Source organism: Phymastichus coffea, unplaced genomic scaffold (genome assembly GCF_024137745.1).
Source record: "Phymastichus coffea isolate CEN01 unplaced genomic scaffold, Cenicafe_Pcof_1.1 PCOF00083, whole genome shotgun sequence".
NCBI lineage: Eukaryota > Metazoa > Arthropoda > Insecta > Hymenoptera > Eulophidae > Phymastichus > Phymastichus coffea.
This window is the reverse complement of record NW_026706894.1, coordinates 103,320-166,026: the sequence shown is the minus strand read 5'-3', so window position 1 is coordinate 166,026 and position 62,707 is coordinate 103,320. Positions and strand designations below refer to the sequence as shown.

Here is a 62,707-nt window from a genome sequence, read left to right as displayed (position 1 = left end):
TTTCTTACTCTTTCGGTATCATGCTAATTTCTATCCTGATAGGTATACAGGCACTTTCTTTTTTTGTAGTAACTGAATTTAACACCAAATGTTCTGGTGTATTGTAGATTTAAAAAATAACTAGATGATTTTTTGAAAAATGAGTGTATTTTATTCTATACAAATTCAGTCTTTTAAAAATACGAATAGTTCAGTGCAGCTACGTGATAATTTAAAGTCAGTATTATCAAGGATCTCGAAAAAATTACTGAGTTTCAGGATATCGTATGAAAACAAATTTGATGAATGCAGTGTAGATGATGATTGTAAGAAAGGTTCTACACGTCTCCAGCCGAATAGGTCTGCGAATAATTTTTTGACTCTATTGAAACTTCATTGATAATTTCGCGAAACAAACATGCAGTGTTATTGCATTGATACTTAAAAAATCGCAATACGTTTCTAAACGGTTGTTCTTGAACGGATTGGCTATTTTATTTGGCAACTCGTATTTCTAGAGCCCCGAAATGATTATAAGGCTTGGCCAGATTGAAAGATTGATCGACAGCTGCTAAACTGCCTTGAACTTGGGGCAGTCTATATTTATTGAAAGCGCGATAAACCGACGGTACACGTTGATGGATTATGATATATCAAATGGAAAGCGACGTTACGAGGGTTGTCTGAAAAGTTTCCGACCTAACTAAGAAACAAGACATCAAAAATTTTACTCTAAAATCATTTTTATTTTTTAACATAGTCTCCTTTTAAGTTGATATACTTATTCCAGCGATGCTCTAACTTCTTTAACCCGTTCAAATAACAGTTATCGTCTTTCTCCTCAAAATAGGCGTTTACGTATGCGATAGCCTCCTCGCCCGATAAAAATTCTCTTTTCTGCAAGTGAAATTTTAAGATTAGGAAACAGGAAAAAGTCACTAGGGGCCAGATTTGGTGAATACGGTGGATGGTCAACCAATTCGAAGCGCAATTCGTGAATTATAGCCATGACTTTTACCAAAGTGTAAGCAGGTGTGTTGTCTTGATGAAAAAACACTTTCTTTTTCTTCAAATGCGGTTGCTTTCTTGTAATTTCAGTGTTTACCTTATCAAGCAATAATGCGTAATATTCTCCTGTTATTGTTTTACCTCTTTAGGGGCAATCAATCAACAGAATTCCATGACTATCCCAAAAAACAGTCGCCGTCACTTTCCCGGTCGACGAAACCGTCTTTGCTTTTCTGGAGCAGGTTCACTCTTTACAATCCATTGTTTTAACTGTTATTTCGTTCCAGAAGTATAGTGGTGAATCCAGGTTTCATCTACAGTTATGAGTTGACGCAAAAAATCCGACTCTTTTTGCTTAAAGGCCTTGAAAATGTTCATCCGAATGCGTTTTTGATCCAAAGTGAGCAAACGCGGCACCCAACGTGCGAATAGTTTACGCATACCCAATTCTTCAATCGATATATGACAAATGTGTTCTTTTATTCCAATTACTTCCTCTATCTCTCTAACCTTAATTCGAAAATCGTTTAGTACCATTTGGTGAACTTTTTCGATGTTATTGCTGGCTGTCACAGTTTTTGGCCACCCTGAACGTTCATCATCAATCAAGCTGATACGTCCACGTTTGAACTCTGCTGTCCAAAATTTTACGGTCATAAATGATAGAGTAGAATCTACGTAAATAGTGTCTAACTCTTCTCTGATTGGCGTAGGTGTATTGTCTTTCAAAAACAAATATTTAATGCTAGCTAGATACTCAATTTTTTTCATGTTCAGAAAAATCTTCACAACGTCTCACTTAAACGATTATTAAATAAAAAACCTAAGCGTCCAAAATGACTGAAATTTTTATTAGGTCTTCAACCCGAAGTGTTGTCATCTTCAGGTTGAGGTCGGAAACTTTTCAAACAGCCCTCGTAGTGTCCTTATGTATATTTTGATGTCAATTCATTTCATCTGGTATAGACCACATTGCAACACAAATCTTTTAAAAGACAGCTGCCTAAACGAAAAATACGATGTAAAGACTCTACCTTCTTGCATCTATGTACCTTTAACAACGAGCCAACATTTGTCGGAAATGGTAATGCAAGACAACTACAGGTAATATTTTTCCGATTTTGTATTTAACTAATATTAAACAAGCTCTCCAGATTTCATGACTTACATACTCAATTATGTGCTATTACCCTCTAATTAAATTTTGCAAAAATTGTCAAATCCCGTAACGGATTAATAAAATTTAGATAATAATTAAGACAATCATAGAATACACATTAAAAATACTCTTGCATTCCAAAACAACCATGAAATTCAAAGCATCGTAACTGATACTACTACTACTACTACTATTACTACACACACACCTATGCTATACTATTAGTCAAAATAAGTATTTTTATTATGCATACATGGTGCAGTTGATCATTGAATTTGAATAAGTATAAAAAATGATTTTCAATAATTTTTTATTTTTATTGCTTAGCGCATTAGAGACTAACATCATTTATACATGATTTTATATTACATAATGCATACTCGAAGATGTGTACACTATTTATATTCTTCTCATTAATGATATAACTTGACGTTTTACAGTATAATTGTCTGAGAACAATAATTTATCGTTCCACGATTTTTCGCTTTCAGTAAATCTGAAGTAATCACAAGGCTTGTCTTCGAAAAATTGTTTTTTATACTTATTTTTCTTAGAGAAGAAAGAGAACACATTTAGTTGAGTTGAGTTGAACTAAGACGCGCCGCGTTTGTGAGACGATTTTCGCGAGTCTCCAACCATATTGCGATACGCCGTACTTCCTTTTTTAAATTCGCTCGATTGACAATACATTTCAGTATACTATATCTCTGTAACAAGCTGCGATTTTCTTCGCCTTTATAACAAATTTGTACAGTTTTCTAGTAAGTTTTCTTTTTTCGTAACGAAATAGTTATCTCATTTACTCCAAACCAGCACTTTTAGTTTGCTCATTTGTATCAAAAGTATAATAATACACACAACTAAAGCAGAGAAACCTTTGCCTGTGATTATTATTACATGACACTTGACTGCAGAAAGGCATTTTTTGTCATTTTTCTTGTCATTACTTTTTTATTACATAGTCAATCTGATCAGTCGTTTTTAAGTTATAGTTGAATTTTAACAAATATAATAGCAATTTTAATTATTTTTGTGTTATTAATTGGATGGTGAAATTCCAAAATCAAAACTTCCATCAAAATCCAAGACAGATAACTAACTCTTTTCGTTTGGGAAATTGTAAGAAATGTTTCCCAATCTAAGAGCTAACTGTTGTAAAAATCGGAGTACATCCTTGATAAGTTTTCATTAATTAGTATCACCATCGTAAAGTATATGAAATTCGAAATATTAATATAATATTGAGATCGCTTAAAATTTTTTTCGTGGAAAACAAATCACGTTTTTTCATATTTATGTTTGTAATATTTGTATGATTAATAAATGATCTGCTCATAACAATTTCTCTCGACAACGATTCTGATATCATTCGCCGGTAAATTTTTGCAACGAGTATATATACTTAACAGTCGTATCGTCGATATTCCTCTTCGAAGCACAACATTCACGAGATAATTATTAATAATAATATTAAATATGTTTTATATCTTTTTTGTTTGGAAAATTGCTTCAAAGTTTTATTTCGTCGTTGAGTGAAATGTAAAAATTGAATAATACTAAGTCTTTAAAGTTACGTTATGAACAACATCAACGAAAGTTTTCCATTAATGTAACTCGCGAAATTGAAAAAAAATAATACCGTATTTTTCATTTGAAAAAAAAACAGAAAATGAAATGAAACATAACAATTCGTAGCAATAAAAGAAAGCCGCAGCTTTAAGGCGCGAACAGTAAAAGAGGCACCCTAATAAATAAACTAGCATTCCTGGGCAATATAAGCTCACTCAAAGTCAACGCCGCGCCCTAAAAGTTTCGCCTCGTAAACAGGCCGACTGCACGAGAGCACGCCAGGATGTATATATATCTGCATTAATTATGAAGAGTCGTCATCCGACAGAACGTACGTAATCCGTATCGGTGACAGTGTAAACGAACTAATCTAATTATCACGCGCTCGCCTCACGTGGGAACAATTTCTCGGCGGGTAGAAAAAGAGATGTACGAGAACGACGCCGCGTTGGTTTGTATATGCATGTCCGTGTGCACGCGTGTAGCTGCTATGTGTTTTTCTAGATCGACGAGCGAAGATTCAGAACGTACGTTAAAGCGCTGTTATACGACTATATATAACGACGTGTGCTGGAGTTTGCGCGTGATGCACGGTCATGTCGATGTGTATTAATGTATTTCATTTCTACAACGAAATTATTCTGCATTATATTGATGCCAGAGCAACACAGTATATTGTTTCCATCTGAACAGTTTGGAAACTAGAACAGATTGACAATCTGACTTCTTTTTATCTAATGTCCTTTAATATAGAACAAATAATTTTGTCCTTTATGAATGTACAAGTAAAATAATATATTAAAAAGTAATGAAAATAATTCCACAAGAATAAAATTTATCTTACATTTACAAATGGAACAAATCGTTGCTTACAGAACATCGTTATGCTGAGAAAGCTGCACAAGGGTTAGCCAATGAATTTAAGTGCTAAACAATAAACAAAATGAAATTGATGGAAGCACTAATGGCTGCTAAACCAAGTGTTCATATATCGTATACGAATTATAGAGAAAAATTATATCACAGAGGACTGTTTTCAATAAATTTATATGCGATCTATATATTGGATTTTTCTTTTTAATGAAACAATAATTGTTTCAGTAGCTCTGTTTTTTTTAAATACCAATTAATTATTTATTTTAACTCGTGCCCTAACCGCATTTTTTCTCGCAAGAAGAAAAATAATGCTCCTAACAGACTATTATTTTCTGCTAAAATATTTGAATATAGCACTTAAAAACACTTCAATTAATCGATGAAAGTTATTTAGTATATGCACTCACATATTTTACAAGAGACACCAGTTGCACCACATTTTTCTTGAAAATTTCATGTAAATTCTGAATTATTAATCAATACTGAGCTTTTCTATTAGAACTAAATAATTCATTATATAAAACGTTATGTATTAAAAAAATTTTTTTAATTCATAAACATTGGTCAACATGTAAATGATCAATATTATTTTATGATATTTATTTTTTGTTCATAACTTCTTATTAATAAGAATATAGATTGATACCAAAACAAGTCGGATGACTTCAAAAAATGTATATATTCGTTCTCTTAAAAATTTGTCAATCTGATCCGATAAATGTTTAAACTTCTAAGTACATTATTTTATCTTATTAATATAAAATAAGAGTAAAAATTTATGATTATAAATAACGGAGCCCAAAAATGCGTACTGGATAAAAATCTATATGAACTTTTGATGCAAAATAAGTTTCATAAAATTTCATACGGCGTGTGTTAAATATTCCTCAGTTTGTAAGTTAAAATGATAAATTTTTGTCTTACAAGTTTATTTTTCTGTAGCATAATGCAGACATCTAGAAAAAAAACCAGGAAGAAATGGTTGAAATTCAGAACTTATCATTATATATGAAAGTGAAAGTTAAAATTTTAATATTACCTGATAGACGGATATAATTTTTGTTTACTCCAATTTAAGATTCTTTTCTACTCTTGTTGCCTTTTCATTTTTTTCGACTTTACTGGCGCTCTTCTCGCTTTTCTCAATTTTGCTAACACTACTCTTATCGTTTGGCTGTTGCTGTTGCTGGTCCTCTTGTTGGATTGGAATATCATCTGAAAAAAATCGATAATTTACGATAAACCAAATTTGAAGATACAGATATCTATTAATTAGCATGAAACATATTACATTTATAAAGAAAATTATGAAATTATGAAATTATTAGACAAATTTATGAAGAAAACAACGATATAACAAAGTGAACAAACATTTACACTAATCATACGTGAGTATTGAATATTTTGAATACTTAAATCTAACATATTACTACGATAATCCAATAATTCAATATATAGCATGGTTGAGGATTACATATATACAAAAGGAATTCACTCATACATTAAGTACATAAAAAAAGCGTAAAAGATATTTTCAAATTATAGTGTATCGCCAGAATAACTACACAGCGTGGGACGATGCACTAAAACTCGCTGATTTTTTTATATATATTATAAGTGTCCGAGTGCTCTTAAGAAAAAATTCTCCTTCTCTGGCGTGGAAAGCTCACAAAAATAAGATGCTCCAATAACTGCAGTGCTTTTTTTCGCTTGCTCTCTCTCTCTCTCTCTCTTTATATTTTTTGCTCACCTCACTATTTTTATCTCTCGAATGCAACTACTCTTGACAAACTAATCTTCTTTGCTACATATAAACGATCGGAAAAGAAAATAAGCTAATGTTGAAATCCACTACTAGACGATGATCCATCTGTCGGATTACACAGATTGATTGGCTGCTTGCTCTTCGAGATTCCCACTCCCAAGCGTCCAACAGCTTCCCCAAGTGCTTGCTCTTCCAACACTCTGTACAATTTCTGCGCTGCGCTCTCGCCGCTTGATTTGTCCTTCAACGAGTCTCTTCTCATTTTACCGGCCGCGTTGTCCTTTTTGTTTCTTCCTCGTTTTGGCGACGATCGGTTTGGTGAACTTTGACTGCTCGCTACGCTTGGACGTCTAGAGTTGTCCGACGAAGATGGCTGAACGACTATCGCGGGTACTTGGTGACGATCGGCGATGGCAATATCGGTGTCGTCGAAAGAGTTGTGCATCGGATTTTTCCACAACCAAGCGCGACGTCTCACACTGCTAACTGGTGTTCGTTGAGCTGGCGTGGTGGCTGAGGTCGTTACGTTTGTGTCGCTTTTTGTTTCACTGCTCTCAAACAATAACTCGTCCAGGTCGTCTGTGATTTCATAATAGACTTGTTTCATGGTTTTTACGAAAATGCCTGTTACTTACTCATTTCGTCGATTGGAATTTTCATTTAAAAGTTCAATATTCATGTGATTCAAATATTATTACACTTGATCTCAAATTCGTTAAAAATTATACTATTTGATTTAAATGAAACATGTTAGATACATGCACATCTAAATAGAAATCGAAACATTTTCACATTAATCTTTTAAAACTTGAACTATGATCGTTTTCATTCAGCTTATACATGCACAAAAAACTGATTAAGTATATAAGATACTTTTAAAAATGTTCATGAAAAGTTAAAGTCAAATTATATTTATGACAGTGATGAGGCTTTCCACTTAAGTGGATAGTATCATGTGCAAAAACACTGATAAGAATTTTAATAACGATCAAAATTCTACAGTTATTCACCGGACCTGATGCTAATTATAAATAAATAAACTTACCCGGTAACTTTTTCGTTCGAAACGAAGCGTTCGTGATCATTGATTTTAATATTGTTGTTGTACTTGACGTTGGAACATGCACACCTATAGACCCTTCAGACGGTTGTCCTGCAAAAATTCAAAAATATCTATCAATGCACCTTATTTAAGAAAATGTTGAAAGATTTTTTTTATTCGATTATGTTTAGCGAATATTGTACGATACGACGTGTTTTATTTTATCTGATGTACCTGTTGGACCTGCATTGCTGGCATTGCGTATAGCATTCGTAGCGAGCATAACGTCCGGATATGTTTCATAACAGGCTCGATTGTGAATGTCTTCAACAGCTTGAATTGCAACATACCAACAATTGTTGTACCTACAAAACGAAGCATGTTTATAGTATATTTTGATGCTTTATTTATCGTTATTGCAAAAAATACTCACATAGAAAAATAAATAGCATGAAGAAATTCAAGTAAAAACTGACTTGATACTGGTATGCGAGGCAAAAGTCTAGGAACAAAACTTGATTCGCTACCATAAGAACTACGTTGATGATGTCCAGGTTTCATGAAACCTTGAGTAACAAGTCTGTAATTGATGGAGTATGATAATAAAATAATAATATATAGAAACTATTGTATAAAAATTATTAAATTTCTCACTTTGAAGCAACTTTACACAGCTGTTCAAGAGCTGATTTCTTTAGAAAACTTAAATGTTGATTGAACACAAATAATAAAGCCGTCATTACTTTTAGCCTGTTCTGTGCATTTAATGTTTCAATATGCTTCAGAGGACCCCAGCTGACAAGTTTTGTATTACACTCTTCAAACCTTCGCACAGCATTTTCTGTAAGTGATGCTGGTGCTAAACTAGATGGCTAAAAATACATAAATGATGTAAGAAAATTATAGTACATTTATTTGATTGATTAACACACCTCATGGTATATTGACATCATTGCAAGTGAAGGTAAACGAAAAGATACTGCTTTAGGTTCTCCATCTTTGTCCACCAATTCTAAATTATACACACCAACTAATAAGGTTTCCACTGTACGGCAGTTCTAAAAAATAGATAAATTGAATTGGTACTTTTGATTCAATATTTATAAATCATCATATCAAGGAATAAGGTTTGTAAGGAAAATGTTGAAATGGAATTCTAGTCCATCAGAATAATAATTAAGGATATGACTCTACATTTTGAGTACAACTGAAGCTATACCTAGAATCTTCTTACATAATGAAATCACAGTCATCTAAGTGATAAAAAAAACTAAAAATATTACCAACTTCAAAAAAAATTGTTAATCTTACAAGAAGAAGTGTTTAAATAAGAATGTCATATCAACTTATTATATATTGTATATTAGTCATAATGTAATTATAGATAAAGCTTACTTTAATGTCACCATGAGCAGCAGCATTTAAATAAATGTAAATTAATGTAGGTATGAACTGTAAACTAAAGCGTTGTAGTTGTATTTCTCTTGATCTGTAGAAATTGAATAGCTGATTGCACACAGTCTCCACCAACTGAAGTTAAAAATTATATTATACAATTATTGACAATCTCATGTTGTGTTCTACAAGTGTTTTTCTTATCAATTCAAAAAGCAGTAAACCTGGCTGTATTTGCTACGCTCCTCAAAAAGTAAGTACAGAGCCTGTACAATCTCATCGTCCTGCGACAGTTGATAGGCAAATGTGTTGACCTCAGATGTTGAGAGCTCAGCACAGTCAGCCAGCCATTCATTGATCAAGTTTTCAATCATCTTAACCAGGTGTTGCTCACATCAAAGCTGAACTTTCTTCTATGAAAACTAACAGCTCAAGATCTTAATCTCATGTGGCCTTTCATAATACTGCACTGGTTGCTACTAAATTGAGCCACATCAAGTCCGTTATCCTGGTATACCCTTGCAAGGATCCATGTGACCTTGACACTCGTGAATCGTGATTGGGAAAAGCGCGTCTTCAACCACCAATTGATGCTTTGAAATTATCGAGCATTGATTGTCACGAGTTGACGTAATGGTTCACTGTTCGACCGACGATGAAATTAATGCTTCTGCTAGTAATGCTCCTGTTGGCTGCTCGACGTACGGCCATGCCATGCGTGTAGAGTACGAGCCGCGAGGCAACTTACTACCACACTGCCGAGAAATGCTAGTGGCTAATATTCGACAGCCAAGGCAAAGGCATTAATATAACGATACCAGCGACGCGACGCGGACTTCGTTTGAATTTAACCGCGAAGAAGCATTGCATTGCGCACATTAGACATTGTGCCATGGCAGGGACCACGGATTATTGGTTGATCGACGTTTGTTAATTTTTATTTTTACAATGGTTTCCAAGTACATTTGCCTGCCGGAAGTGTGATCCCAAGAGTTTTTCACACGTAGAACGAAATACGATTACTCATATTTAATTATTGTCGTTACTCATTTTATTTTATTACAATTATAATAAATTGCATCTGCCATTGAAAGTCATCGATAATTAATCTGCAGTTGCAAATTGAGTTCTATCTTTTTCAGCAGCTCCAAATTGGAAATTTTTATTTTTCTCATTTCGCATTACAAGACAATGTATAATTATATAAATATATAATAGCTCTCTACAAGCAGGAGTAAAGAATGCTATAGACAATGTCGGAAATTTTTACGTAAATCAACACCAAAGGCAATCGTTCTAGTCCAGGCGACCTTGTTCTAACGCTCAATCAATAAATTCTATGCTTCATGAATAAACGTAACTTGCATATATTTGTGTGTGTATAGAAAAACTTTGCCTTCTAGCGGTGAGTTTTTACTTTTATTAATACTAATTAACCTTTATTAAATGCTACTTGTTTACTTTTGAAATGAATATTTTATTTTATCTTCCACTTCATGAGCACTTCACATATTTTTACACATTGGTTTCAAATGCACATTTGGTAACAAAATAAAGATTACAGAAATAGTGTCGAGAAGACTGTTAGGTAAATTGAAATTGATTTCTTTAGGAAAAAGCAGAAGATTGTTACTTTTAAACAAAGCTTACAACGATATATATTATAACAAATTCTAATTAACACAGAAATTTTATTTTTATTATTAAGTTTGTGTGACGGCGACTAAGTCTAAATTATTATTTCGTAAAAGTAACGATCAAGAATGAATTGATAAATCACCTAGTTTGAATTTGAAATATAAATCTCAAAAAATACTATATATATAGTTTTTTTCGGTTTTAAATAATATTCAATAGGTCAAAAGTTAGTAAACAATGTCAAATTTTCGATTTAAAAAAATTTGTAACTTTTGAAAAATGCATTTTACGAAAAAATTACGAGACCATTTTTTTATAAAATGTGCCATATTATTTAAAAAACAAATTTGATCGGATAGAAAAGCCATTTTTTCATATATTCTTTAAATAATTACATTTTAAATAAATATTTATTCTTTTTTTGAAAAATTTACATACGGGTTTGAATTCACGAGAATAAAGAATTTTTAGTCTTCATATTTTTATTTAATACGAGAAGGTACCCAGCCCCCGGACTATCAATGCAAAAATAAGTAAAAAATCTGATCAAACAAAATATGAAATCGACATTCGAGTAGGATATCTATTATCATATCACAGCAAAAACAAAACGATTGTTTTATTTTATGCCGCAATTTCTCGTCATAAACTACAAGCTGAAGAACAACATTCAGATTGAAATTTATACTTCATTGCAGAGAATAGATCAGCCTTTTTATTTTCTAACTGTTTTTCTTTATTATTATATGTGTTATATATTAGATTTATTTACTAAATATTAAATTATTTATTACATAGAGAAATATAAATGGGCTGGCTTTGTTTTATTTGCTTGAGAATTTTATTTTTTATTAGATCCAATAGAAATTACAATCGGAGAAAATAAACTCTAGTGTAAGGTATACCTGATTGTGAGTAAATCCGCCAAATCTGCAGAGTATGCAAGCTCCTGTTTATGGGATTGGAATATCATTGTGAACTAAAAAAAATAAAAATTAATTATATAAGCAGATAACTTTTTTTCAAGTCTTTACTATCTCATAATTGAAATATGACAATTATTAAATTTATTACTTATGTAATATTATATATCACATAGCATATATTTAAACATTATATCTGATCCATTCTTTCAATTTTCTTTTTATATTTCCGATCGTAGTATCGATTGTTTTTAACTCAGTAGGCAACATGTAAATCTTTAATAGTTATATTATATGTATAGCTACTGTTTCGATAAGTGATAATTTGAGGCAATTGAAGTTTCTTATTTCTTGTCTTACTGTTTGATTTTTTGAAATTGAGACTAAGTTGAAAAATTATTGATTTAAAAGTAAATAATTGCGTAATTTCTTAAATTACCAGAAACGGCGGTAACTTTTTCAACAATGTTTTGGAGAGTGGCTGTTACTCTATGTATATTTTGACTTATGCAAAAATAATACTTTGTTGTGATTTGAAAAACTTCACCACAAATAATCAAATTTAGCACAAGTTTTCTAAAAATTCTGTTTGATTATCTATTTTAAATAAAAACTATTAGCATTTTTAAGCTCATCCGAAAATCGACATAATCCATATGTAATGTCATTGTATTCCTCTGAAAAGAATTTTAATAATGATAGACCGTGTCCAAGTGTAAACATTAATTCATAGCGTGAATAACAATTTTGAATAATAAATTAAGTAAGTTAACGAAACAAATGGAAAAGGTAGCGTGCAATCAAATTCCGTTAATTCAAATTTATTAATAAACAATAAAATAATAATTTACTATATTTCTACCGTAAAATAATATTTGCAATATAATAATATAAAATAATAGCATACAAAGAATGCAAAATAGAAACAATAGAAACAATAGTTTTATACATTCAATAATATGATGATCTACGCGATTTACATGATACAGCATAATTAATATCTCTGTGTTAGTTCTTGATTATAGGCAACATGAGAATAAGGAGGTATAAAGAAAATTCTATTCTAGATTTTTATTTTTTACTACAAATAAGTGCAGCCTAAAATTTAAAAAATATGGATACGACAGATAGAGTAACTTCAGATAAATTTCTACATCAGTTTAAAAGATTTATTTGCTTTTTTATTTCTTTACTGACATTTTAATGTCATAAAATTCATTATTCTTCATGTCCGCAAGAAAACTTCTTAAATGTAATTCAAAACTTTATATAAAATGTCTTAACGTCGCGTAACGTCGAACGAAATGCGATTACCGTAATTATCGTTAAGCTTCATTTAATTTATAATTGATTTCTCTTGACAATCATTTATAAATCGAATTTTGTCATTTTTTCCATCAGCTTCACATTAATTGCATTTTAATTCACTTGCCTTTTTTCTTTCCGAAGTAAAGTAATAGCGCTCTATTATAGACCGACGTAAAAAATGCTAAGACTATGTTGGAAATTTTTACGTAAATTTACTTTAAAGGTAATTGTTTTAACAAACTTATTGTACCAGTAAATAAATTCTCTGTTTTCGAATAAATATAAGTTATGTATGTGTGTATACGTGTTTCAAAAATTGTTACCCTTGAAATAAATAGTTTTTAAATATCCAATTCCACAAAAATCTTTTTATTTTAAATTATTTACAGTTTTTATTATTACATCTTTATCGACATTGGTTTCAAATGCAGTATTCGTTCAAAAATAAAATATATAAAGACAATTCGGTAAAGTGAAATAAAGATAAAGATTTTAAGAAAAAAAAGAATTATAGCTTCGAAACAAAGCTTGTGATATAAATCAAATAAAAGTCGTGCCAAAATAAGTATACATTCAAAAGAGAAACCAACTCGATCGATTCACCGCAAATATTTTACACACTCTAAAGGCTTATAGAAAAAACATGACACTTCGAGCATCGTTCATCGAATATTAATTTTCTAAAGTCTTTTGTAAGAAAATTATTTCTTTAGCATTCGCTTGCACGTAGTCTTGCACTTATTGATCTGGTACAGGCATTGAGGAACTCGCCTCATTGTCATCGTCAATGAATTTCTTGGACATACGTTTTTTACGACCACCTCTGCCACCTTCGCTTTTTCTTCCTTTCAGCTTAATCTTCATCCTTACACCAGACTGTTCTTCCTCACCCTCAACCATTTCTTGTGATGCTTCTTTCTCTTCGTCTGAAGCCTGATGTTCGGCCTCAATTCTCTGACGAGCGGCTCGAAAGACAGTTTGCAAAACAACTGAATTTTCGTAAATGAGCGAAGCTTCTTCATTGTAAGTTTGAGCATTTTTGCAGAGTTGCATGAAATCTTTTTCAAGGTCGTCGAAATCCGCATACTTACTTTCGTCAATCTTTTGCACGAGTTTATTGATCGCAAGAGGCCTTTTGATTATTTCATAATAGTCGGGGAAATCTCGATGAGGTGGCAGTTCCATGAACGGTTCGCTGAGAAATCGACCATCCTGATCAGTATAGTTGATGACTAACGAGAGTACTTTCTTCATGCGTTTCTTCGTTTTTGTATCAATGGTGCCTCTTCTTTTCTTAGGCCCTGAATCGTCATCGTCATCACCTTTTTTTCTTCGTTTTCTTGACTTTTTCTTACTATTTTTATCGTCCTCTTCCTCCTCTTCAAGATCAACTCCTTCCTCGCCAATAGCTTTCAGCCACTCTTTCTCCGTAAGACTGTTTGTATAATCAACTTCTTTTCGTTGACGAGAACCTCTGCCGAAGAGAGACTTATCCTCGTCGTCTTCGTAAGCCCATTTTTCAACTTCTTCGTCATCCTTCACCAACCAGTCAGGTAGTTCGGTTTCATCGAGTAAACGTGATCGACAGTTGGGGCCAAACTTTTGCACGTCTTCTCTTCGCCTTTCTTGATCGATTTTCTGGAACAATTCGAATTCTTGTTCTGATCTGGCAATCATCCGATTGACAGTCTCGTCGTCTGGCACTTCGTTTTCTTCCTCATCGTCAGCGTCATCTTGATGCAAAATAGTCTTTAGGAACTGTTGTCGCTCAGATCCCGTCGACTTTTGATCAAACATACCAGCCTGTATGACTTTCTCGTCCATGTTCAACTTATACCGAGCAGCAGCTAAAATTCTCTCCTCGACGGAATTGACAGTCATAAGTCGTAAAACTCGCACTTCGTTCTTCTGACCGATACGATGGGCTCTGTCTTGAGCTTGCAAATCCTGATGAGGATTCCAGTCGGAATCGAAAATAATGACGGTATCGGCTGCTTGGAGATTTAAACCAAGACCACCGGCGCGAGTCGACAGGATGAATAGAAAATAATCGGAACCTGGGTCGTTGAATCTTTTTAACAAATCACCTCTATCTTCGGCTTTCGTTGTACCATCTAACCTCAAGTACTTGAACTGACGCCAGTTTAGATAATCTTCCATTATAGTCATGAGCTGTGTCATTTGACAGAAGAGTAGTACCCTGTGACCAGTAGCTTTTAATTTCGGTAAAATCCGATCCAAAAGCTCGAATTTACCAGATGCTCTGTATAAATCTGGACCACTTATCAGACCAACTCCCTGAATGCCTAAATGCTCGCAATATTTTTCTTCGATATTTTGGAACATAAATGGATGATTGCAAAGTTTACGAAGTTGTACGATGGTATTCATCAAGGCTTTTGCGCCTCCCTTGCCGCGTTTTCCTTTCTCTGATCCATCAGTCAGCAGCACACCCTTGCTTTGCATGTGTTTGTAAAGAATTTTCTGCAGGCCAGACATATCGCACTTAATTATATATTCCACTTTATCGGGTAGCTGCGATTCTACTTCCTTCTTTAAACGTCTGAGCAAAAATGGACGCAATACTTTATGCAGACGACGAATAATAAGAATTGTTTCTTCTTCGTTCAATTCGACTTTTTCACCAGTAGTCGCGAAAGGTGCATTGAACCACTGCTCGAACGTACTGCACGATTTAAAGATAGAGGGAAGTAAAAAGTTAAGAAGCGCCCACAACTCAGGTAATTTGTTCTGAAGTGGCGTACCCGTGAGCAGCAGTCGATGAGGCGCGATGTAATGAGTGTTCAATGTTTGAGTTAACTTACAATGGTGATTCTTCATTCTGTGACCCTCATCAATAATCATGTATTTCCATTGTAACTTTGCCAAGACACTTTTGTCTTTGATTATGTATTCGTAAGTAGTCAAGAGTACATTGAACTTTGTAGCGCGCATTTGAGACTGAATCGCCCTTCTTCCAGCAGGAGATCCTTTGTATGAGACTACAACTACACTAGGTGCCCATTTCTCAAACTCCAATATCCAATTTGAAAGGGTTGAGAGAGGAACGATAATGAGAAATGGTCCATTGACTTTCTTTTTTTCCATGAGATAGGTTACAAGTGCTATGGTCTGAATAGTCTTACCAAGACCCATCTCATCCGCCAGAATACCATTCAGATTGTTGTTAAACAATGAAACCATCCATTCCAAACCTTTAATCTGGTATTCTTTCAGTTTACCATTTACCATGATGGTAGCTTGTTCAGTGACGACTTCATGGACGGTATGAGCAATACTATAGTAAGTTTGTTCTTCTGTTTTATACTCATCATCTTCAACTTTAGCTTTTTGTATTGTTCTTTTGGCCTTTTCTTCATCAGGTTCACCTGAGTCTGATTTCTTGTCCTCATCTTTTTCATCTTCCTCCTCATCATCTTCATATTCACTATCAGAATCAACTGTTTCCCAGCCAGGATGAGACTCCAAAAAGGCATTTAACTGACTCAACAGAGGTGCATCTTCACCATTCAAAGTACGACCAGTGGAAATTTCAATGACAGAAATATGTATATCTTCATCTCCATCGACCATTTCACCATCTTGGTATCTCTTCTTCTTTTTACGCTTTTGTTGTTCTGCTTGCTTTTTCTTTTGTTCCATTTTGTGCTGTTTCACCATCTCTGTTAGATTACTGATATACTCATCTGTCTGTGAAAGTAGTAAGGCCAATCGCTTATCTTTCTTCTGATCTATAAGTTTTCTATAACCTTCTTCATCTTCAGCCATAAGACGTCGCATACGTTCTTTTTCTATCCTTTCTTGTTCCTTCTTCTGTTCTCTCTCGGCATTGGCATGATGATTAAGAATAGCTTTGTTCAGGCGACCCATCTTAGCAAGATTATTTCTGTGGAATTCTTTGAAATCTTTGCTATGTTGCAGAATAGAGCTAATGAACTCTTGGTGTTTCTGCCTCCTTTTCCTTTCAGCCTCTAACTTTTGCTGTTTTTCAAGCTTCTCAGTAGCTCTGGCTTCTCTTAATCCTTGTCGTTTTGTACGTTTAAACGATTTCAGATTGACAGCTGTGTCTAGAGTAGTGTCCTTTCTAGTGCAAGCTAATATTTCTGATCTGAGCTGTCGTTGAAAGTTCAATACCCTTAACATACCTAGCTCAATTTGAGCTTGAGCTCGCAAATCTTCTGGCATATTTGTAGGCATATAATTTAGCTGCTCCATTCTTAATGCTATTCTGGCTGCAACCCGATTTTCTCGTTCTTGTAAAATAATCACTGGATCAAGGGTAGTAGGCTTGCCAGTTGTTGCAACCTTGTTAGGTTTCACAGTTGTCTGTAGTGCTTGACCTGTTAGTTGAAGTCCTTGACCAGGCTTTTGTGGTCCAATTACAGTGATAGTTGGAGTAATTGTAGGACCTTGATTAGAATCTGAAGGTTTTTGACCCTGAACAGCCATTACCTGCTGTTGTGTCAAAGGCTGATTCCTGGCTAATGAACGATATGCCATTATCTGAGCTCTCAACTGCTGTATTTGTTGAGGATTGAGAGATTGCTTCTCGTTTACTAGATTGGCATACTTTGCTTTTAGTGCAAGCAACTGTATATATCGATGATCATCTTTTAACCCTTTTTCTTCCATGATCTCAATAGCTTTTTGTAAAGCAACAAATTTATTTTCTGGAATTCTTGGACTCCTTACCGAACCAGGTGATGGTCCATTGGACATACTATTTTGAATAGGAGCACTATTTTGATGAACAATAGAATTAGAGCTAACTAGACCTCCTATTTGGGTTTGATTGCCTGCCAAATATAAAAAAAATCAATTTCAAGTATGTAAAAGTTGATTTAGTTATAACATTATCTTTATATGAAATTAAAAAATTAAACCTGGTGAAGTTAAAGATCCATTAATCCCAGGCTGTATTGAACCTATACTTCCAGTTTGCTGTGACTGCTGTGGCATAGTTGTAACTTGTCCATTTTGTCCTACAATCCCAATACCATTGGACATTGACTGGGAATATTGCTGTACAACATGAGGTATAGGTTGATTGCCTTCCAAAGCTGGTACTTGTTGTTGCTGCTGTTGCGGAGTACAAAATCCTTGCTGCGATTGAGTCGAGGTATCCTGAAAAACCGTTGGTGCTGGGCTCTGAGAAGCTATGCCTTGAACGGAACCTTCCGTCGGTGATAGCTGGGGTTGTTCCATTGTCGTCGACGTCGTCGTCGTTAGTGGTGGCATCGGCGATGGACTCGTCGTCGCCATGGCACTACACGCTATATTTGATAGGTTTACGATCAGCTTCTTCTAACAGATGCTGACATTTTGTACGAGTGACAAGACTATATACTATATATACGTGTATATATATATTATATATGCGTATAGTATATATAATAACACATATATATAGTAACAGCAGCAGCGGCTCCTACAGGTATAAACTTGAATATTAATTCACGACCCGCGAAGTTCAAAATTGAAATTCTTTTCGACGATTGAGTATCGATCACGCCAAATGAGGTTAAGTCAACGGCTTATTTCAACAATTTGAATTCCCGCAACTTACCAGAAAAAAATCCATTCAATACTATCTATGCTCATGCGTTGAAAATTATTTGGATTTTGAACTTCGCGGGTCATGAATTGATTGTCCAGGCAGAGTATCTCTGGTATATATCAGGAATATACGAACGCAGGCAGCTCAGTTCATAATCAATGGCGGGCAGACGTCATATACACCCACACACACACACATTGTGGCACGCTCGCTTCCCTTCCCGGCTTCCCGTTCCCGCTACCGTGCGCATACACAATGTTAATGCAATACGTCATATATATATATGTATTATTTAAAAAAAATATGCCGTGGCTTGCAACGATCGCTATTGAGAAATGAAGTGGTCAGTTTTCTTTATTGTTCAACTTAGGATGCTCCGTCAACGGGATCAAGTATTTGTCGAGATAATTAACTTGGATATCTACGATGTGCTCCGCGCTTTACATAACCTTAATTCGGTGCTAGAGGAGAGGGTATCTTTCGTAGATGATGATCGTTCACTTATCTAGAATGATCGACTATCTTTGTTCTCTTTAGCTTTGGCTTTGAAATATAAAATAAAAATACATTTTTACCGCGATCTGTGAATTTCGCAGATTTTATAAACTTTTCCCTTCTTGTAAAATATTCTTTGGAATATTAATATTGCGTGTTTATCGATTATTTATTCTATTGACGTTTGCAATACGTTTGAACATGTTAAAAATTAATAATTATTGTACAATAATTACAATAAGTACAATAATAAGACTTTAGTTGTTTTACAATTATGAATATTAATTGAAAAATTTTGTATATTAACATAATATCGATATTTTCGAAGAATCCGCATCAGCAAATGGTGATTGATGTCCATGGAAACATTTCAGTGTTTTCAATGTATTTTAATATTTTGAATTCCCAAATGGTATTATATTGTGATCGTGATAAGAAATATTGATTAGAATTATAAGCTTTTGCAGTGTGACTAAAAAAAGTATAATCAGAATTGGTAATTATAGATTCTAATTTTTTCAAAATTAATTTGAGCAAGTACAGCCATAACGAGATACTTGGGTTTGAAAAATAATTAATTATAAATTTAATTATGAATATTATAAATGAATAATATAATAAATATTGCAAACTGAATAATCAAATCATACGAAATGTTAAAAAAATATATCAATATTTCAAGGTACTTCATACAATCAATTAAATTTATCCTTAATAGACGAATATGAATCCACAATTGTTTTACCTAATTTATTAAATTTCTAAGTTGTAAAACGTATAACTTGTGAATACAAATTTTAGCGAAATAAAAGTGCGTAATAGCCTACGGGACGAACGATTGTTACTTCAATGGCGCGGTCTACACATCCCTGCACTATACAAACACATTATTACGTACTCTCTAATTTAAATTGTAATAAATACACATCCCAGAATTAACTATAATGTATAAAAATGACATACTTTAAACAATGAAGGTATTTTGCTTAACTAATTTTAAAACATGACTAATATTTTGATGTGCACACACATAGACACACTCGCACGCGTACGCACATATATGTATATAAATGTATGTATATGTATGCATAAGTAAAATGGCTATAACTGGCTATAAAATATATTTTGCAACTCAGACTGAACTCGATATCCTCGCCACATTTACGAGATCAGTGCGAGAATGAGAGAAAATACGATATCTTATAACGTAAACATCACGCACATGTTTATATTCAATTCAATTTGTTAATTTTCTTTTGTTTTATCGAAAATTTTTATAATCTCGGAACGCACAAAAAATGTATATTCATCAATACATGCTGTTTAAAAATACCTCTACAAGACTTCACTAAAAATTGTTTATTACGAAGTTCCAAGTTTTTTTTGACCAGACCAGATCGAGTTCTGCCAGTGTGTACACCGTATACCGCACATGCGCGCAAATACGCGACTTGCCGGTAGAAGCATGAGTGATGAGAACTCGCGGGAAAATGACCAAACGAGACGGTGTCGACAAAACAAAAATAACCCGCGAAATCACAGGACGTGTTATGTAACTTTATTTAAAATAAATTTTAGCTTCAAAGATCTCAACATATATGAATGTTGCTTAAGCCGCGCACTTTCTCAACTTCTTGTGTCAATTATGAATGATCTTTGCGTTGACGTGGCGTTAATTGAAGGGACGTTGTGGTGGACAGAGAAATTATCGATTTTAACGTACAAATCCCATGCAGACTTCTCGACGATTTGAACAATCTCATTGATATAAATATTTAATAGACATAAACATTAAATTAAGAGATGAATTTCTTGTGTCGGAAAATTTCTTTGGCGAGGAAGTATTCTCAATCTTTGATTCGTTTGTTGTACGTCAGAAATGAAGTGCTCCATTATATACTTACATCTACAACTAAATATTTATCGATTCTAATAGATAAATAAACTATATTAAATAGTTAAATGATTTAATTTACTACAATGATACGTAGGTTTATATATTATATACGACTACTGGATATCTACCGGGGTAGGCGTGGAGAGTAGGAGAGGTAAATCTGGGTGGGCAAATCTGTAAGTGGAGAGGGCAGCACCATCTGGAGCCGCTGTTGCGTTTAGCTACTCGACTCGGAGCACGCGCAATGAGTATATGGGTATCTAAACTACGATTCCCGCAGAGTTCAAAATCGACGGACTGGAATTCGCCGAGAAAAAATATCATCGTCGTTGGTGGGGCAGAGTGAACAAGAGTAGTATATTCAGTTGTGAGTCGTCATCGCGAAGTGACTTGTAATCGTCAAGAGCTGTGCGTTGGCTGGATGCGGTGGGTGTTTCCGCCGTGTTTAGTGTTTACCCGCCGCTAGCCCATCGTCAGCAGTCGAAGTCAGCTCTCTCAAGCTACCGACTATAAACGCCGACGCAGCGGCGAGCAAGCTTGTGAGTGTACGAAAGAGAGGGCAAACGACAGAGAAAGAGACGGAGGTATAACCAGATAGATAGATCGCCGACGGCGCCGTGCCCTCTGTTTCTGTGTGTACCGCAGATGAAAAGAGCTGAAGATAACTCGGTGCTGGCAAAGATGGCAGATAAGCGCTTCGCAGCCAACGAATTAAGGTTATGTAAAATGTAGATACCAGCAGGAGCACAGCAGCGCACAGTCAGAGTGATCGGGCAGCAAGCAAGTAAAGCAAAGCGAACCAGCAGCTGCAGCCCGGAATCGTGCTAGTGCGAACAATCATTATCTTTATAAATAGTCGATTGCTCGAAGGGCCAGAGTGTGCTGTGGATCGCAGTGCGCGTGCGGCAGAAGTACGCGACGGTACGGTACGGTGAGAGCGAACGACGACAACGGCGAGCGTGAGCAAGAGAGAGAGAGAGAGAGCGAGCGAGCGAGCGAGCGAGCGCGCGCGAGAGAGAAAGAGAGAGAGAGAACGCGAACGGAGCCGCGTTGGCTGTTCGATGGACAATAGTGCGAGACAGTGCTCGGGGCCGTGGCTGATGGTGTGGTTCTAAACGCGCAGTCCAACTCACAGTGCTCTCTATTCGAGTCAAGCGCAAGCAGCGTAGGAAAATAATGCACGCTACTCTCTTGGAATGGAGGAAGGTGGCCGTCACCGGCGGTGACGTCTCGTCGACGTTTGAGAGTCGTCCCTCGCGCCTCGTTTGTTGAGAAATCGCGACGAGACGACGAGAGGTAGCCGCTCCGCAGCAGAGCAGCAGCAGCAGCCTGCACCACACACACCAGAAAGCTGTGTGAGTGAGTGCTAGAAGAGCGAGCGCGAGTGAGTGAGTGCGAGAGTTGAGGTTCGAAGCGAAGAAGCCTCGCTCGCTCGTCGCGCGCGCCCGCGTTTCATAGATGAGCAGCCGTAGCAGCAAAGTAAGTAGAGCCGTCGGAGCCGCGACTGCTCGAGAGCGACAAGCGCCGTACAAGGCCGCGCCTCCTTGCAGAGATGCTGATCTGAATTGTCGCGAGGACGCCCGGCCGAATAATAGCGCGTCCCCAGCGGGCAACTTTAGCAACAGCAGCGGCGGCCCGAGCATGACCAGCTCGTCGCCGCAGCCGTCGCCGATGCCACCACCACAGGCGCCCAATCAGATGGGCCCGCCCCAGCAGCAGGCGCCCTCGCCTTCTAACCATCCTCATAGCCCTGCGCCCGGCTACCAGGAGGTCTCCGGTCCGCCGCCGCAGCAGCAGCCCATGTCACAACAGACCCCGCCGCCGCTTATGTTTCCACCACAACATCCTGGTTAGTACACTTTTTGCTGTTCGCTTGCCTTCATTTTCATTCCTTCCTCTCTTTCTTCGTTTGTCAACAATACCTGCATTGTACGCTCACATTCTGCCTTTGTTGTGGCCCAATTTACTTGCTCCTCTCACTCTTGACACAATATTTACACTTTTGAGGATTCACTTGGATGCTTCATTCTTTGCCATATTTGATTTTTCTTCAATTCTGATAACAATACTTGTTTTTTCTTGCAGGGCAACCACCACAACAAGGCTATGGTGGTCCACCACCACCTCATCAGCAGCCTCAGCAAAATTATCCCCATCCCCAGCAAATGCCTCCAAACATGGGGATGCCACCACCACATCATCCACATAGCCCATCACCAGGCTATGAAAATGTCCAGTCTTCTCAAATGCAAGGAGTGCCTCAGCAACAAGGCAGTTATCAGCAGCACCCTTCGCATCAAGTTCCTCCTCATCAGCAGCAGTCGCCACACCAACAACCGCCACTTTCGCAATCGCCACATCCACAAGGACATCATCCACAAGGACCTCACCAGCAGGCAGGACCACCACACCCACAAGGTCCACATCAGCAGCCTCCACATCCACAAGGTCCTCACCCTCAGTCGTCACATCAACAAGGACCGCATTCTCAGTCACCACACCCACACTCACAATCTCCTCATCCCCAGGGATCCCATTCTCAGTCTCCCCATCCACAAGGTCCTCACTCGCAAGCTCCCCATCCACAAGGGCCACATTCGCAAGGTCCACACCAGCAGCCCCCTCACCCGCAGGGACCACACCAACCTCCACATGGACAAGGTCCTCATCAACAGCAAGGACCCCACTTGCAACAACCTCCACATGGGCAAGGCCCCCATCACCAGCCTCCTCACCAAGGCCCACATCAAGGGCCCCACCAAGGTGGACCACATCAAGGTCCACACCAAGGACCACATCCAGGTGGTCCACATCAAGGTCCACACCAAGGAGGTCCACATCAAGGCCCGCATCAGGGCCCTCATCAGGGTCCACATCAAGGTCCCCATCAAGGACCACATCAAGGTCCACATCAAGGCCCACATCAGGGGCCACATCAAGGTCCTCACCAACCAATGCACCAAGGACCCCATCAAGGCATGCATCAGCCAGGAGGACCAATGGGAGCTGGAGGCCCACATCAACCACTACCGCACCAGTCACAAATGCCTGTCCCTCAGTATTATCAGCCTCATCCCTCGCAAGTGGGTGCGAGTGCAAGCAGTATGGGACAAGGTGGGCCACCTCCTGGATCTATGCCTGGCCAACAACAGCCTTCACCACCACAAGGTGGTCCTATGGGTCCTGGGCCAATTGGACATGGTCAAGTTGCTCCATCGCATTCCCCCGGTCCTGGATTACCTCATCCACAAGATATGAGGCATAGCATAGGTATAATTTGATGATTTAAAAGATATTTCATTGTTGAATTTGCTCACTATACTTACTTCCTTTCATTCACAAAAAATAAATATAATTAATCAACTTTTAAACAATGATTACTTTTTGGTAAAGTTGACATTTAAAAAATTGTCATGAAAAGATTTTGATATTTGGATTGCATTCAAATAGTTTTAATTAGATGCCTACATTATACAAATATAACTCATTAAAAAATAAAATTTCAACAACATATTATATTACTAGTAATAAGGAATTCATTTCTGAAATTATTTCTGAAAAAGTAAAATTATTAAAAGAATTGTCGCGAACACTATTTACTGTAGACTTTTATAGTCTTATGCTGATATGAAGGTTCTTAATTATTTTTTATCAATTAATTATTTAACCAATGAACCTATTAATTAATTATTTTTATTTAATAATTAATTTAATTAATTAATTAATCACTACAAATAAAGTTACCATTTTCATCGCGTAGTTTACAACATATAAATCTATTATTGTTCTTCGTGCAATAAAGTAACTGTATATAATTTATATGTAATAGAATAAACATTTATAACAAAAGTCATAAATTAAAAAAAAAAAATTAGAATCTACTGATAACAAATCGTATTCTTCAGTAAAAAAAATTATCATCAATTTATATTAAATATATTTGTAATTTTTGCAGTGAAGAGAGAATAATGCCAGTAAAATGTTGTAATAATATAAAAAATTGCAGTAACTTATATGATACTCATACAGTTAGATTAAATAATAAAAAAATTAATAAACTAATGAATAATGAAATTGTTGAATTGTACCGTATTATAAAAGGGTGACAAAGAAAAAAAGAACAAATAAACAAAGTTTTTCATGATTTTTTCCGACGCTAACTAAACACCATACTAAAATAAAATCGATTTTCAACAGGTAATCAACAACCGCCAGGACCAGGAGGCCCAGGTGGACCAGGTGGACCAATGGGCCCCGGAGGACCGATGGGCGGTGGAGGTCCTGGATCCTTAAGTGCAGGCGGTTCAGTTGGACCAATGGGTGCTAGCGGGCCTGGAATACCTATGGTTCCTGGGGGTACAATGGGTGCTGGTGGACCGAGTGGCCCAATGGGAGGACCGGGAGGTCCAATGGGAGGACCACCCGGTGGACCGAGCGGCCCGATGGGAGGACCCGGAGGACCGATGGGTGCTGGAGGGCCGCCACCGCTGATGGGTGCAGGTCCTGGTCCCGGTTCTGGCGTGCCAATGAGCGGACCCATGTCATCGCCAGGGTCCATGGGCCCGGGAGTTCCGCCACCGCCTCACGGCCAAGGACACATTAGTCCAAATACTCAAAACGGACAGCCCCCGCCCGGTCAGCAAGGCCCAATGGCTGGCGGTCCTGGCGGTATGCCTGGGCCACATCCCGGACCAGGACCAAGTCCTGGCCCACCGCCGGTGCCTGGCCAAGGGCAAGATAATCTAAACGCGCTTCAAAAGGCCATCAAATCGATGGAGAGTAGGGGTCAACACGAGGATCCGCGCTACGTGCAGCTGGTCGCTATGATGAAGGCCCGACAGCAGAACAGCAATGAGACCGGCAGCTCGTTGTTGAGCCCACCGCAGATGCAGCAGTTTCACGCGCAGATAATGGCGTATCGGTCGTTGTTGCGCAATCAACCACTTAATTCTCAACAGATGATGGCCGTGGGCGTGCGCCCGGTCGATCCAAGTCAAGCGGGTCCTATGGGACCAGGCGGTCCACCGCCTCCACACGGGCCAATAGGCATGCCCGGTTTCGGACCGCCTAGAATGGGAATGCCTGGTGGCCCGCAGCCATCGACCTCGCAACAGCAAGGCCATCCGCAGCAACAGCAGCAGCAGCAGCAACAGCAACAGCAGCAGCAACAGGGACCACCCGGTAAAAACAAAGTGACGACGTTACCCAGGCCACCTGGTATCGACCCACTGGCGATACTCGACGAGCGCGAAACCCGCGTCGCTCAGAAGATTGCCCAACGTGTCGAGCAGCTCAACAACCTGCCACCCAACCTGCCTGAAAATATACGAACTCAGGCCCAGATCGAGCTGAGGATGTTGCGAATGCTGAACTTCCAGAGACAGTTACGTGCCGAAATAGTCGCGAACACGCGCAGGGACACGACGCTCGAAACCGCCTCTAATCTCAAGTCATACAAGCGCGTTAAGCGACAGGGAATCAGGGAAGCCCGCGCTACGGAGAAGCTGGAGAAGCAGCAGAAACTCGATGCCGAGAGGAAGCGCAAGCAGAAACACCAGGAGTTCCTCACCTCGGTGCTACAGCATGGCAAGGATCTCAAGGAGTTCCACAGAAACAATCAAGCCAAACTGGCACGGCTTAACAAGGCCATCATGAACTACCATGCAAACGCCGAGAGGGAACAGAAGAAGGAACAAGAGAGGATAGAGAAAGAGCGTATGCGCCGATTGATGGCTGAAGATGAAGAGGGTTACAGAAAGCTCATCGATCAGAAAAAGGACAAACGTCTAGCGTTCTTACTGTCGCAAACTGACGAGTACATCGGCAATCTTACCGAAATGGTCAAGCAGCATAAGATGGAACAAAAGAAGAAACAAGCCGAGGAACAAAAGCGCAAAAAGAAAAAGAAGCGGCTGTCAATGGATGGCGGTGGCGAAAATGGCGAAGATATCGACAGTGAGGACGAGCATGTAACCGTTATCGAGACCGCCACCGGCAGAAAGCTAATCGGTGAGGACGCTCCCTTGTATAGTCAGCTGAGCGCTTTTCTGGAAGCGAATCCCGGCTGGGAGGCCGTCGAGTCGGACAGCGAGGACGAGGACGAGGAAGGCGAGGGCGGCGAAAATGGCGAGAACAAAGATAAAAACGCATCGGAGGACATTAAGGCCAAGAAAACGATACAGAAAGCCAAGGTTGAAGATGACGAGTACAAAACCGAAGAGCAAACCTATTATAGCATCGCTCACACGGTACATGAGAGCGTCACCGAGCAAGCCAGTATTATGGTTAACGGGCAGCTCAAGGAGTACCAGATCAAGGGCCTCGAATGGATGGTCTCGTTATTTAACAACAGTCTCAACGGCATCCTCGCCGACGAGATGGGTCTTGGCAAAACGATTCAAACGATAGCACTTGTCACGCACCTCATGGAGAAGAAGAAGGTTAACGGCCCGTTCCTCATTATCGTACCGCTGTCGACGCTGTCTAACTGGATCCTCGAGTTCGAGAAATGGGCGCCGAGTGTGGTGGTGGTATCTTACAAAGGATCTCCGGCTGGTCGCAGGGCCATCCAGTCGCAGATGCGCGCGACCAAGTTTAATGTACTATTAACTACTTACGAATACATTATCAAAGACAAAAGTGTGCTGGCGAAGCTGCAGTGGAAATACATGATAATCGATGAGGGCCACAGGATGAAGAATCACCATTGTAAATTGACACAGGTGTTGAACACTCACTATATCGCGCCTCATCGACTGTTGCTCACGGGCACGCCGCTGCAGAATAAACTACCCGAGTTATGGGCGCTGCTCAACTTTTTACTTCCATCTATCTTTAAGTCTTGTAGCACGTTCGAGCAGTGGTTCAACGCGCCGTTCGCCACGACTGGCGAGAAAGTCGAGTTGAACGAGGAAGAGACTATTCTTATCATTCGACGTTTGCATAAAGTTCTACGTCCCTTCTTGTTACGGCGTCTGAAGAAAGAAGTAGAGTCTCAGTTGCCAGATAAAGTAGAGTATATTATTAAGTGTGATATGTCTGGCTTGCAGAAAGTTCTTTATAAGCATATGCAGAGTAAAGGTGTTCTACTGACTGATGGATCTGAAAAGGGCAAGCGCGGCAAAGGCGGCGCCAAGGCCTTGATGAACACTATAGTACAGCTTCGTAAACTTTGTAATCATCCGTTTATGTTCCAACATATAGAAGAGAAGTATTGCGAGTACTTAGGTATACAAGGTAGTGGTGTTATCACCGGACCTCTTTTATACAGAGCTTCTGGCAAATTTGAACTGTTAGATCGTATCTTACCTAAATTGAAAGCGACTGGTCATAGGGTATTGTTGTTTTGTCAGATGACCCAGCTTATGACTATTATGGAGGATTATCTCAACTGGCGTGGATTTCTGTATTTAAGATTAGACGGAACAACAAAATCCGAAGACCGGGGCGATCTGTTGAAAAGATTCAACGAGCCTGGGTCGGAGTATTTCCTATTTATTCTATCGACGCGAGCCGGCGGTCTTGGTCTGAATCTTCAGGCTGCGGATACTGTAATTATATTTGATTCCGACTGGAATCCTCACCAAGACTTGCAAGCTCAGGACAGAGCTCATCGCATCGGCCAGAAAAACGAAGTGCGAGTGCTACGACTTATGACCGTCAACTCAGTGGAAGAGAGAATATTGGCCGCCGCCAGGTATAAACTGAACATGGATGAGAAAGTTATACAGGCTGGTATGTTTGACCAGAAGTCGACGGGCTCCGAACGCCAGCAGTTCCTGCAGAGTATCCTGCATCAAGACGACGCCGATGACGAGGAGGAGAATGAAGTACCCGACGACGAGAGTGTCAATCGAATGATCGCCAGATCCGAAGACGAGTTTCAAACTTTCCTTAAACTGGATTTAGAGCGGAGGAGAGAAGAGGCGAAAAACGGACCCACGAGAAGAAGCCGGCTGCTCGAAGAGTCCGAATTACCGGAATGGTTAGTGAAGAACGACGACGAGGTGGAAAAGTGTTGCTACGACGAAGAGGAAGACAAGATTCTAGGCCGAGGCTCGCGGCAGCGCAAAGAAGTCGACTACACAAACAGTCTGACGGAAAAAGAGCTGATGCGAGCGATTGGTGACGACGGATGTGAGTTTGAGGAAGAAGAGGAGGATGATAAAAACAAAAAGAAAACGAGAAAAAAGAGAAAGCGAGGCGACGAGGATGAGGAACCTGTTGTAAAAAAGAGGAAAGGGGGCGGAATAAGTCCAAAGCTGAAGAGGTGTATGAAGAAAATAATGTCTACGGTGATAAATTACACGGAACCCGACGGCAGGACGTTGAGCGAACCATTCATGGATTTGCCGTCGCGTCGGGAGTTTCCAGACTATTACGAGATCATCAAAAAACCACTGGCTATCAATAAATTGATACAGAAGATTGAGGAAGGCAAGTACTCAGAGCTCGACGAGCTAGAGAAGGACTTCATGCAGCTATGCAAAAACGCACAAATCTACAACGAGGAAGCGTCGCTGATCCACGAGAACTCGATTGTGCTGCAAACGGTGTTCTCGAACGCGCGAGCGAAAATTGAAGCCGAGGCGACCGGCTCCGATGACAATCGCGACGAGGATTGCTCAGACGGCGATTCCAATTCTAGGATGAAGTTCAAAGTGAAAGGCAGGAAAAGTGAAGGAGGCGGACGTGGCGGTCGGAGAAAGAGAATAAGTAAAAAGTGTATTTCAGACGATGATGACGATGCCGATGATCATTGAGTGTATATAAGCTTAGAAATCTATAAGGTTTTAAATTATATTTCGATAAATTTTCTTATAAGTATAAAAATCATGATTTTAAAGACACCGAAATGTCGATAAAGAAATAAAAGAAGCTAAATCAATTTTTTAAACTGCTGTAGGAAATTTATAGACATTTTTTTTTAATTTTAGGGTACACTTATATATAGTAAATAAAAATCTAGAATCGAATTTTCCTTCTATCCCCCCTATTCTAATTTTGTCTGTAATCAAGAACTTTCACAGAAATGGTAATTGTGTATATTAATTATATACAGTAAATGAGATAGATCGTATTAAATATATCGTTGTTTTTATTCTGTACCTCCTGTCCTCTATCTCCTAGTCAATATTTTTTTCTATTCATTAATAATTCATATATTATTTCTAAATTAATTTATTATGAACGATTATAGATGATTATTTAAATTGCAAAGAAAGTTACACAGGATTCGGAAAATGAGCGCAGACCGTTTGCTGATGTGCATAGTACGTACATATCTATCTGTCGATAGTGTCATTTCAAGTATTGATGTAATTACTAAATAAATTGTTTTTACAGCTTATATTTAGTCGTTGCACGTGTGTCAAGGCAAAATGAAAATAAAGAGTTAAACCAATTGCCAAATTCTGAAAATTGTTAAATTTATAACCAAAACAATAACATTTTTAATACACGAAGATTAACCGAAATTGGTGATCACGTGACAATATGGCCACCAACAAGTAGGTCGTTACCGTCTCAAAAAAAATTATTTTTAAATATTGGAAACGTTTTTTAATGTGACAAAAACAGTTTTTCAACTAGATAAAGCTATTTTTCCATCTGAAAATTTTAAATGGTCCAGAATTGGAAACCACAGTAGAAATATACATCGGCAATTCCTGTGCTTGCAGTATATAACGACCTATTTGTTAGAGGCCATGTTTTCGACCACAGTTTCGACGTTTATCTTGTAAAAACCGTTCATAGATGGCAGTGGCAAATTTTCCACCAGCCATAGCCAATGAGTTAAGGCGCACCCTCAACAATCAACCAACCCTTTATCTCGCTTTTGTTAACCTCTAAAATACGTCAGCTTATTATGCAATACCGATGAACCGATCATCTCTTCATATTTCCTGGAGCTCTACAACTGTGCCAAGTGTAGAAGTATCGGATTATAAGGGCTTCGTTGTGCCAGGAATATAGGTTCGTCGAATTGGCCTCGCGAGTGTGCTGTCTGCGTGCAAAACGTGCCCGTGACTATACAGTGTCATCCCGTGATTCAAGTTGGTTATAGCCATTAATTGAGGCTTCTGCTTTTTTCCTTAACGTGATATAGATAATAACTCCGAAACATGTGTTGCTATTTTGACGCGTCCGAGTTATATGCTGCTCGTTATGAACGATGTAATTTTGGTATGCAGCTTTATCGCATATTGTCACACGATATATGATATACTAAATATATACATTTCAACTGGTTAGCAGTATATGAAATTTACTGTTTTGTATTGAAATGTTAAAATTTGAATAATACTTGTTTTTATATTTTTGTATATTCTATTTTTAAATACTAATGGTATTTTGATTTTTACCAGTAACTAGCAAGGTTTGTCATTATAAACCATAGTTATTAATTTGCATATATTAAAAGTTATATAAACAAAGGATATAGTGCAGTTATTTTTTCTTCTACTAAATTCTTTCAAAATAATTACAGGATGAAAGTGAAAGGCTGCACAGCCAAGGTAGTTTAACATGATCTTGACCCTACAATCAATCAAGTTTAGTCATAAAATATGTATATCCAGTTCCAAACTAATATCAGTGACTGTGAGTCTTATCAAAATAAAATTTATTGTAATAGAAGGATAATTTAATGTATATTTATTGGTTTTTTTATTCAAATTTAAGCATTTTGCAAGTGTTGCACAACCAAAATTAAAGCCCAAACCAGAAAAATTCAAAGAACCTCCATGTGTCACTGTCAGCGAAAGAAGCAAACTACGTTCCATCGTCATAGATTCAAAAACTCTTGTTCCTCCTGACACAGATTATGGTTATCTTGAAACTAAAGATATTATCTATAACAAAAATAAAGCAGGAACTATGCATAAATGGAAATGGGGAGAGATAGAAGTCAATCCAACAAAACTCCATAAGTATTGTCTTATGTTGTCAAAAATAAGATTAACTTGTAAGTTATACATATTTGTTAATCAACAATAAGTCAGTCACTGAAATGATTTTAAAAGCATACATATTTACATTTTAGCTTTAGTAGTCATCACTGCTATGGGTGGTTATGCTATTGCGCCAGGAGCATTTGAACTCTACAGCTTTCTGGCATGTTCAGCTGGAACTGGTTTAGTTTCAGCAGCTGCAAATGCTATTAATCAATCCATGGAAGTTCCTTATGATGCTCAAATGGCACGAACCAAAAATAGAGTTCTAGTCCGTGGTTTGTTAGCGTGAGTATTTACGTAAAAATGTTTTAAATATCAAAATACATTGATCGTATTGGTAACTGTATGTATTTAACTTTTAGTCCAGGGCATGCTATTACGTTTGCTGCAATATCCGGTATGGCGGGAATAGCGTTGCTGGCACAAGTCAATACTTTAACAGCAATATTAGGAGGTGCCAATTTCCTTTTATATACATCAATATACACCCCCATGAAACGCATTAGTATTCTAAATACGTGGGTCGGTTCTATCGGTAAACTATTTTAAATTTATTTGTTTTTAAATTAAAGAAAAAAAACTTGGATAAGCAAAAAAATATCAATTTCAGTTGGGGCAGTACCTCCCTTGATGGGATGGGCAGGTTGCGTTGGTAGTATAGCCGATCCTGGTGCATGGATAATGTCTGGAATATTATTCGCGTGGCAATTCCCTCATTTCAATGCTCTGTCGTGGAACCTGAGGCCAGATTATACAAAAGCTGGATACAGAATGATGGCAGTCAGCAATCCTGATCTCTGCCGACGAACATCATTCCGTTACACAGTTGTACTCACGGCGCTTTCGTACTTGGCACCTGTTTTAGATGTGACACATTGGTGGTTCGCCCTTGCATCTACTCCTTTGAATGCGTACTTTCTGTATCTAGGTAGGGATTCGGAAATTTGTGTGAGTTTAAGTGATGTTTTCTTACATTGAAATTAATTACCTTTTTATAGCATGGGAGTTCAACAAAGAAGGTGACGCTAAGACATCGCGACGATTGTTTCGATTTTCATTGATACATTTGCCAATTTTAATGACGTTAATGCTTATAAGTAAGAAATACTGGTTTCTAAAATCCGATAAAAAGGAAAATTCACAATTGACTGAAGTTGAAGGAAAAACTAATCTTGTTGAAACGATATCAAGAGTTCTACAACCGACGTCAGCTTGAATAAATGATTCGAGGCTGATGCAAATTTGCGAAACTGACGTAGATTCGCAAATTGTACACATTTGTAAAATATTAGTCGAGAAGACTTTGTAAAATACGATATTGTAATATAAAGAAACGAAAATGCGAATTTGTTGCAGTGATAACAATAAAGTACTCTTTTAAGTTTAAACGGTGGATTCAATAATTAAAAACTTTTTATTGAAGATAAAACAGCATTAAAAATAGATCAATCATTTAAGTAATATTATTTACAAAAGTAAAAAAATATTCTTTGTCAACTTTCTGTCTGGTCTATTTTTCTTTGTGCGGCAAACTCGATGGCAGTCTTTCGTCTTGTTTTCGTCAAATTTCTGTGGCCTGGGCAATCTAAATTTTCAGTGTAACATTTATTTCGACAGCATTGCCTACAGAGCTGATATTCACATTTGGAGCCCTGAAAACAATCGATTGTTTGAGTTGAGAATGTTCCTAAAGACAACGTGACGAAAATGATCTGCTGATGTACCAATGGATTAGGACAATTGTCGCACAAATTGGAGCCACGCTTAACCGTTACAGCTGGTCTGTTTGGTCGTCTAGCGATTCGCCTCAACTTTTTTAGCCGTTTTCTTGAAATCTCGTTTCCTTCTTCGTCTTTGTACTCGCGTTTCACGGTCGTAGTTTCCTGCTGGAAAAAAAAAATTTCGAAATGAAAATTACACAGTTGAAAAAAACGAAAAAAAAAAAAGAAACGCGCGAAGCCATTCTGACCGTTTGCAATTTCTTGGCTTCCACCTTGTTGATGTGCTCTTCTGGACTATCGCGAACGTATGGCTGACATAACCAAGGCGGAAGCACGAGATTGTAATCTACGAAAAAAAAGAGAAAAAGCATGAATCGGTGGAGCATTAAGCACGGAAGGGGGGGGGGGCGATGCACGCACCCTCGTTTTGGCGTCGCCAAACCAGACGACCCTCGTGATAGGGCAAATACTTGTCCTTGAGCGCTGCAACCACCGTTCTAAAGGACTCCATGGTCGAGTTCTGCGCCAACATCGTTCGCTCATCTGCGTTGTCCGGCAGCAGAAAGCTAATCTCAAAAAGCAGCGACAGACAGCAACGTGAGAAACGGGGCGAGACCGCGTTAAAGAGCGCTCGAGCGGATTCTACGTACACGTGCTGGAACAGCTTGAACAGGTGGCCGCGGACGTAGGAGGCGGGGGCCGGATGGCGATCCAGAATGTCCAGGTACTCGGTGGCCGGCTCCCAGCAGGCCGGATAGCTGCCCTCGAAGATGCACGGGTTGTAGAGGTTGCCCTCGGCCGACATGACGGCCTCCGCGCCGGTCTCCCGCAGACACCTGACCGCGTCTTGCAGGCTCTGGACGTTGCCGTTGGCGATGACGGGCACCCCGAGCGCGCTCCTGCGAACGAGCGCTCCGCCGTCAGTCGAGAGCAAGTTGGCCGAGCAGGCCGGCGGTGGTGACGACTCACTTGACGGCGCGGATGTGCTGCCAGGAGGCCAGACCCGTGAGCGGGCCCTTCTGCTCCCTCGTGCGGCCGTGCACCGTGAGCAGCCTCGCGCCCGCTGCCTCGAGCATCCTAGCGTACTCCACGGTCCTGCCGACGTCCGGGAAGACCCGCAGCTTGCACGTGACAGCTATGCGCAGGCCCCTGCTCATCGTAGACACTGTCGCGCCAACAATGCTTCGTTTGAGAATTGGTCTTACGTGTCTGTCCGCGTGCGGCGACTCGCGTACCAATGTCGCTCAGCAAGGCCCAGTCGTCCTGTAGGAAGGCTCCGTAGTGGCCTCTCTTGGCGATCGCCTGCGGGCAGCCGATGTTCACGTCGACCGCGTCGCAATGGGGCTCCGCCAGCTGGGCTGCCTGCAGCAGCGTGCGCGGGTCGTTTCCGCAAAACTGCAACGATCGATCGGTTGCTACGGGCGCCATCGGGGCCAGGAGCTCAAAGAGTACCCCTCCAACTCTGTACCTGGACGATGAGTGGCCGATCCTCGGGAGCGCTGGCAAGCGCCTCGGCGCGATACTTGGCGTCCCGGCAGAACACCGACGAGTGCAGCATCGGCGTGTAGCAGAGCTGCGCGCCGTGCCTTCTGCTCAGCAGTCTCCAGGCCAGCTCGCTGGCGTCTACCATCGGCGCCAGCACGTAACGAGGGCAGCCCAGCACGTCTCTCCACAGGTTCGCCTCTTCCTTCTCGTCGCTCGGCTGCGCCGGGCCGCCGTCTCTCTCTGCCGCCGAGTCCATTTCTGTTCTGGAACACCAGTTTCTCTTTAGAAAACCAACTGCGTTTCATTTCTCGATAAGCCTTGCTACATTTGTCCGGCGGTTGGGCTCTTAAGCAGCGAACAATCAAATCTTTGCTCAAACGCTCTTAATGCTCCTCAATGTTCGCCGATTGCCCTGCTTTAAATGTGCCAGTATCGCTGTGCCCCGCAATCAGTCTAGCTAATAAAGGAATCGAAACCTCGCTTCATTTTCCGTCAACAGCTTTCAAAACAAGACCGTATTTGTGCTCGGATTATACACCAATCACTTAGCTTTTCTCTATGCCCTTGATCGTTAACATTTGAACGGGTCTCTTTCAGTTCGATCCCAAATGAAGGATATGACTTGAAAAATTTTACGTATTAAGAGTTTCCGTTCAAATGTTGCGTCTTCTTTCACAAACCGACTTAGGAGTTGGTGAATTCAAGCTTGGCGCGCGCGCCTGTATGTGTGCGTAAGGATGAGCTGACACTCATCAATGGAGCATCACTGCTCTTCGAAAATCAATTAACAACTGACGAGATTTTTATTCTTTTAATGCCTACACGGATCGAGGACAACGATACTGGTATATCAAAAATGGACGGCGAGAAGAAAATTGAAATAAATTATCCGATAAAAATACGTACATTCGTAGGGAATAAATGGATTATAAAATGAAATGAAAAACGAGGAGGAAGCTTTGAAAAAAGTAGACATTGAATGAAGTAGTCATTAAAGTTTTTATTTCCAGCTTTATTTCCAATGAATTATTCAATGAAATAATCAAATAGCGCGCATGGATACAAAATGTACTTAAAGCATCTTGCCTTGTATCGCATGGAAAAAATATGTGCTTCAAATGTATAGCCCCATGCCTGTAGTGCTATTCGCTCGATCCGACAACGTAATCGCTTATCTTCTCCAACGTACAGCGAGATCCACGCGATGTTGGCATTTGCCTACGTAAAAGACGCAAAAATGCATTACACTGCTTTCTTTAGGAAACGGTAAAAACCAACGTGCGGCAATGCTTTGCAACACATCTTTATACATTTAAAAATTCCTCTCTTGCTTTTATTCATTCCTTTAATTAATTTTTTATTCAGTCTTTGTTGCGCAACGAAAATATAACCACGGACGCTTACGATTTTTTTTTTGGACTGTTTTATTTCATTGCGGAACAATGGGCATCGCTCGTTCTTTCAAGTTTTATATCGTTAATATAGGACAGTAAAATTATTCGTTAGAAAAGCTCGCGTTTCTCGGCGAATATACACGTTTTTCATTATTTATGCAAAATAGAGGTCTAAACTTTTCAATTACGCACAGGCGCACTGTGGCAATTGCATATCTTGGTTTACTTTACATTCGATGAAATGGATGAAGCGTCAGTTTCCGTTTATACACGCCAAACAATCCTTTGATGATGACTTTCGCATGGTTTTGCGTCACACCAGTGTGATGCTAGGTCAAGTGATATTGACGGATCAACGAATCTTTGACAAAATTATGGATTAAAAATCAAGGGCAGACGAATCTCGTTAATGTATTTTTATATTTGTTTAATCGATTAAAAAGCCATCGGCTGTATCATTAATTCGAATGCACTCGAAGAAATCACACTTTACAGTGGTTAAATTGTGTATTTTTTAACTAGCAAATTCAAGATATACACTCTGCAATTGTTTATAAATCATAAGAGGAGCACTCGCACAATACGCTTTTTGTTGCAGTACTAAAAAATGTGCATTACTGACTTATACACGTAACGTTTTGTTGTAATCGTGCGTAAATTCTACAGACACGCCTAAATGTAACCCCGCTAATTCTTTTCCACTATCACTCTAGTAAAATATTTAGTTTAACTCGAAAACTACTATCTACGGTAAGTTTTGATTTTCATATGTGCGTCATAATTGACATTGCGATTATACGTTTTATCTGTTATCAATCAGAATCTATATCCTGTAATAGAACGCAATGATTTTCAATACGTTTTAATTGATTGGAATAAATTTTAATGATCGTTACCATTATATCTGAATTCTAGTTAAACGTATTTTTATAGTATAAGAGTAATTGAATAAACAATTCTTTTCTCGAAGCTGTTTCTGCCCTTGATGAAATAACAATTGCTACCAAAAAATAAATATTCATCATTGTTTTTCGTTCAAACAAAGATTGTCATAGTACTGCTGAAGTGTATTCTAAAATTTAGCAATAATGGATAACTGCATATTTTTATTTGTTCACAGACTAAGTGACGATTCCTACTCCTACAGTGATATTTGAAATCCTTACTCGTTTATCTAATAATGCTTTTTCTTCTTCAATTGCATGTTTCACAATCAACTGCCAAATACTTGGTGGTCGACACGAGAGCTAAGTTAACAAAGTAGTAGACGAACAATTGTGTAATTGGCACACGAGTTTCATTGAGTGATTGTGATTGTACTAAGATTCATCGACATATCGCACCGTTGATTCGTGAAAATGAATTGATAACGCCTCGAAAGCAATCAGTTGCAAACTCGACGTTCGTTAAGAAACGGCGTAAAAATGTGCATCGCCAGTGGTGGGGACAGAGGGGAACCGAGCGCCGAGAAGGCCATTGCGCACAGCCGGACACTCGGGAGCAGGTCGGAGCGGGCCGGCAGCCTAGGCGCTGGTGAGCGGCGGAAAGGCGAAGCGGCTGCTGCCGAGCGGCGGCGACTTGGGCGAGGCCGGCTTGGACAGCTCGGACTCGGGGATCGGCGAGAGCTGGGCCGACTGGGCGAGGTGCGGGCCCACCTTGAAGCGCGGGCGCTTGTGGCCGAGGGGCGCGCGCCTCACCCTCAGCGCCCGCTTGTCGGCGAGCGCGGAGTGCCTGGGCGGCAGGGCCAGCGGCGGCAGCTTGACCGGCGCCAGCGCCGGCGGCTCGGGCGGGCCCGCGGCCTCCGGGCCGAGCGGCTCGACCTTGTTCTGGCGCGCGCCGCCGGCCGCCTCGGAGTCGATGGCCCGCTGGCGCGCGCGCTTCCTGAGCCGCGCGCGCAGGAAGCTCTGGATGCGGCGCACGGTCGCGCAGGAGCGCGCCGCCAGCTGCTCGGCCTGGCGCGGCTTGCGCGGCTGAGGCTTGTCGGCGGCGGCGGCGGCGGCGGCGCGCCCGGCCGGCTGGCCCATGATGGAGAAGCAGCAGGACACCGGCGAGGGCGTCGAGGGCTTCAGCTCCAGCGGCTCGAGCCGCTGCGTCGGCCGGCGCTGGCCGTCGCCGGCGTCGCCGCCGTCGCCGTGGCTCATGGTCTGCGACAGCTCGATGGACGTTTCGTTGAATTTGGACTCGTAGGAGAAGTAGAGGTGGAAGTCGCGGCGCTCCTTCTCCAGGCTGGTGCGCTGCACCAGCGTGGTGGAGCCGGCGCGCTGGATAACGCGCGCGCTGCTGCTGCTCGAGGCGTGGCTCGAGCAGAAGTAGACGTCGCGGCCGTCGGCGCGCCGCCGCGCGGCCTCGTCGGCGTCGACGCTCTGGCAGAAGTGGTAGCGCAGGTCCTCGGCGCCGGGCTCGGAGCCGCCGCGGGCCAGCGCGCCGCCGGGCGGCACCGCGTCGGCTGCGTCGGCGGCGGCGGCGGCGGCGGCGGCGGCGACGGCCTGCCGAGCGGCCTGCTTGCTGCGCACGTACTCGTAGGTGGTGACGCCCAGGCAGGCGATGTAGCCATGGAAGAAGCACAAGTGGATGAGCAGCACCGCGGCCACGGCCGAGAGGACGCCGACGACGCAGACGACGAGCAGGGAGCCGGTGCCGGGCAGCGGCAGGCTCAGCGGCAGGGTCACGTTGTCCATGCCGGTGTGGTTGAGCTGGCGCAGCTGGCGCCACTCGAGGCGCGCGAGCGAGAGCTCGGCCGCGCAGAGCGCGAGCACGAGCAGGGCCAGGCAGACGGCCGAGACGAGGCAGGCCACGAAGGCCGGGTAATTGCGCCGGCCCACGCAGTTGTTCAGCCACTTGCAGTGGTGGTCGAAGCTGGCCACGCACTTGTTGCAGACGGAGCAGTGCTTGGTGCGCGCGCTCGAGGCGTCCACGTTGCACAGGTGGCAGCGCCCATCCTCGATGACGTGCAGGTGGCGCGCGCGGTCGAACTCGGGCACCAGCTGGTCGCGCGGCTGGCGCCTAACGGCCGCCTCGGCGGGGTCCAGCAGCAGCGCGGCCAAGTGGGCCACCAGGTGCGCGCAGGTGGCCGCGAGAACGGCGCCGAGCGCGGGCGCGCGCAGCGCCGGCGCCAACGGCGGCAGCAGCCAGACGAACGTGCCGCCGAGCACGCTCAGCAGCACCAGCCAGCCGAGCAGCTGCTGCGGGTGCAGCGGCAGCTGCAGGCCGTGGATACGCCGGAAGCGCCGCTGCTCCGGTGGCGTCAGACCCACCTCCTGCAGCGAGCAGAAGCGCGACAGGCCGCTGGCCCGAACTGCTCTCGCCGGCGCACTGCCGGGCTCTCGGCCCCCCGTCGACGTCGCCGCCGCCGCCGCTGCTGCTGCTGCTGCTGCTGCTGCTGCTGCTCGGCCGACGCGCATCGCACAGCGCGGGCATCGCTGGTCGCGCAGGCGAGCCGCGACCCTACTAACGGCCTCCTCCTACCGCCGATGCCGCTTCTCGTCGTCGCATGGAGGAGGGATGCTGTCGACCAAAGATCGAGCGGGTTACAGTTGATGCTCCCTCCGCGGACGCACCGGCACGCTTGAACAGTCGCGTCGCGCCACGACTGGCTCGCGTTCTCGGCGGCCGACCAACTGGGCATTCGTCATTGAACGCGGGACAGTAATAGCGCCGCGTTCGTCCGCACTTATGGACGGCTGCTTGGTTATTCACGAGCTGGCCATCGATCCAATCAACAGCTCGTTTATTTCTGCTACGCGAATCAAAGTGAAAGCTTAACGTTCGATCAGCTTCCCCCAGCCGTCGGCCGATCCTAAACAGCGAACGACCCAATCCTCGAACGGGGAGCAGCTCGCGCGCGCCGCGACAAAGTGGAGCGCGAATCGATGGCCAATCGCGCACCACGACCCTCTTCCCGTGTACAAGTGCAATGAGTGACAAACTGGACATAACTTACCCGAGTTCCAGTTAACGTTCCGATCCGCTGCTCGTCTCATCAATCCTTTGTCTTGCTGGTTCCACATACCATCGGATATCTTGGCTTTACAACTCACCCCCCGCCCCCTCCACGCACCGCACAGACACACACTCGGTATTGGACGTTAACGGTGTACGCGCGTGTCACTGGGCCGCCTAACTTGCACTCGCGCGAATCGATAGCGGCATAGCAACCTCGTCATCGCGGTGCACCTCCTCGCACGCAACTCCAGAGCGCACTGGGTGGAGAGCCCGCGATGGCTTTTTTCCGCTCGGCGCGCGGCCACCACACTGCGGCACACTTGCGGCCGGCGCCGCGACGAATGCGCAGCCAGCGCGAGCTTGATCGATACGAGGGTGCGTGAGAGGATCGCCCTCGGCTCTTCTTTCTCAGCGAGCTTTCGGAAACGCGAGGCGTACGTCCGTGGCAGCGGTTGTCATGTCAATCGCACGCGTATGCCGTCCCTTCGTACGCCAGAGGATCGCTTGCTATATCGTGTTCTACGGCAGTTTGTTCGAGCTTTCGGCGTTACTTCAGCACGATGCTCGTTTGCCTGGGATGGGTATTCGATGAATTCCGATTGAAACGTTTTTGTGCAAACCACACTTCGTAGCCAGAACTATTTAAAAACTTTTCTTCTTTCGTAGGTATAAACAAGATTTATTCGAATGAATTATTTTCATAACATGCAGCTCTACTTGATCCATCAAACATTACTATTTATGGATAAAGTAGTAATAGCCGTGTTCACAGTTTAACGAACGACATAACAATGTTCAATTTTCAAAGAACATAGATATCTTCATTGTTAATTAAACAATTCATTATTATTGACACAATATAGCAATAATACTGCACTCACGAAAAATAAATCGAATAAAAATTATGAATTAATTTTGTCGATACAATTGTATGAACTTGCCACTTTTTCTGCAAGCAATTCAACATTTTTTAGTCTATTTCGAATGACAATTATTTCGTTCGACAAAATAACATTTCATTTTTAATAAATCTATTGTTTGTTGAAATTAAAATGTTTTTGTAAAATTATATAATTTGAGGTTATATCTGCTAAACGATAACGATATACGTGACTTTACAATACACAGATTTACAATAACTCATTGTAAAAGCAAATAAAATATTATTTGAAAAAGCGATTGAGATCTTCATTCAGAAGCGTAAACGATGTAGTCTTAGACGAGTACACGTGACTGGTTTAAGCATTGATATATACAAAACCAACCACAGCATTATTAAAAATGATTTAACGTAAGAAAACATGGTACAATAGATTGTAACACTTAAAGAACCAAAAACTCACCCGTAAATCATGAATGGAAAAATTATTGGGAAAAGATCAGTAATCAAAATTAATAACTTTCACGATAAACATATTTCTGCAGAACAACACCACATTTTTATTTTTCTCTCTTGAAGCATAAAACAGCTGACGATAAGATGAGATGGACAACAATCGAATGAAAATCAAGCAAAGCGATCGCAACGCCAATCCGAGAAACTGCTTGATCGATCGTCATTTACTTACTCATTGAATAACTTTATTTTCCGTTGCAAACAATCGTAAATAACAGAGTGAAAATACGTGATACGTATGTTGAAAAATGAACAATCAACAAGTGGAGCTGTAAAAAAGTTGTTTCGCCACGTTTGTCAACAACAAATAGACCAGTTTGCAAGCTTCGGTCGAATTTCCAGCAGAGTGCAGGTATCGGGTATCGTTTTTCTCCGACATCAATCTACAGCTAGAATACGGCTCATGGCTTTAAATTTAAGCCATCCGTGCCACGTAATTTTGCATTCGACAATAAAAGTAACTCTTGTGCTGACAGATCATTCCCACGACATTTATGGTTGCCTGTGGTGTCTTGAGAAATTTGAACATTTGATAGACTCGTGGCAAGAACAACTGTAAGATGGGAGGTTCTCATAGTATAGAGATACCCGGCGGAGGAACAGAAGGCTACCATGTATTGCGGGTGAGGCAAACTGTCAAACATGTGCTTTATACGGGTCCAGGCTATTTAAATATTCTCTTTAATGTTTGTGCTTTAGGTGCAGGATGGCTCACCCGGGCAGAAAGCAGGCCTCGAAGCTTTTTTCGATTTTATAGTGGCTATAGGAAATACGCGTTTAGTAAGTTATGTCTATGATTGCTCATGGTACGATGACAAGCAGTCTTATTTTATTTTGTTGTTTTATTACAGGATCAAGATAATGATACGCTTAAAGAACTCTTAAAAGCTGGAGTAGATAAGGAATTATCTATAACAGTTTACAGTAGTAAAACTCAATCTATTAGACAAAGTACAATAATGCCTAGCATGACATGGGGAGGTCAAGGTCTATTAGGAGTCAGTATTAGGTTTTGCTCATTTGAAGGTGCTAATGAAAATGTCTGGCATGTTCTGGCAAGTATTTTATCAATTTTGTATATTGTCCATATTTTTATCAATTACAAATTAAGAAGAATTACCTATAGACCGATGTCAATATTAAATGTTTTTATTAATAATATGAAATTTCAGGAAGTGCACCCATCTTCACCTGCTGAATTAGCTGGATTGAGACCATTCACAGATTATATTATTGGATCAGATTCTGTTTTACATGAAAGCGAAGATTTATTTTCATTGATTGAAGCCCATGAATCTAGGCCTCTCAAGCTGTATGTTTATAATATAGATGATGACTCTTGCAGAGAGGTAACAATCACGCCTAACACCACATGGGGAGGTGAAGGAAGGTAATAAAATATTAAAGAACATTTAACTTGTTATGAGATGAGCTGCTCTATTGATTGTAACATGTTTTTTTTTAGTCTTGGTTGTGGCATTGGATATGGTTATCTGCACAGAATACCAGTTAGAAGTAATGCAGATCACAAATCTGTTCATATTTCTTCAGTAAGTCTAATTTTAGATAATGATAAAAAATGTTTATAAATGTTTCTCAAGTTATTTTTTAATTTGTAATTTTTTTCATACAGACAACTGTTCAAAGCACTGCTCCAAATGCCCAACTGGCTCCGAATGTTCCAATAAATCCTGAAACATCAAGTACAATCTCTCAATTCACTACTCATACAAGTTTCACACCAACAAATCTGCCACCTCCAAGCTTTGTTTCACCTTCTGCAGATGCTGCAAAAACAAAAGAAGCTATTTCTGTGTCTCATCCTATAACTACACCTATGCCATCTCAATATCATTTTACACCACAACTAGATTCAAATGTCACTGAGACAACTAGTGAAATATTTACACCTAACACTATATATTCACCTCAGCAGGCACAGACCATTCCCATGTATTCATCACAACAAGTACCAATGTACTCTCCGCAACATTCTTTTATGAGTTCTCCACAATTCTCTCCTCAAAGTAAGTAAAATACAATAGATTGAGGCTCAAAAGAAATGATAATTAGTGTCTAATAAATTTCCAGCTATAGAACCTGCAGATCATGGGATGCCTAATATTCCAGGAATGCCAATGAATCCACCATTGCCAACATTCTCATCACAGAGCCCAATTGATAATACTTTCTATCAAAACTACAATGCTCCACCGACATCGGTGTCTGTAAGCATACCGAATTATAATGCATCCCAACCTCAAGTTGTGACAACTCCAATTTCGTTGCCTGGAATGCCGCCAATCACTGTCAGTGCATCTATGCCACAAAACTCACCGTATTATCAGCCACCAATGCAACAGAATCAGAATCCCAGCTCTAATTTTGTACTGCCGCCAGCACAATAACAGAGAACTAAATTGGAAGTTTGAAGAGAAAGTGAAAAACCAAAATTATTACGATTGTGATGTGCGTGAGGGAACACTGGTATAATTGACTGATTTTCAGAGAAAAATTTGCATTTACAAAGATGAAAATGAATGATACATCTTTGGTATAATGAGTTGTAATAATCTGAAAAAATGCAGTAGATCTTTTCATGAAAATTGATAAAGTTGCAAAAGCTACTGTATTTGTATTGTAAATAAAGAAATGGTAACTTTGTTAATTATCTTTTGATCTAAAAATTTTTAAAAGAGAATTCAAAGTTCCAATGATAATTTTCAAATATTAAGTTTCGATATTTATTTATAGTGTAAGCTTCATTGTTTGTTTTAAAATTGTGTATTTCTACTGGCTGTAATTAATTATGTCAATTGAAGTACCTTTAATATTATTATTGAATTCATTAATCCTGCTAACTTGAATTTCTTTTTCGTACAAATATAACTTGAATTTAATTCAATTACTTACCCAATTATTGAACAATTTAATTAAGATAATTTGAAGCATCAGAAAATATTTTATTGCATTGTTATCTATTTAAGTGATATATTGTAATTAAAAAACTGAGCATTTTATGGTTTTTGTATGACTAATATATATTTTACTTTTTGTATAAATTACACAAAGTTATATCATGCTGCTATAATTTCTCGAATAAACTGTTTATATAAAGAAAAATTAGGGACTTTCGCTCACACTTTATTATAACTATAATATCCTCCAATTCATTGTATTTGCTAAGCTTAAAATATATATCAAAGCTAAAGTTAGCTCTGAAAAGGACAAGTTAGTATGTGGCTCTTTGAAACAATATTAGTAAAGAGTGTTATAATTTCGAGTGAAGAAAAATTTTATAGGCAATAATGAAGGAGTCTATTCCTGTATTTGACTCACATATCATTACATTTTAAAAACAAGAACTGAACAATATCATATAACACAGCTTTAACAAGTCTTGCCACAAGATCAACAAACAGCATACTCTTGATAAACTTCTTCATATGATGATCTCAATATTTTGTGCTCTGAGCTCTTCATCACTGGGCAACTTGACCTTAGCTGGATCAACGAGATTGATGTCGATCTTTGGCAATCCTAGTCGCTCTCTTCGTCTAAGCTCTATGTAACCTTCTCTCTGATACCAGTCTTTCATTTTGAAGTCTGGCATGTAGATAATAACATAACCCCCTAGAGTGAACAAAATGGATATGCCGACGAAAAAGCTTAAATGCATGAGATGTCGGTCGAGATCCTGGCTGACATCGCTGAAACCGTAAGATATCCAGTTTTTTTTTGGAGTGCACTCAGCTGTAGAAGTGCTGGTAGTAATGCTGGGTGTTGTAGTGATCGTGTCGCTCTTCTTGGCGTTGGAAGTGCCGACAGAGCGACGTTGAACCAATCTGCTGACCACTTGCCGGATGCCTTGGAAACGTAAAAGACCCGACATCCTCGAAACCACTTGATTTTCCAAGTTGCTCTCAAAATCTCAACGCACCGAAAAACTTACACGTTATGAAATCTCTCAGCTGACTGCAAAGAAGCGGCGGCCTACTTATGCGAGTAGCAGACATGCGGCGCTCGCGCAAAAGGAAATTTTTCGAAGCTGATTTACCATGGATTAGGCGACTATGATAGGTAGTCCTGTGGAATATGATTATGGATGTAGACTTTTGGACAATTTTTCAAATTAAATTAACAGTACAGTTTTTGTCACTAGCAGAAAAAATCGTATGTAGATTATTATACACACACACACACACACACACACACGCGCGCGCGCGCGCGTTAGAATTTCTTAATTCACGATTTATTTGTTTACATTTGACCGTAATATACGAGGTCATTTAAGCTTGCTACGCTATTAGCGTAAATTGAAGAAGCAAGTATATGAAGTGTGGAAAATGTGCTGAAAATACTTTGCCTATTAGAATCATCTAGCAATAAATCTAAAAATGACGACTTCTAAGCACAACAATTCTCATAGTCACGACCACGATGACAAAACAAACATTGATTATATTTATAATTTGAGAAATCGGTGCAAGTGTTTATTCATTGATATAACTAAAATTAAAATATTTGGCTGATAATTTCATGTAGTTGTTTATTTACAGGCTTAAAATTCAGGCATAGATGTAAAAAGCTCTGGGAAGATGAAAAAATTTATGAAAAATTGAATTATGTGATGCAATTCATGCTATCACATCCACTTCTATTATTGATTTGCATCATTGTAATAGCAATGTTTGCAATCCCTATTGCTTTATTAATAACATTTGTTGTTATCAATGTTGCAATTACTTTTTCAAGTTTCATGATAATTGAAGGTAAAAGACTAATACTATTTTTGATAAGGCTATACGTGGTCATTTCTCATTGTAACAAATACAAGTTCTATTTTTCTTTACAGTGTTACTATTGACAGTTGGACTAACTACTTTGAGCTGCATAATGTTTTTCATTGTAGCAGTTATTGTTGTGTCAGGAGTTTCACTTGTTTTATCATTTTATGCTACATATTTTTCGTTTATGATAGTTAAAAACAAAGTATACAGTAAATGATTGCTTAATTATCAAAAGTATGTTAAAACTTCTAAGAATTTTTATATATTGTGCACTGTAAAATATAATGTATATATATATAAAGTAGGGTTTAGTAAATGAATATTTTAAAGTCATTTCTTAATTCTTAAATTTGTGAAAATAAGTTATTGTCATGAAAAATATTTTTTTAAATATTTGTTTTGCAGTCCATTACATAAAACAACTATGTACTTATTTATTTACTGGTTTATTCTCCTTACAACATTCCTCTCTTGCCTTGCTTTCCATTGTAGAGCATCGTATATCTCTCCATAGCAGCTCCCTTATAGTTTTATAACCCGTATCACATTTGTAGGAAATTTTCTCTATAAAATCTTTCTTATTTGTAATAACTATAACGTTTCTTAAGGAGCTTATTATTTCAATGATCGAAAATTATAAAAGTAAAATACTATTTCCAAGTATTACATATGAATATTTATTCTTTAGAGTTTTAAATAAAAAATTTAAATTGCATAGAAAGGATACATCCTTCAATAACATTTTCTGGAGCAGAGTAATCCCATCTGATTCCTGTAAACTCTTTGTATAATTTATGTTTTCGCCTGCAAGAATATATGCATTGTAATAATGGCTTTAATATGAGAAAGCAAGTAGCAAGATAAATTAACTTACTTTCCAGTTTCTAGAAGTTGCTGATCACTTAAACTAGGCTTTGTTCTCTTCATTGTTTTATGCTGAGTTTCCAATTCTTTTAAAGATAAAGATGCGTTTTCTTTTTCTTCATTCAAGTTTTCCTATATTGAAGTAAGAATTATTAAAGCAATTTTCCAGTAAATAAATGTATAAAGATTAACATTTATACTAACCAATAACGATTTCTGTTCTACTGATTCATTAATTTTACTTTCTAGAATTTGTGTCTCTGATTCAAATTGTTCTCGTAAAGTAAATACTTCTTTTGACAACTCATTGATTCTAGTTTCATTTTCTAAAACAATTTAAAGTTTAAGAAATTAAATATTGATAATTAATCAGACATACTTGATTATTTGTGATAAGATACCTTCCAACTTGTAAGAAATTTTATCACTGTCCAAACGAGTATTTGATATCTGCTGCAATATTTCTTTTATTTTTGTAGGACTGTTGGATGAATTTTTCTTTTTTAGAGCTAATATTTCCTCCATTTTCTTTAAAAATGTATTGAATATTTATTATCTTCTAAATATTTCAAATTTTTTATGCATAATCATTTAAAAAAGATTGTAGTAGCACAATAAACAAATGTTAACAAAAAATATAATCAATAAAAGATTAATAATACATACGATTAGCACTAAAAGCTTAATCTCGCACCATACACATTTTATATTTTGTTTATAAACTTCCACAAAATCTTAAAAAACAATTATATATTCTGTAAAGTTTCCGCACGTGCACCAGTTTGTTATGAATTTAAATGCCGTCTCAACCGTCAACGGCGCCAACACCAACGGCTGCTATAATGACTCTATCACATAAACTATAAAAGCTACAGAGAATGGCGTACGTAATTAATATACGCAAGAGCACGATCATAACCTTAAAAAGTGCCGGATAAATACGAATACTGATTAAATTAATTCCGGTGTAAGCTCTATAGAAATAAGCAGTTAAATTAAGAAATACAGTTGTGAACAATTATTTATATATTAGTAGTGTGTGATAATTAAAGAATTTCGAAAATGGTTGTTCGACAGTATAACGAGGAGTTAAAGTATTTAGAAAAGCTCAGTGATCATTGCTGGAGAATTAAAAAAGGCTTTCAACCAAATATGAAGGTTACTAGTGCATTAGCTTTAAAACAACCTTTTTCAATCAGAACATTTATGTTGTAATATTCGTTATCAGGTTGAAGGTGTATTTTATGTTAATAATACACTTGAAAAATTGATGTTGGAAGAGCTGAGGAATTCATGTAGGCCAGGGGCTGTAGGAGGATTTTTACCAGGAGTTAAACAAATTGCAAATGTTGCGGCACTTCCTGGTATTGTAGGAAAATCAGTTGGTTTGCCAGATGTACATTCTGGTTATGGTTTTGCTATTGGTAATTCACTGTCCATACTTATTGACTACTATAAATTTATATATATAAAATATTACAACAGCTGAGTTTGATCTTATAGGAAACATGGCAGCTTTTGATATGGATGATCCAAAGTCTATTGTTTCACCTGGTGGTGTAGGATTTGATATTAATTGTGGAGTCAGACTTTTAAGAACAAATTTATATGAAAAAGATGTTCAGCCAGTCAAGGTATAACATTAAAAATAAGTGCAATAATGTGACTTTAAGCAATGAATAATCTATATCTCATTTATTTATAAAGGAACAATTAGCTCAAAGCATGTTTGACCACATACCAGTAGGAGTGGGCTCAAAAGGAATCATTCCTATGAATGCTAGAGATTTGGAAGAAGCATTAGAAATGGGTATGGATTGGTCTCTTAGAGAAGGTACAATTTTTTTTTTGACTATTGTCAATTTATTCTTTCAGTTTGTTAAAAATTTTAATTTTATACAATAGGCTACATTTGGGCTGAAGATAAAGAACATTGTGAAGAATATGGTAGAATGTTAAATGCAGACCCATCAAAGGTATCCATGAGAGCAAAAAAGCGTGGTCTCCCACAGGTACATCTTAAAAAAAGAAATCTTTTTAAATACATTTTGAAATATATGAGAAATATTTTTTTTTGCTATTTTAGTTAGGAACTTTGGGAGCTGGTAATCACTACGCTGAAATTCAAGTTGTAGATGAAATTTATAACAAGTCAGCAGCAAGTAAAATGGGTATTGAAGAAAAGGGTCAAATATGTGTTATGATTCACTCTGGGAGTCGAGGTTTCGGACATCAAGTGGCTACAGGTTAGAATTAGAACAATGATTTAATAAATCGAGATTATGTATTTTAAGCTATTATATGTTTTAACTAATCCAATTTGTATTTTAGATGCCTTGGTTTTAATGGAGAAAGCAATGAAAAGAGATAACATAGAAGTAAATGACAGACAGCTTGCCTGTGCTCACATTAATTCTCAAGAAGGGCAAGATTATTTGAAGTCTATGGCCGCAGCTGCAAACTTTGCGTGGGTGAATCGCAGTTCGATGACGTTTTTAAGTCGACAAGCATTTGCGAAACAGTTCAACATGTCGCCGGATGATTTAGATATGCATGTTATTTACGATGTTTCACATAACATCGCAAAAATTGAAGAACACATGGTTGATGGAAAGCCAAAAACTCTTTTGGTTCACAGAAAAGTTAGTAGATTTTATTTAATTCAATAAGCAATTCAAACAATTTTTAATATTTTTTAAAACAATTTAATTGATGATTGTTTTAGGGATCAACAAGAGCTTTTCCACCTCATCATCCTTTAATTCCAGTAGATTACCAGTTAACAGGCCAGCCAGTATTAATTGGAGGTACAATGGGCACGTGCAGTTATGTACTTACCGGTACTGAACAAGGAATGAAAGAAACGTTTGGTTCGACGTGCCATGGAGCCGTAAGTGCAATAATACTTAGATTTTGCTATTTTTAGTTTTTAACACTTTAATTAATAAATATTTACAGGGTCGAGCGCTGTCTCGTGCAAAGTCCCGCAGAAATTTAGATTACCAAAGCGTACTAAACAAATTAGAAGACATGGGTATTTCAATTCGAGTAGCTTCACCAAAATTAGTCATGGAAGAAGCTCCAGAATCTTATAAAAACGTTACCGACGTTGTAAATACATGTCACGCAGCTGGCATTTCGCAAAAGTGTATCAAACTAAGGCCAATAGCTGTAATCAAGGGATGAAAGTTGTCACTGGCAGTTGTGTTTCCTAATACTTTATATGGATTTCTACAATTTACTATAAGTAAGGCTAAATAAAAAAATTTTTTAGAAAAATATTCGCAGCAATTTTTGTTTCCGACGAGAAGAGTAGGAGTCAAATGAGTAAAGGTTATTTATAATGCAATAATTATTTATTTGGTAGATATATGTGATATTTTATCAAATTGCATAATTATCTGTAGAAAAATATTTCTAACAAAGAAACTTAGAAGTTTCGGTAAAACTAGAGTTACGCAAATACTTGTTTTTTTTTCATCGAACGTTCGGAAGAAATTTGTACATCACTCTAAAAGTCGTCAAATATTCGTGAGTAAAAGTAGAGAAGAAAACTTTACAAATTTACACTTAAATACAATACACTCACACGTTCACACTCGCACTATTTAAATATCAGACTTTTCTAAGTACAGCTTATCGAACGTCACATTGCGAAAGCAGCGATTTTTATAATCAGACCAGAGTTTTCTTATCGTTTGTATGTATGTACAAAATAGAATAAATAATCAGTCGAAAGCGCAAGCGCTGCGTTCAATTAACATCGACTTCTTCGAGGGTGGCTATCAGATTGTCAAGACCAAGTAGGAAACCTTCCTCGTGATTGCCTTGTTGCCAATCTCGTCGATGAGTTAATTTGCAACCGGCCGGTACTTGGCACGTTTTTGCAAAGTCGATTAACCAAACACCGACTTTCCTGTCGTCGTAAATCATGAAAATACTGCTGCCAATCACCTGCAACAAAGCAGAGACATCGTTCGTTGTTGGCCTATGAATCACTCGGGAATCTCGTGCGATCGAGACAATAGCCAATTGGATAAGTCGAAAGAGGGGAAAAAAAAAAAGAAAGAAAAATCGTCAACACACCTCGTGAGTTTGGAAGTACTCCGATTGCTCGACCTTGAGCCTGAGTTCTCGCAGCCGATCGAGCAGCTGGTCTTTCATCTCGGGCTTGCCTTTGAGAAAGCGCCTCATCGTCTCGAGCACGTGTTTGTGATCCTTGACAGTCTTCAAATCTGTGATCGGCGGTATGCTAGGTAGCTTCATCGCCTCGATCCTGAAGCCGTGACTGCAGGTGGAGCTCTGTTGTTCCCGAAACTGCATGTAGCGCAGCTTGGTCACTGCACGCTGCTCGTGCTCCTCGACGGTAGGCGCGTTTGGGTCGACCGCGATCATCTTCTGGTAGAGATCCGGGCGCGCCGTCGTCTTCGACACTTCGGACTCGAGGAACGTGCGCGTGCCCAGCTTGATGTCCATGACGTGGGGCTCGTTGAATCCAAACAGCAGATCTTGCAGCTCGATAAAGGTCTCGCCCCGGTATTCCACTTCGCGGTAATACCTGCGCACCAAAGCGATCGTGGTGGTAACGACGAGCAATGGGCGAACGACGGACGAGCGACGGTTTCGTTGGCGCGACATCCAATTACCTGGGTATGCAGTCCTTGAGCGCCTGGTCCTTGCTCAGCGCCTCGTAAACCATGCGCTCGGTGTTCTCGGCGCCGCCGGTCCGCCTCTTCCAGACCGTGCCGGGACCCGCGGGCGCGAAGCTGTCCTTGTGGCCCGACAGCTGGAACCACGACTTGAGCCTGTTCTTCAGCAGGACGTCGCTCGCCGGCGCCGTCAGGTCCAGCGCGTTCTACGACAGAGCACGGGTTGGCAAGAGCTTAGCTTGGACGCGATCGCGCGCGGCGCTTGCCGTCGAGGGCCGACGCGTCGACTCACCAGTGCGAGGAACTTGAGCGACAGGTCTTCGTCCGGCATGGTGGCGTCGGACAGCACCAGCGGGAACTGCTCCAGCTTGTGCAAAGTCGCCGCGTCGGCGGGCGGCCAGTTCGGCGGCCCGGCCGTGCCGTTCGTGACGCCCTTCGCCGCTGCCGCTTGATCGCGCGCCAGCGCCACGTTTCTGTTGTTGTTGGCGAGCAGCATCTGCTTGGCGCTGCTCGGGCTCGAGCCCGCGCTACTCGACCTGTTGTTGCCGTGGTGGCTGTTGTTGCTGCGTCTCCACTGCCGGAAGGCGTTGACGGCCGAGTAGGTGCTCGCCGCTGCATCCTTCAGTCGGCGCTGCTCCTTCGTGTCTCTGGGCAGTCGCGACGCTGCCGCTGTCGACGTCTCCTTGCCGCTCGACGGCTGCAAAGGGCGAAACGCGAGGCTGGTTGAGAGCGTGTCGGCGAACGGGGCAAACGAGGCGAGCGGACGGCACGCCATTCGCGAAGGCGGAAGGGCGTGCAAATCTCGTCGGCAGAGCTTCGAAAGGTGACGTTGGAAAATTGGATGCGCGCGCGCGCGTTCGACGACCCATTGCCGTAGTTTGTTTTCGAATTGGTCGATTCGAGTGACCAGTCGAGCGTCCGTCGACGCCGAATCTCGCTGAACGCTCGTCGTTAATTATAGACGCACGACGACAATATTTGTACAATGAGAGTTGCGCGTGAGTCACGGTGAGACACGCTACCTGCTCGGCGTTCGCGCGGTTTACCGTAGCCCGGTCGACTGCTCGCGGAGTTGCGCAAAGGAAGATGCGATCGCGCGGTGGAGTGAGAGAGAGAGAGAAGGCGAACGCGCTCGCGAGTCGTGCGTCAATGCGCGTTGCCGATAAAAAGCGTGCCTCTCTCTCTCTTTCATCTCTCTCATCTTTTACAATTTGACTTGCTTATAAGACTGCTGTTTTTGCCAACTACACTCGATCCTTATTTCATATCGATCGAGCTACTGCATGCAGAAGCTGCCAATTCATTCTCGACCAAGAAAAGTTTACTTTATAGAAAAACCGTGATATAGGTCCTTGCTTCATTTCCGTTACACGATAACGTGTAAACAGCTTTGTACCCAAACTTAATTTTGTCAAACCAACTACTCTTGGTAAGAATGTTATACATACATAGTTATTTGTTTTAGCATTGGTCAACAAAACTTTGAAACTAATCAATCGATCAATTATTTTCTGGCTACTCGCTCGCTCATCGAAGGCCGGGAAACCGAACGACCTCTTCGTTTTTCGCTTCAATCTGCAGATTACGAGGAGATTGGAGATTGGAAATTGGAATCGGGACTCGTGCTCGCTTGGAGCTTGATTAGCGCGATTAGGAATCGAGGCAACGGCAAAAGTGACGCGCGCGCTTGGATTTCGAAAATCGAGAGCGAGCCCGTCGTGCATCAACCAGAGCCATTGTCCAAAACGCGAGCTTAGATCGTTCGAACGGTGACTTCAGGCGGCAAGCATTCGGAATACTTTCACGCGGCGAGATAGGAGGATACGTATGCCGATGAGGCGCCCATTGACACGGCTGGTCGGGCGGTTGATCGGACCGGCGATCCGTGGGGCGCGGGCACGATGTCACGCACGCGTTGGCGCCGCTGCGAGCGACAGTAATTGCACATACCTGCCGAGAGCGCGTCCGTATTCATAGCTCGCTTATCGGCAGCGCGGTCGCGCGCCGCAGATCGCTCGATGTGCGCGCAGTTTTTCGCGCAAAGCTCGCTCGATGTCGCGACCGTTCGTACGCGTGCGACCTATATGCTAAGCAACCTTAGGCGCGCACAGACGTCCAGAAGAAACAAATAGACAGGAGAGAGAGAGACAGAGAGATTACAAATGCTGATTTAAAAGCAGGAATAACGAAGAAAGAAAAATCAAACATTGCGCAACCTCGCTGACGCACACCTGATCCAATCTATTTATATGCAGTCGAGACATTTCGCCGAAAGGTCGGCGGCGCGCGTCGAATCGCGCAGCGGAGCGAGGTGCACGCTAGTGGCCTCGCGTGGCCCGTTCGCATCGCCGTGGTCGTTGACTCGCGCGCTTCCTCGAAGACGGCGCGACCGAGGGGACCGTCGGCGGACGCGCGATAACGTCCGCGCGCCGGATGCGAGTGCCCGCGGAGCGATCGAGCGTCCGGCTCCGGCCCGGAGAGGAAGCGCGCGCGCGCGCGACGATCGGCACGCGAGCCGCCGGGCGCGCGAGCTCCTCTCGCGGAGCTCGACCTCGGAGGCGCGTGCGCGCGCGCGCGGCACGCACGTGTGCGGCTCGCGCTGGGAAAGGGCCGCCGCGCGGTCTGTTCGCGCGGCGAGAACGGGCTCGGCGGGCTCCGACCCTATAAATAGCCGCGCGCTCCTTCCTCTCGGCGGCGGCCGCCCTTCCCGCGGAAGGCACTCCTGCGCGCGCGTTTCCCACGGAAAAGCGCCGCCGTGAACGCGCACACGCGCGACGCGGACCTCTCGGCGAGAGAGGCGAGAAGGAGAAAAGGAGAAAAGGAGAACGGGCTGCCGCGACTTTCTCGACTTCGGACTCTCGGCGTGACGCACGAGCGCCAGGAGAGCTCGAGGAAAGAGCTTAACGGTGATTCCGAAATCCCACGCCTACGCGCCCGGCCAAACTTTCGCGTGCGGCTTTTCAACGAGAGTTCGGCCGTTCGTTCTCGTCGCCGCGACGAATCGATGGCCCTCCTTCGTCCGATATTCTCTTTTCTGCACCGTTCGTCGCCTGGGGCTCGCGCATTAATAACGAAACGCCGCTCGGTCGCGCTGCCTGTTTTCCTCGAACGCGCGACGCGCGCGACACGCGCGACACGCGCGACACGCGCCGTCCCGAACTATGCGTGATTGCGTATTTATACGAGAGAGTGAGAGACAGAGTGAGAGGGAGAGAGGAAAAACGAACCTTGTTGAAATGAGACTGTAGAAGCTTCTCGTACTGATCTACCGCCCTAAGGCAAATACGCGTCGTGAAGGCCTCCATCCTCGCCGGGAGTGGAGCGTGACACACACTACTCGACATCCTCAATGTTTATCGGAACTCGCTTGCTCTTTTGTTTCCTTGGGCGCTGCTGCTCGGCGCATAACATGCAGCGCACGTTTTCCTCGGCCAAAGCACACCGTCATAAAAACAACGACGAGAGAGAAAGACGGAGGTTGACCTTTCGTCACAACCGCGCCTGCGATAATACGGGCGCACTGTCAGGGATTCGCAGCACTACTGGGTGGGTGGCGCCGGCGCACCACACGCGTGCGTGCTGCCAGAAGCCGAACTGGATCTCGCGCTGTCGGCCGCCGCGTGCGCGCACCGAAAGGACGTTTCGCTAACACTGTGCGTCCCCGCCTGCGCCTACCTTCTTTTATTGCCCCGCCGTCGCCGCCGCCGCCACCGCCGCCGCCACCGCCGCCACCGCCGCCACCGCCGCGCTACTGCCTCTCCCCTACTACTTGCTTTACTACTGTACTCCACTCTCTCTCTCTCTCTCTCGCGCGCGCGTTTGTTTTTTTTTCGCTCTCGCCGAGATAACTATTGTGAATTATCATGCGCCTGCTTTGCCTCTTCTCTCTCGCTCTCAACTAATGAGCTGATTGTCTCGTCCTGCTTTCGTTCCGAAGCAGTGATCGAACGGAGAGTACAGGTACGAACGCCAATGTCGACGAATTCCAGGCGGGCAAAACAACGTTCGACTGTGAGTTGGTTTCGTCTAGATCGCGAGCGATAAGAATGTCTGCGCGTTTAAAAATAACTGCGATACTGCTCGACGTAACAATAAAATTTTTGGTGGAAAGGATGCGCGAGACTGCCTCTTTCGGCCGCCGTCACTGCTCAATTTCAACCGACGCGATGCATTATATGCAAATAAACGATAATAGAAGGCTATAAAGTTTAGCTTTGAAAAATATGTTTACTCTGCAACAACGATAAACAATTTTTGTCGGCGCGAGAGAAAAGGAGAGCTGAATTTCATAATGACGATCGCGCTCGGCAGTCTCGCGCCTAATTATCAAACTCGCCGAAATGCCATTGCGCGAATATAGCGCTGCAGACAATCGCGCACGCTGAACGTCAGAGGAGAGAGAGAGAGAGAGAGAGAGTGATAAGCTTTAACGCGAGTATGATGAAAGCCCGAATCAGCTTTAACGGCGCCAAGGCGCCACTCAATAGCTTCTCCTACTTCTGGGTGAAAATAACTTGCCGACGTATCTCTCCGAGCTTAGCAACGTTATCCCCGGACGAGAAGTCTCGTCGGTCGGGGAGCAACGATCGTTGCCAAGTTGCCGTCGAAAACGACGCCAGAGTCTACACCTACTTCCGATTGCGCGCATCGCGCCTACGCTCTAACCAAGGCGTCGCGTTGTGCAACGCGTTCGTTATGTGCCTACTTAGCGAGCTCGCGAGCCCGTCTCGATACTCCATTGAGCCGCGAAGTCTCTTTACCCGCGGCGCGCGTCTCTTCGCGTATTCTCGCGTGAATATTCGATGCCTTTTTTCTCTCCCCGGATCCCATTCATGAACGCGATCGAAGACTCGTCGATCCCACTCTTGCGAGAGAAAAAGAGAAAAATGACGAAAAGCAGCCCATTTCGATTCCCGCCGCGCTACCGTTTCCAACGTCATCCAGTGCGCCGACTAGCCGAACGCGAAAGCTTCTCGAGAGAGTATTATTGGCGCTTATCGAATCGAAGAGCGTACTTGCAACTGGATAAAGGTCGCATCGAGCGCGTTCGCGTGAAGGAGGCATTTTCGTTATCGCGGCGGAACCAGAAATCAGGGCGACGACGCCGCGAGAGACGCGCCATTCTCGCCGAAGGCAAGTGTTTCCGGACGAGAGAAAGAAAACAATCGCAAACTCGCGAGTACAAATTAATAACAATCGAACGCGCGATTCGTCCCGGAAAAAAACCGCGACTTTCTTCGTCAGCGAGTTTTCCTTCGAATAACAGGCGCAATGAGTCGGTCCGCCTCCGTGTAAACAAAAAATAAAGAAAAACTGAAACGCGCAATTGTCAATGAGGAGCTGCGTTATCGCGTCGGCGTGACTCACGCCCGTACGCGGCGCGTTGCACTTTCTTCGTTGCTCGCGCGGCCGAATTGAATAATAGCGCGCGACTATCGACTCAGCGAAAGGATCTTTGTCCTCGCCGCGACAATGCGACAATGCTCGCCGGCGATGAATCAAGTCTTTCTCCCTGCCCCTCTCCGAGGCGAAAGCAGATCGAGCAACTCGCTCGCGTTTCCTTTTTCTTTTTTTTATTTTCGGCGCGTAATAAATTTATTACGCATTGTCTCGCGAAATTGGGTGAGGGTCGCGGCGACACTTGGCCGCGGCGCGACGAACTATCGGCGCGTCGCATAATTAGAAAGTTGCTGAGCGCGGCGTGGCACGTGTTGGCTCGTAAAATTTCGGAGGGATTAATGGCGCGAGGAAGCGCGACGCGCGTCAACTGTAGCCTCAACGCTCGATCATCGGGGCCGGTTGATTAACGCGCGAGAACACAGCGTCGTGCCTTTCAGCCGACGCGTTGCGTAACGCGCGAGCGCGAGATTTACATTTATACCGAGCGCACGCGCCGCTTATTATCGTTATCGTTATTATTATTGCGCTCCGGCCGCTTGATTTATTTGTGGACATAGTGTTTTATCGGATCGTCGCATCGGGCAATTAGCTATTTTCGGTTCGCGGCGCGGCTCCAAATAAAACGAGCGCCGTCTACCAGTTCTACAAGTTGCTCAAAATAAGAAATAACAAACGGAGGGAACTCCGTGGCGTCGCTTTCACGCGCTGCGTCGATTTGTTCGCCGAGCGCTGGAGCTGCAGCTGACGGAAAAACCGCGATCGTCCAGTTAATTGGCGCGACGACAGCACAAGCCTCTACCTTCCGAAGTAACGTCGCGTTAAATTCATCGGAACGGGCCGAGAGCTGGTTCCCCGATCGAAATGCACGCGAGGAGGAAAGTGGAAAGAAAAGCCAAAAATCAAAGGCAGCGAGCGTCCAACGAGTTTTCGAATCGTTGAGATTGCTTATTCGTGTCATTGTACACTTTGGCCAGGCGCCAGAAGCAGCGACGCTCGTCGACGAAAGCGGAACACTTCGTGGCAGACTGTTTGGCGACTCTGTATCTCCTCGGGAATCGAGAAACCATGCTCGCATCCTCGTCTTTCTTTCTCCTCGTTGGAACGAGCGCCCGAGCGCCTCGCTAATTAACATGTCGGAGGTCGACGAAATCGATGAATGGTCAAGTAGATAGTAGTCACCTCGGACATCGCTTCGATAAGCGAGATCGAACGTAGCTCGCCGATTGATAAGGAAAAACAACGCCTTTCTATTCGTTATTGCGCCACGCTCGCTGTATCGTCCAGTCGACAGCCTGTCTATCGCGAATCGACAGGATTAATCAGCATCTGTCCGTCGCTTCGCTTTCGAAGCGTTTATTTCATCTGGATCTACTAGCAAAGCCGTGGCGCCAATCGAAAGGGAAAAACAACACTGACCTTTCGAGCTGACGCTGACTCCGACACGGGTAACCTCGCGCAGCTGTCGTCAGAGAAGGCGAAAACGCCGGGACGAAAAAAATATTTCAAGTCTTCCTGAAGCAACGCCGCTGGAATTGCAAAAAATCAATTAGTTTACGCGTAAACGGCAGTCTCCGAAAAAGAAATTATCCCGTCTTGTGACCTGTCCGATTACATTCGAATCTGAGGCAAAACATCGAAAAGCTTCCGTCCGAGCTTCTCGATCTTTCCTAAATCTTTCAACGTAAATTACTCAAATGTTCAAGTCCTACCTTATAAAAGTTAAGCCATTCCGTTCGCCGTGCATTCATTTTCAAAAATGCTATTTTACTTCGGCTATCGGGTTCAAAGATTTATGCAAAATTAAAAAGCTCAAAGCTTATTAACGTTTTGCATCTAATCCGAAAGTAATCGAACAAACCGTTCGCGAGGTAGTCTTTTATCGCCGGAGGTTGTTATTTACAGATAAACTATTTATAATATTTTTTTAAGTCCAGCGCAGTCGCCTCAGGAAGACTAGAAGCTGAATTTATTTTGTTGCCCGACGTTTGACGTTTCAAGCTTCTCTGACGAAATCGCACGATTGCCGCCACGGCTCTGCTAATTGATCTAGAAGAAGCGCTGACGAATGAATCGATTGCAAATCCCATTTTCGTACGATTTTCGTTATTTTCTTTCCTCTCGCAAGAATACAAGCTCCGGAAGCCAAGCGGCCGTCATTTTGAAACCGACGGTACAGTAGTTAGGAGATCGAGGGCACAAGGCGCGCGAACGTTAATCGGACTCGGTGCTTCGAGTGTCCTCGCCAGCCCCTCGACGAAAGATGTATCTTATCGGTCAAAGCGCTAGACCGCGAGTCGGCAGGTGGGAGCACCTGTAACGCGAGTCACGCGACGCCGAGCCTTACTTAGCATACGCGTGCACGTCAAACGACGGGGAGACTTTTTATTTTCCCGTGCTTCCCGTGCTGATCGAATCGGCGGTCCGTATTTGTTTTTCGAGTCGACTGACAATTGCATCAAGAAAGCCTCTTTGCCCGCTGCAATTTGCGCTGGTATCGAGGCCGCGACAGAGGTGCCCCGCAGAAAACCCCTGGGTTTCTCCTTGCCGGACCACCTCGTCCGCGCTAACGGTCTATTTTTGAATACGGTTAAATAAGGATCCTTGAGGAGGCGGCGACTCGCGAAAAGCGCAAAAAGAGAATAGCGATCGGGACGAAAATAAGCACGGGCAAGCTTCGTCCTTTGTTCGCACGGCGACGCGGACGCCCGGCACGAGAGCAGACATAAATCCAGCGGGCAGAGCGTTCTGCAACCGGTTCTGCGGATGCGACGAGCGAGAGAGAGAGAGAGAGAGAGTGGCGCGCCTATCCCCGTCGAGCCGCACTACCGTTTTCCCTTATTACGTCAAAGAGGGCTTTGCGGGATCGATGCGTGACCCTCGAGGCAGGTGGCGACCGCTCCCACTCGAAGCAAGAGAGCGCGCCGTTGTCTCTGGGAGAACAATGGCGACCAGCCGACCGAGCGTGGCGCGTCTTCTTTCGGAAAGTATTTCCAAAAGCAATCGCGCAAGAGCCGATTGCTGTTCGAAATATCGTCTTCGCGCTCGGTCGCGGCGCCTTCGATAACGCGAAATACAAACGGGAATCGAGGCGGGCGAGCGGCCCAGAGCGGAACGTCGCGGCGAATGAAAAAAGAGGTGTAAAAAAAGGCCGGCGATGCTTCCTAAAAGAAACCCGATTTGCCGCGAGAAGCCGCGCGCTGAGTCCCGTCGGGCGATAGGTGCAATGGCAGAGTAATGAATGCAGCCGAAGCTCTTTACGTGGCGTGATCGCGTCATAAAAGGAGAACGCGGAGAAGGGGTGTGTCCGCGCGCGCGCGCATCGAGCATGACTGGCGATGCATCGTGCGCGCGCGCGCGCGGTCGCCGATGAAATACGTGACTTTTGACACGTAGATTCTCCCCCCTCGCCCCCCCCCCCTGCCCCACCGCTACCATCGACGCGTTTCCTGCGGCCAGATTACAGGCTCGCTCTTTTCTCGCTCTTTTCCGGTGCGCGTACTTTCGCCGTAACGGCTGTTTCGCGACGACACTTCGCCGCACGGCGATCCGCCGGAATTCATTCGCAAGGATCCGAAGACCGTCGCGGTCACGGGGGTCGTTGCGCCAACCACGATCGCATGACTCTTTCGTCTCCTTTCTTGCATTATGGTCGACTCTCCGTACACTCGTTATATGCGTCTAAATCAATATTTCCCTACATTTTTTTTCAATTGCTTTTCTAGTTCCAAAAGTAACAAGTCTACGGTTTTCAATATACGCGAAAAGCCTTTAACTTTGATATTATTTGATAAAAATAAGTAGGCAATGTTTTTTTTGACACTTGGTGCGCAAAGTGCATCTTTCCCGTATGCTCAGCGAGAAACTTGCATTAAAATTCGCACTTTTCACACGTCGTGTCAAAAAATACAATACGACACATATTCGGGACTCACTTCGCTCAAACGCCGCACGAGACAAGAATCTACTTTCCCGCACCTGTATCGTAATGTACTATTCCCGCACTTATATCGTAATGTACTACTTTGACGGTTATCGACTTTTTCTCAAACAATTGCAAATATTGCAAAACTTACAGTTTTGTGTTCAAAGTTTTACCATAGTGTTGCCGAAGGCTTTCTACATGGAAATTATCGATAAAATTCAACTGTCCGCCATTGAAGGCAGAACAAGTGGTGTATTTTAGTCCAAGAAGTGGCTCCTAAAAGTGCACAAGGAAACAATGCATCATGAAAAGTTGATGAATCGTTAATTAATGTAAGCACATTGCAAAACTAAATTTTTGCCCGCTAAAGTGGCTGCGTTTGCAAACATGATTATTTTTTGTGCTGAATTAATACGAAAATCATGCATCCTCTTTGTTTTCGCAATTTCTCGCTTGAGAAAAAATGTTCGTATCTTACGCGTAAATCTGTACATCGTAATTTCTCATTGGCATGTAGATTCATTATAGTTCAAGCATCCCAGTAGAAATGAATAGCCAATTCCCTCTGTCCGCCATACTTTTCTCAGAGTAAAACTTACATGCAAGTAGTCTACTGCTGGAGCCTAGAGATTTTTTTCAAATTAATTTTGTAATTGATTTTTCAATAGCTGCGATTTTGAACTTGATCGAACAATATGCCAAAGTTGCCATTTCGTTATTATAACCAAAATTGTTAATTTACAATTTTTTCTTGCTTGCAACTGCAAAACTAAATAGTCTCTATAAACTGTAGGTATGAGTAGCAGCCTGCTCGCATGTAAATTATACTTTTTGAGAAAAGTGGAGTGGGCAGGGGAAAGGGGGGAGATATCATTATCTGTATCAGTATATCAAGAAATAAAATCCATAAACACGAGTGTTTAGAATTGAGCACCTGGTAAATCGCAGATGGCGATCTCTGATAAATTTTTAAATCATATCAATATCTACAAGTTGATAGATCTTTGATGCGAACAGCTGATTGAATCTGCACTCGAAACGCGTATTTGTAGGTTGAACGTATACTTACATTACCAGCATCGAGCTATGACATATTTTATTATATGTACTGACATTTTTAGTAATCAATATGATTTTTACGAACGAAAGAAAGTATATAATTAATAATATATATAGGTTATGTATACTGTGATACTCCAGCGTATTATACGCAGTATAATTAAGTGTAGAATAAATCCATGACAAAAAGTTGTCCGAGACAGCGACAATGAAAATTTGTTTTCCAAATAATTTTCTCGAGATTGCCTCGATTAAACTAAAACTTTGAATGAAAGATGATAATACACTTTCAGGAAAGCTCTAATTAGCTAACTCATTGTATAATAATAAAATATTAATAATAATATCGTTTCAGTTTCCGCCAGGCTCCATAGCTATTTCGTGCCTACTCGCATTCGTGCCGCGACCACATTTGATGTCCACGCCGCAATATTTATGCGTAACCAACGCGCTCTATGAAAAAAGATAAACTGTCAAAGTAATGCGCTTTGTGATTTC

The 62,707-nt window shown here is 41.6% G+C and overlaps 11 protein-coding genes across 15 annotated transcripts; 5 read left to right on the top strand and 6 right to left on the bottom strand.

The window, feature by feature from the left end:
* Window positions 1-5,688: 5,688 nt before the first annotated feature.
* On the bottom strand, window positions 5,689-9,531 carry LOC131668780 (hyccin). Its single transcript, XM_058943212.1, has 9 exons — window positions 9,018-9,531; window positions 8,794-8,928; window positions 8,331-8,456; window positions 8,053-8,270; window positions 7,832-7,978; window positions 7,633-7,763; window positions 7,402-7,509; window positions 6,342-6,935; window positions 5,689-5,806 (listed from the first exon to the last, which is right to left on the bottom strand). Exons 1-8 carry the CDS (start codon window positions 9,165-9,167, stop codon window positions 6,427-6,429), a joined length of 1,524 nt encoding a protein of 507 aa, XP_058799195.1. The 5' UTR covers window positions 9,168-9,531; the 3' UTR covers window positions 5,689-5,806; window positions 6,342-6,426.
* Window positions 9,532-12,594: 3,063 nt separating this feature from the next.
* LOC131668779 (ATP-dependent helicase brm-like) lies at window positions 12,595-18,228 on the bottom strand. The gene is made up of 2 exons (XM_058943211.1): window positions 17,567-18,228; window positions 12,595-17,479 (listed from the first exon to the last, which is right to left on the bottom strand). Exons 1-2 carry the CDS (start codon window positions 17,943-17,945, stop codon window positions 13,401-13,403), a joined length of 4,458 nt encoding a protein of 1,485 aa, XP_058799194.1. The 5' UTR covers window positions 17,946-18,228; the 3' UTR covers window positions 12,595-13,400.
* Window positions 18,229-20,851: 2,623 nt separating this feature from the next.
* Window positions 20,852-29,700, top strand: LOC131668778 (ATP-dependent helicase brm-like). Its single transcript, XM_058943210.1, has 4 exons — window positions 20,852-22,111; window positions 22,183-22,481; window positions 22,718-23,902; window positions 24,830-29,700. Exons 2-4 carry the CDS (start codon window positions 22,274-22,276, stop codon window positions 29,392-29,394), a joined length of 5,958 nt encoding a protein of 1,985 aa, XP_058799193.1. The 5' UTR covers window positions 20,852-22,111; window positions 22,183-22,273; the 3' UTR covers window positions 29,395-29,700.
* Window positions 29,701-30,424: 724 nt separating this feature from the next.
* LOC131668798 (protoheme IX farnesyltransferase, mitochondrial) lies at window positions 30,425-32,957 on the top strand. 4 transcript variants are annotated; one of them, XM_058943237.1, is made up of 7 exons: window positions 30,425-30,607; window positions 31,122-31,234; window positions 31,316-31,598; window positions 31,677-31,872; window positions 31,950-32,122; window positions 32,198-32,515; window positions 32,586-32,957. In XM_058943237.1, the coding sequence occupies exons 2-7, from the start codon at window positions 31,160-31,162 to the stop codon at window positions 32,801-32,803; spliced, it is 1,263 nt and encodes a 420-aa protein (XP_058799220.1). In that variant the 5' UTR covers window positions 30,425-30,607; window positions 31,122-31,159; the 3' UTR covers window positions 32,804-32,957. The 4 variants fall into 4 exon arrangements, with proteins under 4 accessions (XP_058799220.1, XP_058799219.1, XP_058799217.1 ...); XM_058943236.1 differs by having other exon boundaries at window positions 30,425-30,687; XM_058943234.1 differs by having other exon boundaries at window positions 30,425-30,817.
* A 28-nt stretch (window positions 32,958-32,985) lies between these two features.
* On the bottom strand, window positions 32,986-40,444 carry LOC131668791 (tRNA-dihydrouridine(16/17) synthase [NAD(P)(+)]-like). The gene is made up of 10 exons (XM_058943226.1): window positions 40,128-40,444; window positions 38,428-39,691; window positions 34,777-34,995; window positions 34,544-34,703; window positions 34,278-34,473; window positions 33,959-34,207; window positions 33,729-33,874; window positions 33,557-33,654; window positions 33,312-33,470; window positions 32,986-33,239 (listed from the first exon to the last, which is right to left on the bottom strand). The coding sequence occupies exons 2-10, from the start codon at window positions 39,586-39,588 to the stop codon at window positions 33,081-33,083; spliced, it is 2,547 nt and encodes an 848-aa protein (XP_058799209.1). The 5' UTR covers window positions 39,589-39,691; window positions 40,128-40,444; the 3' UTR covers window positions 32,986-33,080.
* A 222-nt stretch (window positions 40,445-40,666) lies between these two features.
* LOC131668794 (Golgi reassembly-stacking protein 2) lies at window positions 40,667-44,193 on the top strand. Of its 2 annotated transcripts, none has more exons than XM_058943228.1 (9): window positions 40,667-40,795; window positions 41,589-41,877; window positions 42,002-42,148; window positions 42,225-42,305; window positions 42,377-42,580; window positions 42,698-42,915; window positions 42,991-43,075; window positions 43,159-43,552; window positions 43,617-44,193. In XM_058943228.1, the coding sequence occupies exons 3-9, from the start codon at window positions 42,086-42,088 to the stop codon at window positions 43,931-43,933; spliced, it is 1,362 nt and encodes a 453-aa protein (XP_058799211.1). In that variant the 5' UTR covers window positions 40,667-40,795; window positions 41,589-41,877; window positions 42,002-42,085; the 3' UTR covers window positions 43,934-44,193. The 2 variants fall into 2 exon arrangements, with proteins under 2 accessions (XP_058799211.1, XP_058799212.1); XM_058943229.1 differs by having other exon boundaries at window positions 40,668-40,791.
* Window positions 44,194-44,531: 338 nt separating this feature from the next.
* LOC131668797 (NADH dehydrogenase [ubiquinone] 1 beta subcomplex subunit 11, mitochondrial) lies at window positions 44,532-45,644 on the bottom strand. Its single transcript, XM_058943233.1, has one exon. It carries the CDS (start codon window positions 45,415-45,417, stop codon window positions 44,968-44,970), a length of 450 nt encoding a protein of 149 aa, XP_058799216.1. The 5' UTR covers window positions 45,418-45,644; the 3' UTR covers window positions 44,532-44,967.
* A 138-nt stretch (window positions 45,645-45,782) lies between these two features.
* LOC131668796 (uncharacterized) lies at window positions 45,783-46,532 on the top strand. The gene is made up of 3 exons (XM_058943232.1): window positions 45,783-46,010; window positions 46,085-46,297; window positions 46,381-46,532. The coding sequence occupies exons 1-3, from the start codon at window positions 45,923-45,925 to the stop codon at window positions 46,530-46,532; spliced, it is 453 nt and encodes a 150-aa protein (XP_058799215.1). The 5' UTR covers window positions 45,783-45,922.
* A 47-nt stretch (window positions 46,533-46,579) lies between these two features.
* On the bottom strand, window positions 46,580-48,002 carry LOC131668795 (uncharacterized). The gene is made up of 6 exons (XM_058943231.1): window positions 47,846-48,002; window positions 47,581-47,707; window positions 47,384-47,505; window positions 47,190-47,311; window positions 47,043-47,119; window positions 46,580-46,906 (listed from the first exon to the last, which is right to left on the bottom strand). The coding sequence occupies exons 2-6, from the start codon at window positions 47,702-47,704 to the stop codon at window positions 46,746-46,748; spliced, it is 606 nt and encodes a 201-aa protein (XP_058799214.1). The 5' UTR covers window positions 47,705-47,707; window positions 47,846-48,002; the 3' UTR covers window positions 46,580-46,745.
* A 145-nt stretch (window positions 48,003-48,147) lies between these two features.
* LOC131668793 (RNA-splicing ligase RtcB homolog) lies at window positions 48,148-50,425 on the top strand. The gene is made up of 9 exons (XM_058943227.1): window positions 48,148-48,337; window positions 48,408-48,603; window positions 48,683-48,813; window positions 48,887-49,013; window positions 49,085-49,191; window positions 49,266-49,425; window positions 49,511-49,821; window positions 49,905-50,069; window positions 50,138-50,425. The coding sequence occupies exons 1-9, from the start codon at window positions 48,242-48,244 to the stop codon at window positions 50,363-50,365; spliced, it is 1,521 nt and encodes a 506-aa protein (XP_058799210.1). The 5' UTR covers window positions 48,148-48,241; the 3' UTR covers window positions 50,366-50,425.
* A 98-nt stretch (window positions 50,426-50,523) lies between these two features.
* LOC131668726 (inositol-trisphosphate 3-kinase homolog) lies at window positions 50,524-55,468 on the bottom strand. Its single transcript, XM_058943121.1, has 5 exons — window positions 55,056-55,468; window positions 52,121-52,525; window positions 51,826-52,034; window positions 51,266-51,737; window positions 50,524-51,133 (listed from the first exon to the last, which is right to left on the bottom strand). The coding sequence occupies exons 1-5, from the start codon at window positions 55,170-55,172 to the stop codon at window positions 50,933-50,935; spliced, it is 1,404 nt and encodes a 467-aa protein (XP_058799104.1). The 5' UTR covers window positions 55,173-55,468; the 3' UTR covers window positions 50,524-50,932.
* Window positions 55,469-62,707: the final 7,239 nt, after the last annotated feature.

Coding starts and splice junctions, on each gene's coding strand:
- LOC131668726 (XM_058943121.1), bottom strand. CDS start 55,172: ATGTCGAGTAGTGTGTGTCACGCTCCACTCCCGGCGAGGATGGAGGCC. Junction 52,035..52,120: donor CGCTCAAGTTCCTCGCACTG/GTGAGTCGACGC, acceptor GCTCTGTCGTAG/AACGCGCTGGACCTGACGGC. Junction 51,738..51,825: donor CTCAAGGACTGCATACCCAG/GTAATTGGATGT, acceptor TTTGGTGCGCAG/GTATTACCGCGAAGTGGAAT.
- LOC131668796 (XM_058943232.1), top strand. CDS start 45,923: ATGACGACTTCTAAGCACAACAATTCTCATAGTCACGACCACGATGAC. Junction 46,011..46,084: donor TTATAATTTGAGAAATCGGT/GCAAGTGTTTAT, acceptor GTTTATTTACAG/GCTTAAAATTCAGGCATAGA. Junction 46,298..46,380: donor AAGTTTCATGATAATTGAAG/GTAAAAGACTAA, acceptor TTTTCTTTACAG/TGTTACTATTGACAGTTGGA.
- LOC131668791 (XM_058943226.1), bottom strand. CDS start 39,588: ATGCGCGTCGGCCGAGCAGCAGCAGCAGCAGCAGCAGCAGCAGCAGCG. Junction 33,875..33,958: donor TTCAAGCTGTTCCAGCACGT/GTACGTAGAATC, acceptor TTTTGAGATTAG/CTTTCTGCTGCCGGACAACG. Junction 33,655..33,728: donor TTGGCGACGCCAAAACGAGG/GTGCGTGCATCG, acceptor TTTTTTTCGTAG/ATTACAATCTCGTGCTTCCG.
- LOC131668797 (XM_058943233.1), bottom strand. CDS start 45,417: ATGTCGGGTCTTTTACGTTTCCAAGGCATCCGGCAAGTGGTCAGCAGA.
- LOC131668779 (XM_058943211.1), bottom strand. CDS start 17,945: ATGGCGACGACGAGTCCATCGCCGATGCCACCACTAACGACGACGACG. Junction 17,480..17,566: donor TGGATCTTTAACTTCACCAG/GTTTAATTTTTT, acceptor TATATTTGGCAG/GCAATCAAACCCAAATAGGA.
- LOC131668794 (XM_058943228.1), top strand. CDS start 42,086: ATGGGAGGTTCTCATAGTATAGAGATACCCGGCGGAGGAACAGAAGGC. Junction 42,149..42,224: donor AAGGCTACCATGTATTGCGG/GTGAGGCAAACT, acceptor TTTGTGCTTTAG/GTGCAGGATGGCTCACCCGG. Junction 42,916..42,990: donor ACATGGGGAGGTGAAGGAAG/GTAATAAAATAT, acceptor GTTTTTTTTTAG/TCTTGGTTGTGGCATTGGAT.
- LOC131668793 (XM_058943227.1), top strand. CDS start 48,242: ATGGTTGTTCGACAGTATAACGAGGAGTTAAAGTATTTAGAAAAGCTC. Junction 48,604..48,682: donor TGGTTATGGTTTTGCTATTG/GTAATTCACTGT, acceptor TTGATCTTATAG/GAAACATGGCAGCTTTTGAT. Junction 50,070..50,137: donor GTTCGACGTGCCATGGAGCC/GTAAGTGCAATA, acceptor AAATATTTACAG/GGTCGAGCGCTGTCTCGTGC.
- LOC131668795 (XM_058943231.1), bottom strand. CDS start 47,704: ATGGAGGAAATATTAGCTCTAAAAAAGAAAAATTCATCCAACAGTCCT. Junction 47,506..47,580: donor AATTTCTTACAAGTTGGAAG/GTATCTTATCAC, acceptor AAATTGTTTTAG/AAAATGAAACTAGAATCAAT. Junction 47,120..47,189: donor CAACTTCTAGAAACTGGAAA/GTAAGTTAATTT, acceptor ATATTCTTGCAG/GCGAAAACATAAATTATACA.
- LOC131668798 (XM_058943237.1), top strand. CDS start 31,160: ATGATCTTGACCCTACAATCAATCAAGTTTAGTCATAAAATATGTATA. Junction 32,123..32,197: donor TACGTGGGTCGGTTCTATCG/GTAAACTATTTT, acceptor TATCAATTTCAG/TTGGGGCAGTACCTCCCTTG. Junction 32,516..32,585: donor TGCGTACTTTCTGTATCTAG/GTAGGGATTCGG, acceptor ACCTTTTTATAG/CATGGGAGTTCAACAAAGAA.
- LOC131668778 (XM_058943210.1), top strand. CDS start 22,274: ATGACCAGCTCGTCGCCGCAGCCGTCGCCGATGCCACCACCACAGGCG. Junction 22,482..22,717: donor GTTTCCACCACAACATCCTG/GTTAGTACACTT, acceptor TTTTTCTTGCAG/GGCAACCACCACAACAAGGC. Junction 23,903..24,829: donor AGATATGAGGCATAGCATAG/GTATAATTTGAT, acceptor GATTTTCAACAG/GTAATCAACAACCGCCAGGA.
- LOC131668780 (XM_058943212.1), bottom strand. CDS start 9,167: ATGATTGAAAACTTGATCAATGAATGGCTGGCTGACTGTGCTGAGCTC. Junction 8,929..9,017: donor AGCGTAGCAAATACAGCCAG/GTTTACTGCTTT, acceptor TTTTAACTTCAG/TTGGTGGAGACTGTGTGCAA. Junction 7,979..8,052: donor CTGTGTAAAGTTGCTTCAAA/GTGAGAAATTTA, acceptor CATCAATTACAG/ACTTGTTACTCAAGGTTTCA.